The sequence below is a fragment of the Oncorhynchus mykiss genome, chromosome 16, assembly GCF_057628025.1.
Source record: "Oncorhynchus mykiss isolate SJ-2025 chromosome 16, ASM5762802v1, whole genome shotgun sequence".
Lineage (NCBI taxonomy): Eukaryota > Metazoa > Chordata > Actinopteri > Salmoniformes > Salmonidae > Oncorhynchus > Oncorhynchus mykiss.
Window position 1 is genome coordinate 24,600,861 of NC_143037.1, and position 72,089 is coordinate 24,672,949.

General features: G+C 42.6%; 4 protein-coding genes across 9 annotated transcripts; 2 read left to right on the forward strand and 2 right to left on the reverse strand.

The window, feature by feature from the left end:
- Window positions 1–3,242: 3,242 nt before the first annotated feature.
- Window positions 3,243–21,973, forward strand: dcakd (dephospho-CoA kinase domain containing). 2 transcript variants are annotated; one of them, XM_021565346.3, is made up of 5 exons: window positions 3,243–3,595; window positions 4,282–4,394; window positions 15,383–15,586; window positions 15,893–15,980; window positions 18,641–21,973. In XM_021565346.3, exons 2-5 carry the CDS (start codon window positions 4,283–4,285, stop codon window positions 18,924–18,926), a joined length of 690 nt encoding a protein of 229 aa, XP_021421021.1. In that variant the 5' UTR covers window positions 3,243–3,595; window position 4,282; the 3' UTR covers window positions 18,927–21,973. The 2 variants fall into 2 exon arrangements, with proteins under 2 accessions (XP_021421021.1, XP_090058466.1); XM_090202340.1 differs by lacking the exons at window positions 3,243–3,595; window positions 4,282–4,394 and adding an exon at window positions 5,969–6,121.
- Window positions 21,974–32,480: 10,507 nt separating this feature from the next.
- c1ql1l (complement component 1, q subcomponent-like 1-like) lies at window positions 32,481–40,494 on the reverse strand. Its single transcript, XM_021565347.3, has 2 exons — window positions 39,453–40,494; window positions 32,481–33,583 (listed from the first exon to the last, which is right to left on the reverse strand). Exons 1-2 carry the CDS (start codon window positions 40,071–40,073, stop codon window positions 33,404–33,406), a joined length of 801 nt encoding a protein of 266 aa, XP_021421022.1. The 5' UTR covers window positions 40,074–40,494; the 3' UTR covers window positions 32,481–33,403.
- A 14,799-nt stretch (window positions 40,495–55,293) lies between these two features.
- On the reverse strand, window positions 55,294–60,947 carry LOC110491704 (endonuclease domain-containing 1 protein). The gene is made up of 2 exons (XM_021565348.3): window positions 57,402–60,947; window positions 55,294–56,188 (listed from the first exon to the last, which is right to left on the reverse strand). Exons 1-2 carry the CDS (start codon window positions 57,693–57,695, stop codon window positions 55,562–55,564), a joined length of 921 nt encoding a protein of 306 aa, XP_021421023.1. The 5' UTR covers window positions 57,696–60,947; the 3' UTR covers window positions 55,294–55,561.
- On the forward strand, window positions 59,471–67,827 carry LOC110491705 (UDP-glucuronosyltransferase 2A2). 5 transcript variants are annotated; one of them, XM_090202341.1, is made up of 3 exons: window positions 59,471–59,603; window positions 64,798–64,864; window positions 65,888–67,827. In XM_090202341.1, the coding sequence occupies exon 3, from the start codon at window positions 65,897–65,899 to the stop codon at window positions 67,502–67,504; it is 1,608 nt and encodes a 535-aa protein (XP_090058467.1). In that variant the 5' UTR covers window positions 59,471–59,603; window positions 64,798–64,864; window positions 65,888–65,896; the 3' UTR covers window positions 67,505–67,827. The 5 variants fall into 5 exon arrangements, with proteins under 5 accessions (XP_090058467.1, XP_090058468.1, XP_036802485.2 ...); XM_090202342.1 differs by having other exon boundaries at window positions 59,484–59,603; window positions 65,893–67,827; XM_036946590.2 differs by lacking the exon at window positions 59,471–59,603 and having other exon boundaries at window positions 64,585–64,864.
- Window positions 67,828–72,089: the final 4,262 nt, after the last annotated feature.

The window sequence follows — 72,089 nt, forward strand, 5'->3', positions numbered from 1 at the left end:
TACAATACTTGTTAGTGTAATAAGAACCCCTTAAAATGAAGTGTTACCACAAGTTCTCATGGGTAGGCATATTTCCAGGAAATATTAAAATCCTTACTATGTAGTACATTTTCAATATCCATTATTCATAGTTACACTAATAACACCATGTAATTGCAGTCTAATTACAGGAGTGAAACAGTGAACGCTTGTTACAAATGTTAATGATTCCGATAGCATCCCAATGCACCATAAACAGGTCAACATTCACAAGGCTGCAGGGCCAGACCAATAACCAGGATGTGTACTCAGAGCATTCGCAGACCAACTGGCAAGTGTCTTCACTGACATTTTCAACCTGTCCCTGACCGAGTCTGTAATACCTGCATGTTTCAAGCAGACCAACATAGTCCCTGTGCCCAAGAACGCCAAGGTAACCTGCCTGAATGACTACCGACCCTTCGCGCTCATGTCTGTAGCCATGAAGTGCTTTAAGGCATCACGTCAAGATCTGCTCATCTGCACAACACGCTTGAAATAAAAAGGACATTGAACGTGTAGCGCAGTGTTTTGGGTTTATTTGTTGTGTGACCTATTCTCACCATATTTATGTGTCACATCATTTCTCTTTCCCACTCTGTTTGGTGTTTTTGTGCCAATTAGTGTATTGTCTTTGACTATGTTGCACTGACTTGGGTTTTTATCTCCCATCTCCTAACATATGGGTGACAGGCTCAAAGGGTTGATGAACTTAATCTGATTATTAAGAAGACTTTGAATGTTACTTCTATTCTTGTTCCACAATGGTTGTTCCTTTTGGCCATTGCAAAGATTTGGCAGCTTTCTTCCAAAATTGGAAATCAAATATTTGATTATACTGCCATTGAAATAGCATGATAATCCAAACATTTATTTTTTTCCCCTTTCTTGGGCAAGTCTTAACTTTGTTGCTCCTCAACATCACGACCACCCCATACAATGTATTTGTCAAATTCGGTTCAGCAGCGTTTATAATCTGTAAAATTATTCTGATCAGTGGTCAAATTATCAGTACGGTCAACTCCACAGTTAAGTCTATCACCACAGACAACATCACTCACTATCTGTACAGTCATCTCCTACCATAGGACTAGGTCCACCCTACTACTCCTTCCTGTGACAAATCATTCAAGCACGTGATTACCAGACTCTTTACATAGTTATTGCCTCAGCACCTTACTCTGCTTTAATCCTTCCTTTAGCTGCATAACACGAGTGCATGTATCACCATTCTCATCTTTCCACAGCCACTTAAGCTACCTGACACAAATCTTTTTTGTGTTTTTTGTAGCAGTTGGCCATTGCAGAACTTCTTTCCAAAATGCATTATCAATGCTTTCATTGTGCTACAGAACAGAATGAATTGCAAATGAAATAGCAGGATTATCCATAGGTCTCTGTCCTCTCTTTCAGTGTCTGAGCATGCACTGATCTGCTGTCTGCCCCCTTCTCCCCCTGACCACTCCCTGACCTTACCCTGCTGCCTGCCCCCTTCTCCCCCTGACCACTCCCTGACCTTACCCTGCTGCCTGCCCCTTTTCCCCCTGACCACTCCCTGACCTTACCCTGCTGCCCGCCCCCTTCTCCCCCTGACCGCTCCCTGATCTTACCCTGCTGCCTGCCCCCTTCTCCCCCTGACCACTCCCTGATCTTACCCTACTGCCTGCCCCCTTCACTCCCTGACCTTACCCTGCTGCCTTCCCCCTTCTCCCCCGACCACTCCCTGATCTTACCCTACTGCCTGCCCCCTTCTCCCCCTGACCACTCCATGACCTTACCCTGCTGCCTGCCCCTTCTCCCCCTGACCACTCCCTGACCTTACCCTGCTGCCTGCCCCCTTCTCCCCCTGACCACTCCCTGACCTTACCCTGCTGCCTGCCCCCTTCTCCCCCTGACCACTCCGTGATCTTACCCTACTGCCTGCCCCCTTCTCCCCCTGACCACTCCCTGGGTTGGGTCTCTCTCTCTAAGGTTCCTTCTGAACTCTGTAGGACTTTGTGAAGCACAGCATGTCCACCTTTGAGGGTCAGCGTTTTTGCAATGGTTAGGTTTTGCAGTGATTATTATACTTTCTAACACATGCACTTAAAAGAAATGTGGATGAAATCTCAGCCAATAACAACAGTAAATAACATACCCTATAGATGTCCTGAAAGTACTTATTTGCACGCCACTGTTGCACAAAAAACCCATCTTGCATCCACATGGCTGAACTGATGGAGAAGCAACAGGAGTAGGAACATGTGGGCCATCAAGTGAGGCTCTACGCAGGGGTCCTAATGGGTGTCCTCTAGAAGTGGGGGCCCTGGAGATCTGGACAACCTTGCCTCCACCCCATCGTGAAATCCTTAATTTTTTATTTTACTTTATTTAACCTTTAACTAGGCAAGTCAGTTAAGAACAAATTCTTATTTACAATGACGGCCTACCAAAAGGCAAAAGGCCTCCTGCGGGGACGGGGCCTGGGATTTAGATAAATAAATACAATATAAATATTGGACAAAACACACATCACCACAACACTACATGAAGAGAGACCTAAGACGACAACATAGCAAGGCAGCAACACATGACAACACAGCATTGTAGCGACACAACATAACAACAACGTGGTAGCAACACATGGTACAAACATTATTGGGCACAGTCAACCGCACAAAGGTCAAGAAGGTAGAGACAACAATAGGATCATTGTGCTGAACTTAAAAAGGTAATTTGTGATCTGGACAGTGCTGAGAAAATAAGGAAACACTGTATTATTCAGAGGTCCTACTATAGGCCCTACTGCGTATTGCCTGCTAGAATAGTGTTTGCTCTATAAGCCAATATGTATTCCATACACAGTGATTTGGATTGTGGCCAATGGAATGGGTGGAGTGAAAGGCCAGCAATACTCCATATTATTCAGAGCCTCATGAAATGACACCATATACATCCTATTGAGTATTTCCTACAATACTTTTACTGCGGCACCTAGAATAGTTTTTGCTCTATAAACCAATATGTATTCCATATACAGTGATTTGCTTTGGTGGCATTTATTTGACCTTGGAACATGTCTAAAAACCCACATTTAATTCAAATGTCACTTAAATAAGAAATATGAATCATTGTCAATGTTTAGACAATTATTTTTCATATATCATGAATACATACAGGCTATTGACACTTTTCTACTATTACGTGGGGGACTTTTATTTTGAATCTTTTCTCAATTCTGTGACCCGGACGTACTTTTTTAGTGTTGCTGATGAGACAGCGATCTGATGTCGTCTACGGTGGATTAGTTATAAAAATCTTTGATCTAACGTAACCGAACACTGTCAACTTTCGTCAAGCTGGGCTTGTATTGCGCTGAAATCGTCGACAACGGTATGGTAATGTCTGTGGCCGAGATGGCAGTGACTGTGCAGACTTATTGGAGCAAATAGGTGTTATCCAACAAGAACAAGACTTGTCAACAACTGACGTCAGCTAGCGAGCTAACGTTATAGCTGCAGTGCAGTCTCTTGGACCGGTTTGCCCTAACGTTACCCCTGCACACTTTTTAATTGAAAGAAAGGACTCGAGGTCAAAAGTAAGTTAATAAAACATGTGTTTACTGATTTAATCAGGGTTATCACAAGTTGCCACAAAGTAATAAACCCCGCCTATTTCTACAATTGATCTTGAAGTGTGATTTTTAAACCTAACCACACTGCAAACCTTATCCCTAACTACTTGTATTTGTGAGAGTTGCTGACATGGTGAATGCACCGAGCTGTCTGTTTGAACTACTGCCACACAGCTCAGACACCCATGCATCCCCCACAAGAGGTCTCTTCACAGCCCTCAAGTCCAGAACAGACTATGGGAGGCGCACAGTACTACATAGAGCCATGACTACATGGAACTCTATGCTGATCCAAGCAGTAGAATCAGATTTTTTTTTATTTTTTTAAAACAGCTACAAATGCACCTTATAGAACAGCGGGGACTGTGAAGAGACACACAGGCTCAGACACATGCATACATATGATAACATACATACCAAACAGACACGTACACATGGATTTTGTGTTGTAGATATGTGGTAGTAGAGTAGCGGCCTGAGGGCACATTTAATGTGTCGGGAAATCTGTTTTGAATGTATTGTAAGGTTTTTAAAATTGTATAACTTTCCTCAACTTTGCTGGACCCCAGGAAGAGTAGCTGATGCCTTGGCAGCAGCTAATGGGGATCCATAATAAATAACTACTCTGACCTATCTTCGTGTTTCTGTAGGATGTTTTTGGTGGGGTTGACGGGAGGAATCGCCTCAGGGAAGAGCACTGTGTCCTCTCTGCTGCGAGAGCTTGGCTGCCCCATTATCGATGCCGATGTGGTGGCTAGAAAAGGTACAGGCTATGGGACTGAAAGGGATTTTTTCCCCCCTCTCTCTCACACACGTTGGGTCCATTTTGACATTCCACACGCTTGTATTTGCATTCATTTTAAAAACCATTGTGCAGTTTAAAGCCCTTGAGCGTGCCCCAATTATTTGTATTGATCACTATGTCATGCAAAGGAGGTTGGTGGGAGGAGATATGAGTATGGGCTCATTGTAAAGACTCGAATGGAATCGATAGAACAGTATCAAACATGGAAACCACATATTTGGCGCCATTCCATTAATTCCATTCCAGCCATTCTATCTATATAGTGGGTATGGAAAGTCATCACCCCCTTTCAAAATGTTCACCTTTTGTTGCCTTAGCCTGAAATGAAAACACATAATCTTGACTTAATTTACACACAGTAACCCACAATATCCAAGTGAATTGTTTTAATACAAATAAATCTGAAAATTATTTAAAAACAGTCAAATACCCTATTTGGATAAGTGAACACCACGCTTCTTCTTGCCTCTCTGATCAGTCTCCTCCTTGCCCGGTCATCCAGTTCGGAGGGATGGCTTGATCTATGCATGGTCTGGGTGGTGCCATATGCCTTCCACTTCTTAATAATGGTCTTAACTGTGCTCCAAGGGATAGACAAAGCCTTTGAAATATTTTATATCCATCCCCTGACTTGTGCCTTTCCACATCTCGTAGATCTTTTGAAAGTACCTTTCTGCCCATAGTGGATTCTTTGCTTTGAATTGCACTACTAAGCAGTGGAGTCCTCTATCAACAACTGCTTTTATTCTGAACTAATCAAAGTCACTACAATTGATCACAGATGGAAGCCAATTAGCTTGATTTGTGATCTGGAAGGTGGTTGGTTATACCTCAGCAAGTTTGCAATTGCAATTCTAAGGGGGGGGGGGTCACTTATTACTGTTTTACTTTTAATTCGTTTCCAGAGTGTAAAAAATATGTTTTACTTGGATATTGTGGGTTACTGTGTGTAAATAAAGGCAACAAAATGTGAATATTTTTGAAAGGGGTGGTGACTTTCTATACCCACTGTAGCTCCTCCCACCAGCCTTTTCTGATATGCCATCATGAATCCGGTCGTATTCAATCCAGACTCATTTTGAAAGAACTGTCCTGTTGACGTAGTTAAAGGGATTCCGTCTGTTTTGACAATACTAGGGTTGAATAGCGGGAACCGGGTTACCGAGAATTACTGAGATTTACGGCCCAAAAACCCACTCCCTTTTCCCAGGATAAGTAACTGAGAAACTGGTATATTACACTAAACAAACGCAACATATAAAGTGTTGATCCCATGTTTCACGAGCTGAAATAAAATATCCCCGGAATTTTCCATATGCACCAAAAGCTTATTTCTCTAAAATGTTGTCCACAAATTTGTTTACATTCCCGTTAGTTAGCATTTCTCCTTTGCCAAAATAATCCATCCATCTGACAGGTATCAGATTGTGCTAGGGACAATAAAAGGCCACTCTAAATGTGCAGTTTTGTCACACAATACAGTGCCACAGATATCCCATTGAATTTAATGTTAATTTCTCTACCATAAGCAGCCTCCAACGTTGTTTTAAAGAATTTGGCAGTATGTCCAACCGGCATCACAACAGCAGACCATCTGTAACCACACCACTCCAGGACCTCCACATCAGGGCTCTTCACCTGCGGAATCGTCTGAGACCTGCCACCTGGGCAGCTGATGAAACTGGGTTTGTACAACGGAACAATTTCTGCAGAAACAATCTCATGGAAGCTAACCTGCCTGCTCATTGTCCTCACCAGGGTCTGGACCTGACTGTAGTTTGGTGTCGTAACCGACTTCATGGCCACTAGCACAGAAGTGTGCTCTTCACGGCTGAATCCCGGTTTCAACTGTACTGGACAGATGACGTTATGTGTGCGAGTGGTTTGCTGACGTCAACATTGTGAAAAGACGGCCCCATGGTGGCGGTGGGGTTATGCTATAGGCAGGCATAAGCAACGGCCAATGAACACAATTGCATTTTAACAATGGCAATTTTAATGCACAGAGATACCGTGACGAGATCTTGAGGCCCATTGTTGTGCATTCATCTGCTGCCATCACCACATTTTTCAGCCTGATAATGCACGACCACATGTCACAAGGATATGTACAAAATTCCCGGGAGGCTGAAAATGTCCCAGTTCTTTCATGGCCCGCATACACACCAGACATATCATGCATTGAGCATGTTTGGGATGCTCTGGATTGACGTGTACACAGCGTGTTCCAGTTCCCACCAATATCCAGCAACTTTGCACAGTCATTGAAGAAGCCACAATCAACAGCCTGATCAACTCCATGCAAAGGAGATGTCGCGCTGCATGAGGCAAATGGTGGTCACACCAGATACTGACGGGTTTTCTGATTTACGCCCCCCAAAAAACTATTTAATCCATTTTAGAATAAGTCTGTAACATAACAAAATGTGGAATAAATGCACTGTATACACACTGAACAAAAATCTAAATGCAATATGCAACGATTTCAAAGATTTGACTGAGTTAAAAGGATATCAGTCAATTCAAAAAATGTATTAGGCCCTAATCTATGGATTTCACGTGACTGGGAATATAGATATGCATCTGTTGGTCACAGATTTCCATCGATAAAATGCAATTGTGTTTGTCTGTAGCTTATGCCTGCCATACCATAACCCCACCTCCACCATAGGGCACTCTGTTCATAACGTTGACATAAGCAAACCGCTCACCCACACGAAGCCATACACGTGGTCTGTGGTTGTGAGGCCAGTTGGACGTACTGCCAAATTCTCTAAAAAGACGTTGGAGGCGGCTTAGGGTATAGAAATTAACATTAAATTCTCTGGCAACAGCACTGGTGGACGTTTCCTGCAGTTAGCATTCAAATTGCACGCTCCCTCAACTTGAGACATCTGTGGTATTGTGTTGTGTGACAACTGTTCATTTTAGAGTGGCCTTTCATTTTCCACAGCACAAGGTGCACCTGTGTAATCATGCTGTTTAATCAGCTTCTTGATATACCACACCTGTCAGGTGGATGGATTATCTTGGCATCGGAGAAATACTCACTAACTGGAATGTAAACAAATTTGTGCACCAAATTTGAGAGAAATAAGCATTTTGTGCATATGGAACATTTGTGGGATCTTATTTCAGCTCATGAAACATTGGACCAATACTTTACACTTGCGTTTATATTGTTGTTCAGTATATATAAAATCCTACCCTACCTCTTTCAGGTAATAAATTGAATGCAGTATTAGCGTTATTTATCTAATGAATGATGGGTGATGCATAAGCTTCTAACTTATAGCCTCTGTCTCTTGCGCAATACGCACCTGCGCTACGCTGGCCTCTCTCCTTTAAACGCTTCTTCCCACTGGGCGCACACTGGTTGAACCAATGTGGAACAGATGTTGAATTGACATCTGTGCCAAGTGGGTTAGCTCTTGGAGTCCCAGGAAAAGCTAGACTAAAATATCTTGCTGGACATTTTTTGTTTCTTTTCCGTTTAATAATAGACTATTCAAAGTGGGATGCAAGCTCTTGTTTGCTGAATGTTAATTACAGCAGCCAATAGAACTCGCGATGAGTTTTGAAAGAAGAGAGAACACACGCAATGGGGGTAGGCTACAGAAGTTAGGCCTATTTATTCAGACCATAACCATTCAATCTTTGTGAAAATAATTGAAAGCCGTCTGTCTGCATCTTATTCTAGTCCTATATTATTAATTATGTCATTACAATTATGAAGATAAGTACAACATATTTAATTTAGCTGTTGAAAGCGAGGAAGAAATGAAGCAACAATAGTGTTAAGGTGCGTGAATGAGGACCCAAAAGCGAATTAACAAAACAGAGTTACTTTAATGACGAAACACACGTAGGCTCAGATGGACAGGCAGATTCCGACAGGACAGGACAAGGTTAGATGAACAGGCAGATTCCGACAGGACAGGACAAGGTTGCAGCAAACACGACGATAGTCTGGTTCAGGCATGAGTAACACAAACGAGAATCCGACAAAGACAGGAACAAAAACAGAGAGAGATATAGAGGACTAATCAGAGGGAAAAAGGGAACAGGTGGGAAAAGGGGTGACGAGGTAGTTAGGAGGAGACAAGGAACAGCTGGGGGAAAGAGGGGGAGAAAAGGTAACCTAATAACGACCAGCAGAGGGAGACAGGGTGAAGGGAAAGGACAGAAACAAGACACAACATGACAATACATGACAGTACCCCCCCACTCACCGAGCGCCTCCTGGCGCACTCGAGGAGGAAACCTGGCGGCAACGGAGGAAATCATCGATCAGCGCACGGTCCAGCACGTCCCGAGAGGGAACCCAACTCCTCTCCTCAGGACCGTACCCCTCCCAATCTACTAGGTACTGATGACCACGGCCCCGAGGACGCATGTCCAAAATCCTACGGACCCTGTAGATGGGTGCGCCCTCGACAAGGATGGGGGGGGGGGGGGGGAAGACGAGCGGGGGCGCGAAGAACGGGCTTGACACAGGAGACATGGAAGACCGGGTGGACGCGACGAAGATATCGCGGAAGAAGAAGTCGAACTGCGACAGGATTGATGATCTGGGAAATACGGAACGGACCAATGAACCGCGGGGTCAACTTGCGAGAAGCGGTCTTAAGGGGAAGGTTCTGAGTGGAGAGCCAAACTCTCTGACCGCGACAATATCTAGGACTCTTAGTTCTACGCTTATTAGCAGCCCTCACAGTCTGCGCCCTATAACGGCAAAGTGCAGACCTGACCCTCTTCCAGGTGCGCTCGCAATGTTGGACAAAAGCCTGAGCGGAGGGAACGCTGGACTCGGCGAACTGAGATGAGAACAGCGGAGGCTGGTACCCGAGGCTACTCTGAAAAGGAGATAGCCCGGTCGCAGACGAAGGAAGCGAGTTGTGGGCGTATTCTGCCCAGGGGAGCTGTTCTGACCAAGACGCAGGGTTGCGAAAAGAAAGACTGCGTAAGATGCGACCAATAGTCTGATTGGCCCGTTCTGCTTGACCGTTAGACTGGGGGTGAAAGCCGGAAGAGAGACTGACGGAAGCCCCAATCAAACGGCAAAACTCCCTCCAAAATTGAGACGTGAATTGCGGACCTCTGTCCGAAACGACGTCTGACGGAAGGCCATGAATTCTGAAAACATTCTCGATGATGATTTGTGCCGTCTCTTTAGCAGAAGGAAGCTTAGCAAGGGGAATAAAATGAGCCGCCTTAGAGAACCTGTCGACAACCGTAAGAATAACAGTCTTCCCCGCTGACGAAGGCAGTCCGGTGACAAAATCTAAGGCGATGTGAGACCACGGTCGAGAGGGAATGGGAAGCGGCCTGAGACGGCCGGCAGGAGGGGAGTTACCGGACTTAGTCTGCGCGCAGACCGAACAAGCAGCCACGAAGCGACGCGTGTCATGCTCCCGGGTGGGCCACCAAAAACGCTGGCGAATGGAAGCAAGCGTACCCCGAACGCCAGGGTGGCCGGCTAACTTGGCAGAGTGAGCCCACTGAAGAACGGCCAGACGAGTAGGAACGGGAACGAAAAGAAGGTTCCTGGGACAAGCGCGCGGCGACGGAGTTTGAGTGAGTGCTTGCTTTACCTGCCTCTCAATTCCCCAGACAGTCAACCCGACAACACGCCCCTCAGGGAGAATCCCCTCGGGGTCAGTGGAGGCTACTGAAGAACTGAAGAGACGAGATAAAGCATCAGGCTTGGTGTTCTTAGAGCCCGGACGATAAGAAATCACGAACTCGAAACGAGCGAAAAACAACGCCCAGCGCGCCTGACGCGCATTAAGTCGTTTGGCAGAACGGATGTACTCAAGGTTCCTATGGTCAGTCCAAACGACAAAAGGAACGGTCGCCCCCTCCAACCACTGTCGCCATTCGCCTAGGGCTAAGCGGATGGCGAGCAGTTCGCGGTTTCCCACATCATAGTTACGTTCCGACGGCGACAGGCGATGAGAAAAATACGCGCAAGGGTGGACCTTGTCGTCAGAGAGGGAGCGCTGAGAAAGAATGGCTCCCACGCCCACCTCTGACGCGTCAACCTCGACCACGAACTGTCTAGAGACGTCAGGTGTAACAAGGATAGGAGCGGATGTAAAACGATTCTTGAGGAGATCAAAAGCTCCCTGGGCGGAAACGGACCACTTAAAGCACGTCTTGACAGAAGTAAGGGCTGTGAGAGGAGCTGCCACCTGACCGAAATTACGGATGAAACGACGATAGAAGTTCGCGAAGCCGAGAAAGCGCTGCAGCTCGACGCGTGACTTAGGGACGGGCCAATCAATGACAGCCTGGACCTTAGCGGGATCCATCTTAATGCCTTCAGCGGAAATAACAGAACCGAGAAATGTGACGGAGGAGGCATGAAAAGTGCACTTCTCAGCCTTCACAAAAAGACAATTCTCTAAAAGGCGCTGGAGGACACGTCGAACGTGCTGAACATGAATCTGGAGTGACGGTGAAAAAATCAGGATATCGTCAAGGTAAACGAAAACAAAGATGTTCAGCATGTCTCTCAGGACATCATTGACTAATGCCTGAAAGACAGCTGGAGCGTTAGCGAGGCCGAAAGGAAGAACCCGGTATTCAAAGTGCCCTAACGGAGTGTTAAACGCCGTCTTCCACTCGTCCCCCTCCCTGATGCGCACGAGATGGTAAGCGTTACGAAGGTCCAACTTAGTGAAAAACCTGGCTCCCTGCAGGATCTCGAAGGCTGAAGACATAAGAGGAAGCGGATAACGATTCTTCACTGTTATGTCATTCAGCCCTCGATAATCTATGCAGGGGCGCAGGGACCCGTCCTTCTTCTTAACAAAAAAAAACCCCGCTCCGGCGGGAGAGGAGGAGGGGACTATGGTACCGGCGGCAAGAGCTACAGACAAATAATCTTCGAGAGCCTTACGTTCGGGAGCCGACAGAGAGTATAGTCTACCCCGGGGGGGAGTGGTTCCCGGAAGGAGATCAATACTACAATCATACGACCGGTGTGGAGGAAGAGAGGTGGCCCTGGACCGACTGAACACCGTGCGCAGATCGTGATATTCCTCCGGCACCCCTGTCAAATCACCAGGCTCCTCCTGTGAAGAAGAGACAGAGGAAACAGGAGGGATAGCAGACATTAAACATTTCACATGACAAGAGACGTTCCAGGAGAGGATAGAATTACTAGACCAATTAATAGAAGGATTATGACAAACTAGCCAGGGATGGCCCAAAACAACAGGTGTAAAAGGTGAACGAAAAATTAAAAAAGAAATGGTTTCGCTATGATTACCAGAGACAGTGAGGGTTAAAGGTAGCGTCTCACGCTGAATCCTGGGGAGAGGACTACCATCCAAGGCGAACAAGGCCGTGGGCTCCCTTAACTGTCTGAGAGGAATGTCATGTTCCCGAGCCCAGGTCTCGTCCATAAAACAGCCCTCCGCCCCAGAGTCTATTAAGGCACTGCAGGAAGCTGACGAACCGGTCCAGCGTAGATGGACCGACAAGGTAGTGCAGGATCTTGAAGGAGAGACAGGAGTAGTAGCGCTCACCAGTAGCCCTCCGCTTACTGATGAGCTCTGGCTTTTACTGGACATGAAGTGACAAAATGACCAGCAGAACCGCAATAGAGACAGAGGCGGTTGGTGATTCTCCGTTCCCTCTCCTTAGTCGAGATGCGGATACCTCCCAGCTGCATAGGCTCAGCACCCGAGCCGGCAGAGGAAGATGGTAGTGATGCGGAGAGGGGGGCAACGGAGAACGCGAGCTCCTTTCCACGAGCTCGGTGACGAAGATCAACCCGTCGCTCAATGCGAATAGCGAGTTCAATCAAGGAATCCACGCTGGAAGGAACCTCCCGGGAGAGAATCTCATCCTTTACCTCTGCGCGGAGACCCTCCAGAAAACGAGCGAGCAAAGCCGGCTCGTTCCAGCCACTGGAGGCAGCAAGAGTGCGAAACTCAATAGAGTAGTCTGTTATGGATCGATTACCTTGACATAGGGAAGACAGGGCCCTGGAAGCCTCCTCCCCAAAAACAGATCGATCAAAAACCCGTATCATCTCCTCCTTAAAGTCCTGATACTGGTTAGTACACTCAGCCCTTGCCTCCCAGATTGCCGTGCCCCACTCACGAGCCCGTCCAGTAAGGAGAGATATGACGTAGGCGACACGAGCAGTGCTCCTGGAGTAAGTGTTGGGCTGGAGAGAAAACACAATATCACACTGGGTGAGGAACGAGCGGCATTCAGTGGGCTCCCCAGAGTAACACGGCGGGTTATTGATTCTGGGCTCCGGAGATTCGAAAGCCCTGGAAGTGGCCGGTGGATCGAGGCGGAGATGGTGAACCTGTTCTGTGAGGTTGGAGACTTGGGTGGCCAGGGTCTCAACGGCATGTCGAGCAGCAGACAATTCCTGCTCGTGTCTGCCTAGCATCGCTCCCTGGATCTCGACGGCAGAGTGGAGAGGATCCAAAGTCGCTGGGTCCATTCTTGGTCGGATTCTTCTGTTAAGGTGCGTGAATGAGGACCCAAAAGCGAATTAACAAAACAGAGTTACTTTAATGACGAAACACACGTAGGCTCAGATGGACAGGCAGATTCCGACAGGACAGGACAAGGTTAGATGAACAGGCAGATTCCGACAGGACAGGACAAGGTTGCAGCAAACACGACGATAGTCTGGTTCAGGCATGAGTAACACAAACGAGAATCCGACAAAGACAGGAACAAAAACAGAGAGAGATATAGAGGACTAATCAGAGGGAAAAAGGGAACAGGTGGGAAAAGCGGTGACGAGGTAGTTAGGAGGAGACAAGGAACAGCTGGGGGAAAGAGGGGGAGAAAAGGTAACCTAATAACGACCAGCATAGGGAGACAGGGTGAAGGGAAAGGACAGAAACAAGACACAACATGACAATACATGACAAATAGAGAGAGAAATTGGTAGGATTATTATGAAAGGTAGACAATACAGTTGAAGTCGGAAGTTTACAGTCATTAACTTGTTTTTCAACCACTCCACAAATTTCTTGTTTACAAACTATGGTTTTGGCAAATCGGTTAGGACATCTACTTTGTGCATGACACAAGTAATTTTTCCAAAAATTGTTTACAGACAGATTATTTCACCTATAATTCACTGTATCACAATTCCAGTGGGTCAGAAGTGAACATACACTAAGTTGACTGTGCCTTTAAACAGCTTGGAAAATTCCAGAAAATTCCATCATACAATAGTACGCAAGTATAAACACCATGGGGTCACGCATCCGTCATACCGCTCAGGAAGGAGACGTGTTCTGTCTCCTAGAGATGAACGTACTTTGGTGCGAAAAGTGAAAATCAATCCCAGAACAACAGCAACGGACCTTGTGAAGATGCTGGAGGAAACGGGTACAAAAGTATCTATATCCACAGTCAAACGAGTCTTATATCGACATAACCTGAAAGGCTGCTCAGCAAGGAAGAAGCCACTGCTCCAAAACCGCCATAAAAAAATCCAAACTACGGTTTCTAACTGCACATGGGGACAAAGATTGTACTTTTTTGAGAAATGTCCTCTGATCTGATGAAACAAAAATAGAACTGTTTGGTCATAATGACCATCGTTATTTTTGGAGGGAAAAGGGGGAGGCTTGCAAGCCGAAGATCACCATCCCAACCGTTAAGCACGGGGGTGGCAGCATCATGTTGTGGGGGTGCTTTGCTGCAGGAGGGACTGGTGCACTTCACAAAATAGATAGAATCATGAGGTTGGAAAATTATGTGGATGTATTGAAGCAACATCTCAAGACATCAGTCAGGAAGTTTAAGCTTGGTCGCAAATGGGTCTTCCAAATGCACCAGCTCTGTCAGGAGGAATGGGACAAAATTCACTCAACTTATTGTGGGAAGCTTGTGGAAGGCTACCCGAAACGTTTGACCCAAGTTAAACAATTTAAAGGCAATGCTATCAAATACAAATTGAGTGCATGTAAACTTCTGACACACTGGGAATGTGATGAAAGAAATAAAAGCTGAAATAAATCATTCTCTCTACCATTATGCTGACATTTCACATTCTTAAAATAAAGTGATGATCCTAACCGACCTAAAACTGAATTTTTACTCAGATTAAATGTCAGGAACTGTGAAAAGCTGAGTGTAAATGTATTTGGCTAAGGTGTATGTAAACTTCCGACTTCAACTGTATATGCTTAAAATAAGCTCTATTATATTTCACAATTTAAATCAAATTCGCTAGCCTTTGTAGGCTGCATGTCCAGCACCAGCATCGCATGGTTTGAACGCGGTGTGTAATTCCAGTCCATGTAATGCAGCATAATACAGTCCACACTCAAAAAGATTAGCTTACTGGAGCTTGTTGCATTCATTTACCATTTAGCATAACTACATCAATGGGCTTTTATGTTCTTCTGTCATGCATAATGTGCGGTAGTCTATCTATCATGTAAATCATTGGTTAATGGCAAAATCGTTTGGGCATTTTTAGGCATGGGCCCATAAAATATCCTTAATGTAGGGTTCATCAGGCTCAGGTATCATCAGGCTTGAATTTTCATGCCGTTAGAAGCTCTAATCAAATCCAGACATATTTATATGCTTTAGATTGAGACTACCTGTTTTGGCGGGAAATACTGGGTTACCCGGAGAAAATTAGTTAAATCTTGGGATGGAACATTTTTGTAAAATACCGGGAAACTATTCAACCCTAGACAACACAGGCGTATTTATATTGGATGGCTGTGAGAAAGCCGTGGCAAGGGTTGTCGTATTCATTAGACACCAAATAGGGGAAACATTTTGACTGAAACCGAGAGGTACTACATGGACTTGTCAATTAAGAAATGCTCATTTTTGTTTTCCGATGCAAATGTTTGAGAACACATTCTGTTGGTTGCCTTAATGAATATGACCCATGTCTTTAATCAGGTTAAGCTAACCGTGTCCTGTGTCTTTGCCAGTGGTGGAGCCCCACAGTCCGGCCTACTGCCGGATCGTGAAGCACTTTGGCCCCGAGATCCTGCTGGAAAATGGGGAGATCGACCGGCAGAAGCTGGGTCAGCTCATCTTCGCCAGCGAGGACAAGCGGCGCCTGCTTAACTCCATCACCCACCCAGAGATCCACAAGGCCATGCTCAAACAGATCTTATTTTTCTTCCTCCGAGGTTTGCTAACTAAGTGTAAAAAAGACAATTACAGCAGTACATTATAATAATATTTTTTTTCCTGGGGTGGTCTTCCCGTCTACAGCAAATGTATCATATATTGTAAAGCCACTAAATTGCATACGTCAAAACAATCATATGAAAAAGTGTAAGGAATTCTTAATGGGACATATGGAGAATAAACCATGGAATACCTAACATTGTAACTTTCCATAGAGGGTGGATTGGTAGGAAGTACAGTACAGTAGTTCCACGGCTCTGGTGTGAGGGCTCTATTGTAGTGCTGCTACACTTTTTCCCCTCCAGGTTATCGCTACGTGGTGCTAGACGTGCCCCTGCTCTTCGAGACGAGGCGTCTCACCCGCTTCCTTAACCACACTGTGGTGGTGTACTGGTAAGACCAACTACGGCTCTCCGACCTTTCATTTCTAAAGGTTTGAACCTGCTTAAAGGTTTCAACATAAAATATGGTGTGCTCTAGCTTGGGAAATAAATGTGACAATATCTGTTTGCTTCCTACCTTAGGACTGTTTTCCTCAATAAATGTGTTCTGCTTCATGTTGACTTTCCTTCCCATGATACATTGAGTTTTGTGATACTGAGTATCATGACAACTATTGCAGCACGGGGCTTTGGGGTAGTGCGCTGCGCTCAGAATTCAGGTAAATTGAATGCTGACCTCGTGCTGCGCACCACCAAGCGGCACCTTTTTAGCTTTCCTAAACCTAGAACAGAGAGAAGTTCAACAAGGGCAAGTTCTATTTCCAAGAGACCATTTCCTTAATGTCAAACAGAACTTACCCAGAACGTGGTCACCATGACCTCAGAATATTCAATATTAATGTTCTAGACACGTTTCGTGAGAATGCTGCAAGAACATTTCTGTGTCCAGTTCTCCGAGGGTTATGGGAATATTCCTTCAAAGAATATTCCATGGATACAGTTCTTGCAGCGTTCCAATTAAACGTGTCTAGAACATTTAATATGGAATATTCTGAGGTCATGGTGACCACGTTCTGTTTAATATTTAGGGAATAATCTCCTAACTCTAATGCCAGAACCTGCTAAATAGGTTTCAGGAGGTTTTTGCTAACGTACATAGAATGTTCCCCTAACTAACTGAAAACTGGACACTCAAACATCTGGGGAACATTATGGGTCAAATAAAATGTTATTTGTCACATCCGCCTAATACAACAGGTGTAGACCTTGAAATGTTTACTTACAAGCCCTTAACAAACAGTGCAGAGTAAGAAAGTATTTTCTAAATAAACGAAAGTAAAATAACAATAATGAGGCTATATACAGGGGGTACCAGTACCAAGTCAATGTACGGGTTACTGGGCCATACACACTACTCTTTGTAGCGCCTTGCGGTCGGATGCCGAGCAGTTTCCATACCAGGCGGTGATGCAACCAGTCAGGATGCTCTCGATGGTGCAGCTGTAGAACTTTTTGAGGATCTGGGGACACTCTTTTCAGTCTCTTGAGGGGAATAGGCGTTCTCATGCCCTGTTCAAAACTGTCTTGGTGTGTTTGGACCATGATAGTTTGTTGGTGATGTGGACACCAAGGAACTTGAAGCTTTGGCCCCGCTCCACTACAGACCTGTCAATTTGTGCTCGGCCCTCCTTTTCCTGTAGTCCTCGATCAGCTCTTTGTCTTAATGTTGAGGGAGAGATTGTTGTCCTGGTACCACACTGCCAGGTCTCTGACCTCCTCCCTATAGGCTGTCTCATCGTTGTCAGTGATCAGGCCTACCACCGTTGTGTCGTCTGCAAACTTATTGATGGTGTTGGAGTCGTGCTTGGCCACACAGTCGTGGATGAACAGGGTGTACAGGAGGGGACTAAGCACAAACACCCCTGAAGTTCAGCGTGTCAGATGTGTTGTTACCTACCCTTACCACCTGTGGGTGGCCTTTCAGGAAGTCCAGGATCCTGTTGTAGAGGGTGGTGTTTAGTCCCAGGGTCCTTAGCTTAGTGATGAGCTTTGAGGGCACTGTGGTGGGTAACATTACAAAAACGTTATCTCTGTCGCTAGAATTGTTAGTTGGGGAAACTGTCAATAGAAATAATAATGTGGCGATACAACCCGACAGGATGCTCTCAATTGTGCATCTGTAAAAGTTTGTGAGGGTTTTAGGTTTTAGCCAAATGTCTTCAGCCTCCTAAAGTTGAAGAGGTACTGTTGCGCCTTCATCAACACACTGTCTGTGGGTGGATATTTTCAGATTTTCAGTGATGTGTATGCCAAGAAACTTGAACCTCTCCTCCTCCTCCACTGCGGTCCCGTCTATGTGGATTGAGGCGTTCTCCCTCTACTGTCTCCTGTAGTCCATAATCAGCTCCTTCGTTTTGTTGACGTTGAGAGGGAGTTTTTTTCCAGGGCCCTCACCACCTCCCTGTAGGCTGTCTCGTCATTGTTGATAATCAGGTCTACTACTGTTGTGACATCTGCAACCTTGATGATTGAATTGGAGGCTTGCGTGGCCATGCAGTCATTGGTGAACAGGGAGTACAGGAGGGGTCTGAGCACGCACCCTTGTGGGGCCCCTGTGTTGAAGATCAGTGAAGTGGAGGTGTTGTTTCCAACAACGGTCCATTATAAATCGTAATCTGGGTCAGGTGGGCATACATATAAAGCTTGTTCTATTGCTAACATTACCAGCTAAATTATGAAATACTATATTAGTGTTAGGCTTTCACAAGGCAATTCACAGAAGCACATCGTAATTTTGGTGGCCATAGAACAGAGTCATGAGTGCATGAGTACATCAAATCAGTATTATATTCCTCAAGTCTCATTTTTGTAATTTACAGCATTTCCCTCACCCAGACAACAAAACAATTGCAAAAGTTGCCCAATTAGCTAGAGGGATGGGTGCAACTTATTCTCATGCAATGCTCAAGTTTAGAACGGCTGTCAGTCAAAACCCTCTGATGTCATGTATATCATGTTACTGTACAGCCACTGCATTCCAATTTAGGCGCTTATCATTTGTCCAAATCTGCCAGTGTAAAGGGTTAAACATGTTCTCTTTTCCTGATCCAGTGACCCGGCCACCCAGCTGTCGCGCCTCATGAACCGGGACGGGCTGACCCAGGAGCAGGCGGAGCAGCGTGTGGCCGCCCAGATGCCCCTAAATGAGAAGCGGGGATTGGCCAGTCACGTGGTGGAGAACTCGGGCAGCCGCGAGGACACCCAGCGCCAGGTGCTGCGGCTGCACACCAAGCTCGAGGACTCTATGGAGTTCCTGCTGGCCAGGGCCATCGCCATAGCGACCGCAGCCGGCCTGGGCGGACTACTTCTATACGCCGCCAAATTGCTGGCGTCTTAGCGAATGGAGTGAGAGTTTGACGGGAGTCGCCCTCCTATGGCAATGCAGTGTTGAATTGTGATTGAGACTGCGGCACTTTGAACTTAAGCCATAGCATGTAACCGACCACTGGGCCCAGCACGTGTGGTGAGAGGTCCAATAGTCGGTTATGTGTTATGGCTTGAGTTGAAAGTTCGCAAGCAGTTTGTACTTAGAAAGTGGTCAAGTAACGTGAGATGTTTTCTTGTGTAAATTCCTTATTGCTCTTTGAATGCTACAGGAAACAGTGAACACCTAGGTTTCCTTGGTTTGCATTTTGAAAGCCAAGAAGTTATTTGGGAAAATATTTTTGGAGTCACTAGACTGCTTTTTTTTAAAGCAAATATATTTTCTGTATGAAATATCTGGACAGAATAGTTCAGCATGGGCTGAGAAGCAATGCTGGTGATGTAAGAATGTTTTTAGCTCATTGTGCCTATTTGTTTTACATGTTAAAGGGATAGTTCACTGAAATTGCATATTTACCTTTCGTGAGTGGTCTATGGACCTGGAGAGTCAGCGACCAAAGATTTTTATTTCTTAAAATGAAATGTTATTGTTTGCGTACACAGTTTAACAAGTGCTATATAGTGGGTGCAGCGATATGCTTATGTTCCTATCGATCGGTGGAGTAAATTTCAACAAGCACACAATAATCGCAAATTTATTTTTTAAATGTTTTATGTAGTACAGCAATGGATGTATAAATAGTATGTAAATATTATTAAAGTGACCAGTGGTCATTGACTATGTAGTAGTCCCTAAGGTGCAGGCTAGAGTACCCGGTGGCCAGCTAGTGATAGTGACTGAGGGGCAGAGTAGGGTAGTGGGCAGATAGCACAGTACTGGGTGGAGGCCATCTAGTGGTGGCTATTTAACACTCTGATGGCCTGGGAATATAAGCTCTTTATCAGTCTCTCGGTCCCAGCTTTGATGTACTGTCTCTGTCTTCTAGATGGTAGCGGGGTGAACAGTCCGTGGCTCGGGTGGCTGAGGTCCTTGATGATAATGTTGGCCTTCCTGTGACACCGGGTGCTGTAGATATCCTGGAGGGCAGGCAGTGTGCCCCCGATGGTGCGTTGGGCTGACCGTACCACCCCTAGAGTGCCCTGCTGTTATCGACGGTACAATTGCCGTACCAGGCGGTTATACTGCCTGACAGGATGCTGTCAAGGGTGCATCTGTTGATGTTTGTAAGGGACTTAGGGGTTGAAGAGGTGTTGTTGCGCCTTCTTCACCACATTGTTGGTGTGAAGGGATCATTTCAGGTCTCTGTCAATTTGGATGGGGGTGTCCTCTCTCTGCTGTCTCCTGTAGTTCACGATCAGCTTTTGTTGACGTTGAGGAAGAGGTATGGTCAGATTTCCGAAGTGAGGTTAGGGCCTTGTAGCCATCCCGGAAGGGAGAGTAGCAATGAACAAGAATTTTCGCACCATGAGTAGCAAAGATGTTGATAGCATTTTGGTAGTGTTTTCCTCAGATTTCCTTTATTAACGTCCCCAGCTACAATAAATGTGCCTTCAGGATATGCGGTTTCTTGAGTGCCGTCGCAGTGTCTGCTTGTGAGGAAATGTACATGGCAGTGACTATTACCGAAGACAATTGTCTTGGGAGGTAATGTGGTCGGCATTTGAAGGAGGTATTCCAGATCGGGAGAACCAATGGACTTGAGTTCCTGTACGTTACCCAATAACACCATGAGTTGTTTGTCATGAAACATGCTCCTTACCTTTGTTTTTCCCGGATAGTTCTTTGTTCCTGACCACACAATGAACGTAGGACCACGCTGGTTCTATGGACGGGGACAATTTATGGTGAGTGACCACCAATCTAATATCCAAAAGTGATTTTCGCCTGTAGGTAATAGAGAAAATAATGTAAGAAATAATACAAAAAAACTAAAATACTGCAAAGTTGTCTAGGAGCTAGAAGCAGGGCAACTATGTCTGTTGGCGCGATCTTTAAAGTTGTTTACTTAGTGTTAACGGTGTTGGATACTGTTAGATTCTGCGGTAAACTTGGAACATCGTTATACTCAGAAGTATAGTATCTAAGGAGTGAAAGAGACTGGTTTTTACATCAGAAGTTAATGGTTATCTGTAGGAGCCAGATGGCTTTGGAATGTATTGGATGGATGGGAAGAAGTCACAGGAGTGCTACAGGGGATACGGATGGACATCTGTGGATTAGGCAAATGAGGGGTTGAGGTAAGGTCAGATCCCCTTAAGGGAGAAATGATGGTTTATTACCCTATTACTTAGTCTTCCTGTTGAACCATAAAGTATGTAAGGATTTGAGAGAAGGAGGAGTGCCTAAATTGGAGTTTATATACTTGTGGTGGTGGAAACATGTTTTGTCTGAATGCAGCTGTATTGACCCTCTGGGCTTTCATAATGTGTGTTTTTACTCTGAGAATTAGAACCTAACAACACAAAGCAATGGGAATGGTAGGGAATTGGAATGAAGTGACTGAGTTGATTTGGGAATGCTTCGATCATGCTACCATGGCTCCTATAAGTCTTATTATTTTGCGCGCAACAATGCTAATGCTAATATCTGAGAAAGTAAACTCCCAGGTTCCATAGATTACTTCCTGTTTATCAATAAAATTAGGTACATTTGTGATTTAGGATAAATAGAATTTTAAGGATGGGGTAACTATGTAATATGGATAAAGTAATCAGCTTTTAAAATATTTGATTGACTCTGTGATGACGCTAGAATGAAGACATAGGTGATGTATTCGACAATCCACTTTTCAAACTAAAGAGTTTTCTAAGCGGTCGAAGGAATGAAGATGAAGACTTCCTTGATGCCACTGTGTCTTTTCTAACCACTTGAAGCTACAGTATCTTCTGTACTTTTTCAGTCAACTCTAGTTTTTATTTTTATTTTTTACATCCGCACACATGAGGAACTAAAAGATTTGATCTGTTTTATCAGCTGCTGTAAAAAAAAAAAAAGTCAAAGAAGAATGTCAATGATCTCTTATCCATGTCTGAAAATAAACAGAACTATATTACTACAATGTCCCATCCTACATCGTGTTTTTTGCATCCTTTCGTAATATTGCATTCTCATACTCTTAAGATACTAACATTTTTATCGAGGCATACTACATTCTGTCTTACTATAACAATAGTCCCATAAAGAAGGTTATAATAAAGTTAATGTTGCAGTTATTGGGTGGGCCGAGTAAACACAAAGTCTTTCTTTGACCGATTTACTTTAAAATGACTTTAAAAATATAACGGCACCTCACAGACTTGAAGGACCTAATTATTTCATTTCGGGATGCAATGAGGATGACTAACTTGCCGACATTTATTGTTCACAGCCTTGAGAGGGGAGACCTCCATTGATTGGTATGATCTTGCTTCCTGGCTGGGCCTTGTCTGTTTGTGTGTTGGCAGCAGTCAGGCTAGTGGGAGGGCGGCAGGGAATGACATCATCCACATGTGTCTGGTGCTGTGTGTCGTGGGTAATGTGTGTGGTGGGTACCAATTTTGTGTGTGTATACCAAGTACATGTGTGTGTAGTGCGTAGCATTTGTGTGTCTATGTGTCACCCTTGCACTGCACTGGGTCTCTCCTCTATCAGGGGACTTGGGGTGGCCTGAGTGTACTGGCTACTTGGATTCCTTCGTACATCGCTGCTGGCCGACGCTCCTCTTTTATCAAGTGACTGCAGATTAATGCAAAGTGAAGGGGCTAAAGGGCAGTGAGCCACCGGGGACCCACAGTCACACAAACACACACACAAATTAAGTCAGATACGCACATATATGCACGCGCAGATACACATACACATGCAGACAAGCACACACACACACTTGGTACTGACAATCAGACACACTCACTCATACGCAGACACGCACGCACACACATACACATACACACACAGGCTGTACCAGAAATCACCTCTGAGCTGTCCGGTCCATCTGCAACAGTAGAGGAATGAAGCACAGTCTATTTTTAATAGTGGTTTTCAGCTGTCAGTCCACAGGCCGCTGTACTTACTGGTCTGGTCAGCCAGCTGTTTAGGGGAGATTCCAAGTGTCCCTTTGTCAGTCCTCTGAAAGACAGACAAGGACCTGATGTAGATCTGGTGGGGTTTTTGAGATGAGGTCTCTATATCGGGAATCTGGACGCCAAAGTATCAACTCCTCAGGCAGAGCAGGGTGGAATTGAGCTCCCTTTATAATTCAAATTCAGTAACTTTCCCACCGAGTGACAAGTTCATTTGACTAGAACCCATGCATAGTGCATATATGTGCAACTACACACAGTGCACACACACAAACAATGTATACATGTGCAGAACATGCACACGCACGCACACACAAATGCATGCATGTACACACACAATTCACACACACTTTTTTGTGTGATTTATAGAGGGGAAGATAGCAGATAATTGTTTCTTGGCAGGGGATAGAGAGTTTACGGTGTCTTGTTGTTTTCATTTAGAGATTAGCCTCAGGCTCCACCAAAGTGTGGCGACATTTTGGAATCTCTTGTCCGAGTGATTTCCTATCTGTCTCTGCCACCCACTGTTGTCAAAGAGGGAGAAATACGAACACTTTGAATGCAATATAGTACTTTGTTTTTTATTTGTTACAAATACGACTATTCATCTCAAGCACCAACCATACTATGTTTCTTGTATTTCATATGGGGTATTTAGTATGCACCTATACGAACAAACTCAGAGTGTGGCGTCAGGAAAACAACCTCTCACTCAATGTCAACGAAACAAAGGAGATGATTGTGGACTTCAGGAAACAGCAGAGGGAGTACCCCCCTGTCCACATCGACGGCACAGCAGTGGAGAAGGTGGAAAGTTTTAAGTTCCTCAGGCATAAAAATCACAGACAATCTGAAATGGCCCACCCACACAGACATTGTGGTGAAGAAAGCGCACCAGTGCCTCTTCAACCTCAGGAGGCTGAAGAAATGTGTCTTGTCACCTAAAACCCTCACAAACTTTTACAGATGCACAATTGAGAGCGTCCTGTCGGGTTGTATCACTGCCTGATCCAGCAACTGGACCGCCCATAACCACAGGGCTTTCCAGAGGGTGGTGCGGGCTGCACAACGCATCCCCGGGGACAAATTACCTGTCCTCCAGGACACCTACAGCATGTCACAGAAAGGCCAAAAAGATCATCAAGGACAACAACCACCCGAGCCACTGCCTGTCCACCCTGCTACCATCCAGGAGACGAGGTTAGTACAGGTGCGTCAAAGCTGGGACTGAGAGTCAGAAGCAATTTTTCAGTCTCAAGGCCATCCGACTGTTAAACAGCCACCACTATCACAGTGAGGCTGCTGCCTTCATACAGACATGAAATGAATGGCCACTTTAATAAATGGATCACTAGTCACTTTAATAATGCCACTTTAATAATGTTTACAAATCTTGCATTACTCATCTCATATGTACAGTTGAAGTCGGAAGTTTACATACACCTTATACTCAGTTTTTCACATTCCTGCCATTTAATCCTAGTAAAAATTCCCTGTCTTAGGTCAGTTAGGATCACCACTTTATTTTAAGAATGTGAAATGCCAGAATAATAGTAGAGAGACTGATTTATTTCAGCTTTTATTTATTTTATCACATTTCCAGTGGGTCAGAAGTTTACCTACACTCGATTAGTATTTGGTAACATTGCCTTTAAATTGTTTAACTTGGGTCAAACATTTCGGGTAGCCTTCCACAATCTTCACACAATAACTTAGGTGAATTTTGTCCCATTCCTCAGAGCTGTTGTAACTGAGTCAGGTTTGCAGGCCTCCTTGCTCGCACACATTTTTACTGTTCTGCCCACACATTTTCTATGGGATTGAGGTCGGGGCTTTGTGACGGCCACTCCAATACCTTGACTTTGTTGTCCTTAAGCTATTTTGCCACAACTTTGGAAGTATACTTGGGCTCATTATCCATTTGGAAGTCCCATTTGCGACCAAGCTTTAACTTCTTGACTGATGTTTTCAGATGTTGCTTCAATATATCCACATAATTTTCTGTCTTCATGATGCCATCTATTTGTGAAGTGCACCAGTCCCTCCTGCAGAAAAGCACCCCCACAACATAATGCTGCCAACCCTGTGCTTCACGGTTGGGATGGTGTTCTTCGGCTTGCAAATGTTTCCTCCAAACATAACGATGGTCGTTATGGTCAAACAGTTCTGTTTTTGTTTCATCAGACCAGAGGACATTTCTCCAAAAAGTATGATCTTTGTCCCCATGTGCAGTTGCAAACCGTAGTCTGGCTTTTTTATGGCGGTTTTGGAGCAGTGGCTTCTTCCTTGCTGAGCAGCCTTTTAGGTTGATATAGGACTCGTTTGACTGTGGATATAGATACTTTTGTACCTGTTTCCTGCAGCATCTTCACAGGGTCCGTTGCTGTGGTTCTGGGATTGATTTGCACTTTTCGCACCAAAGTACGTTCATCTCTAGAAGACAGAACGCGTCTCCTTCCTGAGCGGTATGATGACTGCGTGGTCCCATGGTGTTTATACTTGTGTACTATTGTTTTTACAGATGAACATGGTACCTTCAGACGTTTGGAAATTGCTCCCAAGGATGAACCAGACTTGTGGAGGTCTACAAATTTTTTTCTGAGGTCTTGGCTGATTTCTTTTGATTTTTCCATGATGTCAAGAAAAGAGGCACTGAGTTTGAAGGTAGGCCTTAAAATATATCCACAGGTACACGTCCAATTGACTCAAATTATGTCAATTAGCCTATCAGAAGCTTCTAAAGCCATGACATCATTTTCTGGAATTTTCCAAGCTGTTTAAAGGCACAGTCAACTTGGTGTATGTAAACTTCTGACCCACTGGAATTGTGATACAGTGAATTTTAAGTGAAATAATCTGCCTGTAAACAATTGTTGGGAAAAATGACTTGTGTCATGCACGAAGTAGATGTCCTAACCGACGTGCCGAAATTATAGTTTGTTAACAAGACATTTGTGGAGTGGTTGATGACTGCAACCTAAGTGTATGTAAACTTCTGACTTCAACTGTTTATACACTCATTTCATACCATCTATTGCATCTTGCCTATGGCGCTCGGTCATTGCTCATCCATATATTTATATATATTATTATTCCATTATTTTACTTAGATTTGTGTGTATTAGGCAATTGTGTAATTGATAGATGACTTGTTAGATAGTTACAATGTCAGAACTAGCATTTAGCTACACTCACATTAACATCTGCTGAACATGTATATGTGAACAACAAAATTGTATTTTATTTGATTTACTGTCTGGTACCTAGAGGGTCTCTTATAGGCGCTGATAATGGTCTGTTCATTAAACTATACCAACACCTTCACTCCAAACCTCTTGAAATTCATAGAGATTTCAATTCCCAACCCATGCTCATTATACTACAATAATCCAGCGTACTAGTGTAAATAGTTTCTCTTTACTTCAGTTTTCCTTGTACTGTTTTTACAGATAGTAAATTCACCATGGTAACAAATTAAACCCCATGTGTCTTTATGCGTTCAAAGGTTCTAATGTCAGCCCGAGGACAGTGGGTTTGCAGGGGCGAAAGAATATTGCTCAGAAGTCCTTTGACAGCCCATAGACACAACACATGACTGTTGCGGGGGTGAGGAGACAGCCAACATGGCAGCCTGTCCCACCCGATGACTCAAACTGTCCTTGCTCATTAGCCCGGGATGGGTCAGGGCTGTGGGAAAAGCCTGTTAGGGTTGAATCACTGACACACCGACCACCCCGGAGAAATCAGGTATGTTATATTCACTGACTCAAACTAAATGAGCGTATTGATCAGGTGGAAAGTCGGCTAGCGAGAGAGTGTGAGAGAAAAAGGGATGGGGTATGCTGTGTGTGTGTGTGTGTGACTAAGAGGGAGAGTGAGCATGTGATTTAAAAGTAAGAGACAGTCAACATGTAACCGTGATTTGTGATCTTTCTCTCTTGCCTGATGGGATGGATACGTTGCTGTATGCTGAAGATATGATGCTGCATGCTGAAGATAACATATAAAGGCGCCATTGACATAGCATCAGACCTTTGAGTAGAACAGCTCTCACTAAGCCTATACTGGGAAACTGAGCTCCACTTACACCTCACACACAGTGCTATCCTGATAAGACCCAAGCCTCACCAGTTGCCAAGCCTCGAACTTTGGTAGCTGCAAATGTTAGCCCCATGCACTTCCACACACAGGCAAGGAGTGAGTGTGCAAATTATGATTTCCATTTATTTGCCTACAAGGGGATTTCCTATATTTAAATAGTTCAGGAGTTTGAGAATGGATCCCTTGAACATTTAGCTGAATATCTTCGTGCTGGGTAGGTTTAGCCACTGTCAAAACCCAGCTAAGAGGAAGCTGTTTTTCCCCTGTGCACTCAAACACAATCACCGGAGTCTGGAATTAAAGATGGTGCCCGACAAGAGAGAGAACATTGTCTGCCTGCTCTTCATATGCCTCTAGACAGAACATTAGTCAGACTTGGGAAGGGGGGATGAATGTTCTAAGCCTAAGGCATGGTAGCGAGAAGATAGTAGTTAGCATTGCATTGCTAACTAGGGTTATTTGTGACCTTGCTAATGAGTTGGGATATACATTGCCACTGCAGTCTGATGGTTAAATGATTGACCGTGGTGTGATCCTCGGGGGATATCGTTGTGCTATTGACTGCCTCCTAGTAAGCCACTGTACTGTATGGTCAGTATTTCAAGGAGTCCGGCTGTTGTCTATTAGCCATAGCAATAAAGCTATGTTCGCTGCACAACATCATAAGGTAAAATGCGACATTGTACGAGCTTTGTTCTGCTGGCATTTTTACAGCGTAAAGACAACTCGATGTTAAATCTTGACAAGATTGGCTTCTAAGCCTAGCTGGACTTCCGACTTAGCTTCTTTCCAATCACGGCTCACAATTTAGCGCAGTGGAAGTTGTGAAAGCTAAAACTATTTTAAAAAGTACAGATGTTGTCACTTGCCGCTGATGTTCAGTTCAGCGTGTTTGTAGAACAGAAGCTAGTTCTCTCAGAAGACGGAGGGGCTTTTGCCTTTGACATGGTGACATGAAGTCACTAATTTGACGATGTGCTCACATGCCCTCGCCCCCCGGGATAAGTGACCTCTGCATTGGAAAAGGACCCTCAGTTCTAATTGTGTCCAGAGGATTTCTGCTGTCTCTGAGACTCTAAAGAGAAGCTGAAGCTTTGAACCTGGAGGCCTCGGAAGCTCTCGGAATCTCTGAGCGTACTGCAGTTGGGTAGACACGGAGAGAGCTGAAGCACGAGCATGGTATGCTAATAGGCCACCCGCTTTCCAAGAATAGTGAATAGTAAGGTTGAATTTTAATGTAGATGTATGTGTGCTTTTCACAACAATTCTTGACCTTTCAAGAATAACATTTTCAAGCCAACTATAATTTAACATCTATCACTTTCATGTCTATCATAAACCATGCTGCTTGAACAGTGTATTCAATTTTACATTTGAATTCTAAATCTTGATATAAAATTACATTAGGTCAGTTACATTTAATTTAATTGACTTTATTATGATTCATGCAGGATTAATGTTTTTCATTGTCGTGTTTTTGTAGCCACCAGCAAGATAATCATATTTCAAACATAAAAATATTACACCAAAGCAAACTCCTCACGCAAAGGATTTGTCCGGTTAACAGGTATGGTGTCTTAACAACATACAGTATGGCCCTGTGTGGCTTAGTTGGTTGTGCATGGCACTTGCAACATCAGAGACCGGTTCGAATCCCGCTGGGGCCACGCAATGCGAATGTGTTTACACGCACTGCTGTAAGTCGTCTTTCATAAAAGCGTCCACTAAATGGCATATGAAAATAAGCCATTTGTATGCGCTTGGTTTTGTTATTGCAGAACCTAATTTCCCACTCCACCAGGCCTGATCTGATCTCTGCCAGGATTTTTGCTCAAACAACACCCGTCCCTCCCTCTTCTTCCCCACTGTGCCTCCCGGCAACTCAACACGTATCTTCCTCACCCATTAGGAAAGGAACGATAGCTTCCCTTTGATTGTGATAGGCAATTATGTCTTTAGTTGTTTGGCATTTAACACAGCTGTGAGCTCCCCTCACTTTCTCTCTCTCTTTATCTCTCTTTTGATCAGACTCTCGCTGTGCTGTTTTGATATGACTCAATCTCATCCTTCACCTTCTAGAGTGTGAGAATGCCAACAGCCGAGGTCTGCATGGGTCCTTGGAAGTGGGAAGCTGATCGGACGGACCAATTTCTGATAGATAAAAAAGGAGGAGAGCGTGAATAAAAGGAGTGACATTAACCAGGGGACGTGAGAGGAGAAGCAAAAAATCCCATTTATTACCAAAAGTCATGAACGATTAAAGCATGAAATAGAAAAAGCACACAAAAATCCCTTCCACTCCCTGCCATCAATTGCATTGTCATTGGCTGACATCTTAGCTAACTTTCATTGGTTGAAACGGATAACATTGACTAGAAAACAAAATATACATGCACTATCAGAATCAATGGCTTTTGGTAGATGGATGTGGTGAACATCAAAATGCAAGTACCACTCACTTGTGACATTTTACATCAATATCCTAAATGGCTGCATCATTTATTAGCCTGGGTACCAGTCTATTTGTACTATCATGCCTCTCCTTGTCACTCCTTTTCATGCCAAGGAGTACTCCTTTTCACTCCTTTTCAACAAGGAGTTGGCATGATACCACAAACAGATCTGGGAACAGGTGAATCATGTAATAAGGATATTTATATACACTGAGTGTACAAAACATTACATTTCCACGACATAGCTTTCACCTGGTTAGTCTATGTTCCCTTATTGATATCACTTGTTAAATCTACTTCAATCAGTGTAGGTGAAGGGGAGGAGACAGTTTAAAGAAGGATTTTTAAGCCTTGAGACAATTGAGAATGGATTGTGTATGTATGCCATTCAGAGGGTGAATGGGCAAGACAAAAATATTTAAGTGCCTTTGAACGGGGGTATGGTAGTAGGTGCCAGGTGCACCGCTTTGAGTGTGTCAAGAACTGCAACGCTGCTGGGTTTTTCACACTCAACAATTTTGCTGTGTGTATCAAGAATGGTAGAATGTTCCACCACCCAAGGAACATCTAGCCAACTTGATACAACTGTGGGAAGCATTATAGTCAACATGGGCCAGCATCCCTGTGGAACCCTTGACGCCATGTAAAGTCCATGCCCCGACAAATTGAAGCTGTTCTAAGAGGAAAGGGGGTTGTGACAAAATATTAGGAAGGTATATTCCTAATGTATTGAACACTCAGTGTATGTCAATTATAGTGGGGTCCATCGTTATTGACACCCTTGATAAAAAATATGGGTTAAAAACACAGGGTAAAGTAAATAATACAACTACTGAGCTATATTGTGTGCAAAAAAAAAGTACAATAATATTATTTTATACTAATACAATTGCTCAGAGATTTTGCTTAAAAATAGCTTTTTGGCCACGCACACAAGTGGTGGGTTTGGCGTCTACAAACAGAAGCATATGCAGAAAAGTACCTCATGCCTACAAAAAAAATATGGTGCTGGATCTTTGATTTTATGGGGATATTTAGCTGTTACTGTTCCTAAGGCCCTTGTTAAGGTCAAAGAAAAAAAATCATGAACTTTACCAGAGAGGAAGAGGCGAAGGTCAATTTCCTAAGTGAGGCTTATTTGAACAAATATAAATTAAGTAATGGTTAGGTTGTTTACGAATGCACAAAATATAAGTGGACGTGGCATTTCGGCTACTTACCCAAATACGACTTTAAAATCGAAGTTGTGCCTGTTGTCATATAGATAGATAGAGGACTCATCATGGATATAACCTGTTTTAGCTTGAACATTGTCATTGAGGCGATTTCACCATTTTAAAGTAGTCAACTGGGTGGGGATTCCTATGAGTGAGCAAGCGGCCAATGAAGAAGAAAACCTCTGCTGTCACAGATGCTATAATGGCACAGATACAAAGATGAGTCCTCTATCTATCTCAATGGCCTGTTATTCACACTCATATCTGCCCTGTCATTGGCTAGAATGGTCCCACCTGAGCACGCCTCCTACCGCCTGCCTTCCATCTTTGAGGACATGTATTTCCATTGTTTGAGTGGTCCCTGGAATATTTTCTCAATGTAAAAGCAATCTTTGACTTTACCAAGTACCAGGATATTTTAGTCAAAACCCTGTTTGCATCTGCCAGGAGGCTGACACCAGGCCACAAGTGGATCTTCCAGCAAGACAATAAACTGAAGCACTAATCAAATTTCACAAATAAATCATTAAAATGTACACAAAATCAACATTTTGCATTTGCCATCTCAGTCTCCAGACATTTCAGAAAAGGGCTCGGTGTCGTTATCCTCACAAGTCTATTGAGTTTTGAAGAGTATTGAAAACAGGTCCAAAAAATGTTACGCCTATCTTTTAGAGATTTTTTTTTATATTACTTGTTAAACAAAATCTCGTTCTCTGAGCAAATGTATAAAATAATATAATTGGCCACTTTTTTTGGCATACAATATAGCTCAGTATTTGTATTATTTATTTTATACAGTCTTTTTTGATCATTTTTATCAAGGGTGTCAATAATTATGGACCCCAGTGTATATTGCATGCACTGAGTGTACAAACCATTAGGAACACCTTCCTAATATTGAGTTGCATCCCCTTTTGCCCTCAGAACAGCCTCAATTCGTTGGGGCACGGATTTACAAGGTGTCGAATGCATTCTACAGTGATGCTGGCCAATGTTGACTCCAATGCTTTCCACAGTTGTATCAAGTTGGCTGGATGTCCTTTGGGTGGTGGACCATTCTTGATACACATGAGAAACTGATGAGCGTGGAAAAACCCAGCAGCGTTGCAGTTCTTGACACTCAAACCAGTGATTCTGGAAACTACTACCATACCTCGTTCAAAGGCACTTAAATATTTTGTCTTGCCCATTCACCCTCTGAATGGCACATATAGACAATCCATGTCTCAATGCTCTCGAGACGTAAACTTCCTTCTTTAACCTGTCTCCTCTCTTTCATCTACATTGACTGAAGTGGATTTAACAGGTGACATCAATAAGGGATCAGAACTTTCACCTGGATTCGCCTGGTCAGTCTATGTACACTATAATTTTATTTATATACACACAGGGTTATAAGTGCAGTACAGGCACTGCTCCAATCAGTGTTGGAGTCAATTCGAATTGAAGGCACTCAATTCAGGAAGTGATTTGAATAAACCATTCTAAAACTTAACCACTTATGGAATAAATAGCTTCTACTTTTTAGTTTATTGAGAATTCAGTAAAAATAGAGGCCCTTTTTTCAATTATTGAATGGGAATTTCAGTTTAGTTTCTGTATTGAATGCCTTCAGACCCTGGCTCCAATGGTGTTTGCACATTGATATTTATTTACATAGAAATAAATGAATAATATTTTAAAATGTACTGGGTAATATTACATGATCTCTTATTCATCAGACAACACTGGGTTAAAAAACTCGGTCGGTTTAATGACACGTGTCTTAATTCCAAAAATCGCTCTAACATAAAGAGACCCAATGGACCTCCATTTTGACAACGTGAAAAAGCAATGCTAGTGTCAAAAAATACTATTTGTTTTTACCAATACTTGTAAGCTAGTAGCATAATTCACCCAAAATATAAACGTGACTTCCTTACCCTGTAAACAGTCGTTGATTTGGGTATGAAGTGTAAAGCATGCTAATTTGGCAGACATTGGCGTGACATTAATCTGACATGGTTTTTGGACAAAAATACTAAAGGTAGCAATTGGTGACCGCAGCCTGGTAAACAAAACCAAAGCATGGATTGCTCTCTCCAAAGACTGCTTACAAGGAAAGGAAAAACATATCTATTTTGTAATTTGGTTGAACTATCCCTTTAATGTCGGTTTACCATGTAACAATACCAGACCAGGGTTTAATTAATATTAGTATCTTTTGAAAAACTTTGAGCATTTGATTGAGACTGTCTTTAGTGACAGATGCACTTTTAAGATTCAATTCAAGATTCAATTCATTCCACTGTGCCAGGGGAGCTCAAGTTTTTGCAGGAAAACAGTACTATTTGAACCCAGGTCTGAACGATGGAGATTATTGATACGCAATACAGTCACGTAACCATTGAATTCCAGACGTACATTTGAAGTGATGCAGGTTTAGCTTGACAACAGCGCTGCTTTTCTGCACTGTCAAAATGTCACCCTTACATCAGCGTCATAACTGAAAGAACAACCATAAGTGAACCACTATTGTCGATAGACCTCCCTGCATCTTCACAATGATAATAGGCAACCCATTAAAAAAAATGGAGCTTAATAGGGAGAATGAATGAGAGCGAGGAGTGAAAGACAGGAAGTGAATGCCCTGTAAACCATGACCTACGACCCCTTAATCAGTCAGCATAGAGGATGAACCCTGAGAAGGTGCTGTATTTGTTGCTGTTGCCCCCGTGGGCCTTGCCCCCGTCCAGTTTGATGAAGACCGCATCCCCGGCATCCAAATGAAGGATGACACTGTTGCTGGCGTAGTCATAACTCTGGTCCTGGTCTTGGGCTATGGCACTGGCCCTGACCTGAAAAAGATACAGCACATGTGTAAGAGAGGGGGAAAGAAAGAGAGTGAGTGAAGGAAGGAGAGAGTAGGAGAGAGAGGGGGAAAAGACAGTGAAGGAGAGAGAGGGGGAAAAGAGAGTGAGAGAGTAGGAGAGGGAGAAAGCAAGATTTTAACAATGACACTAAAACAGATCACATTCAATTGCACAAAAGAAGTCCTGGGTGTATTTAGTTCTGCTGTACTTTACAGGAGTAAAAAAAAAAGGTATCCATTGCCAAAAATGAATAACAATGACGTGCATGTAATTCAAACCCCATTTACCAACAACAAACAACGAATTTGAAACGGCAAAAACAATGGTGGCATTGGTTTTCCAGTGAAGAACATCCAGTGAAAAGTGGTTAACTGACTGGAGCACGTCGACCAACGCCACACCTATGAATGTCTTTCGCAAGGACTACTAGATCGTTTTGGGGAAGGGCTGGACTGATTGAATAAGAAGTCAAGTCATCAAGATGTCTGTGTAAAACTGTCCCCCACGGCAAAGCCCTTGTTTTTACCCACCGTGAATAAGGCCTATGACTCAATTGGAAAAATGTGCCCTATTTTCTCTACTATTACCCCAGATTTACAGTCAGACCTCCGATATTTCAAGGTTGAACACAGAAAATCAGTGTCCGGTGCTCGAGAGAGAGTTTCAAAAGCAGCCTTGGAGATATTGCTCTTTGCTAAGAATATATTTTTTGGGGACCAATCACAGTAAGGTACTTAATTGTTACCCAGAAATGACCTAATATTGAGATAGAAATGTCTGCATTGGACCTTTTAATCACAACTGCGCTAAATCTGGAGCAAAGTGTCTTGAACCGCTTTCACACATTCCGAGTCGACGTCGGAATAAAAGTGACACTGTGTGACTTCAAGGCGCTTTTCCAACACTGAAGAACATATAAATAGTTTTTTTTAAAAGCTATTAGCTAAGAGTTGGTGTTGCCAGGTTGGAGTGCGCTAAGATCTGCCACACTGTAGCCTTAGGCAAGCTAACTTCTCTGGACTGTTTTGCACTGTCTAATCCAACTAGCCCTCCGGGGGCGACTGTCTTGCTGCCTGTTTCAGAGCGAGGAACAAAACAAAAGCATGGGGTTGTAATTAGTGCTGGCTGAACGAGGATGTAAAAAGCAAAATATCATGAGCCCTGGAGGCTCCTGGGAGATGGCTTGGTCAGAGTGACAGGACGATGACGGATGTCAGTGCATGGATGATTGGTGACATGACATGGCTGTACCCTTTCCTCCCTGTCATCAAGAATATAAACACTTGGCAAAATAATCTACTGCAAGGTTCCCCAACTGGCGGCCCATGAGACGAATTTGTCCCGTGGGTGGTTTTATTTGGCCCCTCAAGTTTTCTGAGCAAACAATGATATATGGTTGGACTTAAAATACTGTAAAAACACCAGGAAATCAGCTCCAATTTCTTTTCATTTTGGAAATCTGTTCCCAGGTATTCACACACATAATAGAGACGTGAGGCTTGAAAGGATTATACTTTAGTCAAATATTATATATGTTTGGGCTTCTTGAGGTCAATTTGCAGTCTACAAATGATTTGTAATTATGCTCTGGCCCACCGACCACCCGCTCAAGAAAAAATCAGCCCATGGCTGAATCTAGTTGATGAACCCTGTGATATACAGTACTGTATTACGATAAGGTTTGTGTAATATAAAAGGCTCCTTAAAATATTTTCCAAAGGAAGTAAACCTATTGGAGTAGTGGTTAGCAAGTTTGCCTATGGGCTGGGAGACCAAGGTTTGTGATCTGCAAGGGGAATTGCACTGTCTCTGTCCACTACAATGTATTTATGTTCTTCACAATAATAAATAATAAGGACTCTGGCAACAGCAGTAACACATAATTATATAAATACACAATTAATGATACATTGTAAAAGTATGACAATTACATAAGAATTGGCCTAGCTATAATAAAAAAGATTATAATAATTTTGTAAATGGGCTCCAGAGTGGCGCGGTCTAAGGCACTGCATCTCAGTGCAAGAGGTGTCACTAGAGTACCTGGTTCGAATCCAGGCTGTATTACAGCCGGCTGTGATTGGGAGTCCCATAGGGCACCGCACAATTGGCCCTGTGTCGTCTGGGCTTGGCTGGAGTAGGCCGTCATTGTAAATAAGAATTTGTTCTTAATTGACTTGCCTAGTTAAATAAAGGTTTAAATAAAAAAGTATGACAACTACATAAGAACTATTGGCCTAGCTTTGCAGTCTGTGCCCTTGAGCAAGGCACGCTCTGGATATGAGCGTCCGCTAAATTACTAAAATGTAATGCTAATCTATAATATAAAGTGTGTCCTATAAAGCTTATGGTGGACTGCGCCGTCAAGGTTTCCCTCTGTGTCAGTTACACTTACAATGTCAGTGTCTGTGATATGTCGGCACTCAGAGCAATAAAACCATGAACATTATCGGGTAACTTATACAAGCCGTATAATCAGATGTAAAAAAAAAAACTACACCATGTGGTGCGGACTGTGGAGAGACACACACACACAGGCGCAGACACACACATACACAAACACATGCTAACACACGCACTACACACACGTACATATAGATTTTGTGTTGTAGATATGTTGCAATAGTGTGTAATAATGTGTTGTGAAGTGTAATATTTAATTGTATGCAAATTGCCTTAATATTGCTGAACGCCAGGAAACATCCATAATAAAATACAAATAAAAAAACACTCATCTAAAAGCCAATATTCAATATCTACTAGCCTACACGTCGAACGGGTTGATATATAACTTAACAGTTATGCACACACACTGGCAATGTATCATTGATTATGGTCTGTTTTAATTGAACTATGTCCAGGGGCTCATAATCATGTTCCTACAGCTCTGGGGTGAAGTTTAGGATCAGCTGATCTGGGATCAGCTTCCCCTCCCCTATCATTACTTTAACCATGAATGGGTAAATGGAATTGACCCAGGATCAGCGTCTAGGGACAACGTCACCCTCTACTCCGTTTTTACAGTACATGAAGATACACACGCTCTCTTTCACAATTTCCCACCGCGATTTCCCACCGGCTTCTAGTGATTAACGGACCGTGCCACTGCCAGCCTATGATCACGACACTCATGTATCTCAATTCATCATATTAGGCACTGAGACCCCCATTAAATTGCAAGTAAATGCGAGGCCCATGTTCGGAATGAAATCTTATCATGGCTGTTCCGATAGGGATCATGAAAGGTGCGAGCAATTTTGTAAGGCGACATTGTATCGTTGTTTCTTCTTCAGAGCTCACTGTTGAGCAAGTTGATACATGGTATAATTTCCCCTTCACCTTGAGAACCACACGTCTTTAAGTTTAGCACTGTATTCACATATTGTTCTGGTGTTCCTACATTTTGTATGATACAATTGGAATCACCTTCACAATTATTTAAGAAATGAACTCGAGATTTGTATTTTAAAAAAAATGACGTGTAGGCTACATTAGATGTCATTGGAGCGTTATACATTTTTCTTACGTGAACTGTTTTTGCATTTTCCTTCATCCCTTTGACCGTCATTATTCAAATACATTGATTCAAATACATTACATTCAATGCATCATCTTATTTTGGAAAGAACATACTGATATTTTATGCCATCTTTGGCGCAAGATTGCAATAACTATTTACCGATTGTGGACTAAACTGTTGGCATAAATTCTGCACAGGTTTGTTGCATATTATGATGAGTGTGAATGGGCTAGTTGATATACAAGGCGCAGTGCACAGCTGGTGGTGCTGAAATAGCAAGGCGGTGCTGAAATAGCAAGGCTCCACTGCGTTTTCTTTGCAATGACTCGCGTAACAGTTCGTGGTCCTGAAACTGTATGGGCTGGCACCGTTTTAAGGGTTACCACAGGTTAGTGAGAAGCATGAACTGGCGCACACCCCAAAATGGTTAGTATCGGTGCTGGCTAACGGAGCGTAAACTGTACACTATACATTAATGGGCGCTTATATATGTTATAGATAAAATAGTGTAGGACTCGCTTTATTTTATATAGTATATAGTTACATCAGGCTAACATCAGTATTATGGGGCCTTCCACCTATTTTTTAGCTTACAATATGTCAAAGTTGAAGTGCATTGCGGTTGTATTCCCCATTATTGTAATCTTGCTGCTTCGGGAAACATTTTAGTGAGGACTAGGCCTATTATACAAGTTCAGCAAACCGAGAGTGACATTTTGACCAACTAACATGAACTTTAATTTGATCATGCTCTGTAGGTAATGTAACAGTTACATTCAAAATGTGTTTTGTGGATTTAGGCTAGCTAGCCTATGCGGCCTAACAATTGTCTTCTGGAAATGTGTATTTTAAACAATGTATGGCTACAGTGGCGAATGAACGCAATTATAACGGGTTATAGGCCAAGAGCAAACAAAGCCATCATCACAACATACAGTAGATTGTAATATGGCATTTTTCCTGGTTTGACTCCCCTAGTGATTTTACCCACGCATGCTACTGCCTTCAAAACGCAGGGCTCACGGTTATTCAAATGACATATTCACTGCAGTTTACAGACTGGAGTTTTGTACTCACTTGAAAACAAAAATACAATTCATCATTGCATTGTATTATTGGATAGGGCGAATACTTGGAGAGTCTGGAGAGCGCACAGAGTGCACCTGTCTTTTGATAATCAGATGTTGTTGTTATTTTTTTAAATTTGCGACTAGATTATCTGCAGTAGGCCTCGTCTACCGTATGTAGGCTCACTGTTTCAAAAAGATATAGCAAAATAGCCTATCTCAAATAACATGTAGCCTACCGGATCATGTGAAGACACAATGTATGAAATTAACTGAAGAAGAAAGTCTGTGAAAGTGATGATGAAGACGAACTTTAAGACAAAAATGATATGCCATCTGTCCTGTAGCCTATAAATAATGATCCGCCATTTATACATTTTTTTTAAAGCAGGTGTTTAAATGTTGACACTATTTGATTGCGATAGTATGCTCTGCCCTCGTACCTTTTTTTTTTTTTTTTTTTTTTTTTTTACATTTAATTTGTGGAACACTGAAGCAGAGTTTAAATAACGCGGGCATATTTTTAGGAGAAGGACTGATAATGTTTCCCACTGAATTTGGTCAGGCTGACCTGATTGCATTTACATGGAGCTGGAACACAATGCGAGCTAATCCACCTCTGGAGGTGGTTAGGCAAATCTGTTTACATTCTGAACACGCGCATTGTGCGCATATAGACCTTGCATTAACATGTGTTTCTTGTTATGCGAATGCCAATGTGCATACAGCTCGCATTTTTTATGCAAGGTTTAAATGGGGCGTGAGTGTGCGCACACTTGTGATTATTTCATGTGCATGTCCACATGAATCATAATTTTAATCGTGCCTACTGTAACCAGCCCCTGTGTCTAACACCCTCACACCTGCCACTCTGTTTGAGTTATACTTCCACTCCTTGTCACTCCTTGTCATGGTAAACACACATTGTGTACAGGGAATGGAATGTTACCAAAACAGGTTCTGGATTTCACACTACACCAGGGTTAGGGTCAATTTGAATAGAAGTCAGTCAATGAAGGAAGTTATTTGAATAAAACATTAAAAAGTGGAAAAACATATACTTAAATAAATAGCTTCCCCTTTTCAGTTTATTGAAAAGTCATCGAAAATGGATGCCCTTTTAGCCTCTTTCATGGATGACTGACTTTCGTAATTGTCACAAGAATCATGTGTGCCACTGTATTTTCAGAGAGAAAAGAGGGAAAAGGCAAGTAAAAAAAAGAGTAGCCTAAAAGTAAAAGAGTTAAAGTGTGACAGTGTCACCCACCAGACCGTTCTTCATCAGGTCCGCCCACATGCTGGTGCCATCCCCTCCCCTCATCAGCACATTGTAGATGAAGAAGTAGGTGCCGGGGATCTTGCACGTGAACTTGCCAAGCGAGCTGTCGTAGTTATCCCCCAGGTTGGTGACCACATCGTCAAACTTCAGGACCTCGTAACCCTCCTGGGGGTTCCGGAGTCCCGCAGAGAAAGCCACCCGTGGCGTGGTGCTGTAGGTGGCTGTGGCGATGGCTCCTTGGCCCCCCAGACCCAGTATCCCCGTCTTCAAAGCATCTCCTCTGTCCCCTGGGGGTCCTTTGGGCCCAGGCGGACCGGGCTCTCCGGGTGGTCCCGGGGGTCCGGGTTTCCCGGGCCGTCCGGGCTTTCCCTGTGAACCATGGCCACCATAGGTGGGCAGTGGCGGGCCGATGCTGTGGTCAATCAGCTCCTCAGCCTCTGCTTCCGCCTGGAGGCCCGTGGTGGAGGTAGCTTTCCCTGTGCCCCCTGAGTCCAGATAGGGATCGCACACCATGCGGCAGGTGCCTAGCATCTCAAAGTGGCTGGCGTCGTCTGTGCTCACTGAGCTGACCAGCACGGGGATGAGGACCACCAGCACCAGGACTAGCATGACCCCCACGGCGGCTGCTACCAGGGTCTTCCTCCCAATGCTGAGCCGCGGAAGGGGCTGCGCTGCCAGCGTGGAGCTCTCCGGGGCGGGAATGGTGGCTCCTGGGTAGTGGGCCGCCGTCCACCTGCGAGACCAGGGATGCGCTTAGGATTCCCGGGAGAGACGCAAGACAGCGCGTGAGTGAGAGAGCAGAGGGAGAAGAGGAGGACGAGAGTGAAATTTTTTGTGGGAAGGGGTAGACAGAGATCAAAATCAGAGGGAGAAGAGAGAGAAGGATGGAGAAAGAGAGACAGAGGAAGACAGATATAAAAAGAAGAGGAAGCAAGAGGAAGAGAAGGAGCAAAATGCACTCACACTCACCGCTGACTCAAATGTATATGACTCAGGGTTGGGGGAAAACAAGAGGTGGGGCCTCGTTCCTGGGAGAGAGAGAGAGAGAGAGAGATGAGAATCCTCTTTATGTTGCTGAACTGTCACTTTACTGAGAAGCTCTGCGGGTGAAAGACAGAGAGCGAGAGAGAGAGAGAATCTTATTTACTGAGCAGCTTTGGGGGCTTCCCTGAGGTGAGAGGATTGAAAAACACAGACACAAATTTTTCATCCAAACAAATAAAACACCTATTCGTCTGTACATATCTTGGGGTCACTGTGCTTCATTGAAATATAATCTATAACACACTATCACAGATTATTGTGAAAAAGACACAAATGACTTATAAAATAATTTGTGACAGGCACACACACCTGTGTTACACGGTTTCTATCACAAAGCATTTCATGTGTATTAAACTATTTCCTTTCTTCATAACACATTTGTGTATGTTACACAAATTCCAATTTGTTGTGGCTAACATTATCTAGGCTAGCTAGGTGGCTAATTCTAGGGTTAGGGGTTAGGGTTAGGTTTAGGGGTTAAGGTTGGGTAACATGCAAGCTAAGTAGTTAAAGGGTTGGGGTTAAGGTTATGCTAAAGGGTTAAGGTTAGGTTAGGGTTAAGAGAAGGGTTAGCTAACATGCTAAGTAGTTGCAAAGTAGTAAGTTGTTGCAAAGTTGCTAATTAGTTATAATGCTAAAGTTGTCCTTGATGAGATTCGAACACGCAACCTTTGGGTTACTAGACTTTCCGTTTTATGCCCACCCATCCTCTACGACCAACCACCATTCACCATCGTTTCTGTAACCTAATGTCTTTACCTGTGATTGAAATGCACTGTATACAAAATTGTGTACTGCACACAAGGAAATACACTTTTTTGTGTGCCTGTCACGAATTTCCATAGAAGCAATTTGTGTCTATTTCACATTAACCTGTGATACTGGGTTGTAAAACTCATATAATCTCGGGGGGCAGCAGGAAGTGCATCTGTGTAAATATTAAAGATGCACTGTGCAGAAATCACTCCACCATGTCTTGATCTGTGGTTGGGCTATTAGCTGGCCAAAATGAGGCTACATGAAAAGTGCAATAGAATTAATAAAACCGTGTGTTAGTGCGGGTTTTCAGTGAATTGATGTCAATCATGAAGCTCATTTGCATTTCCTTTTCGGCGCAGGAAAAATTCTCAGCAACAACAGAGTGATCAAATTTAGATCAACATCTGTAGAACTTAACACAAGTTACTGTATCTTTAACTTTGACCTTAGTAGAGTATAGAGGTGCTATTGTGCCAAAAGGAGTAAATGGATAGAAATATTTTCCAGAAACGACTTTGTTGAACAGAAACGGGTACACCTCCACACACACCCACGAGCAAAAGTATATTGCTTGACTAAAACAAAGGATTTGTGTGGTGTTCATTAGATAAGACATTTAAAAAAAAGCCTAAATTGGATGTGAACAATTGACTTCCATTCGGGATCTTAAACAGCATGTCTAACTTCTTGGCCATGTATTATTAACACTCTGTCCTTCATGTCAAATGTTTAGTCTAAAGTTTTTTTTAAAACATGGGCATTTTTATTTAGTATTATCTTATTTCTCCCTATATAGGCTAATTAGACATTGAAGCAATTCCATCTGGAGGGTGTTTGAGATGTCAGACAGAGCAAAGCCAGCGGAGAGTTACTCAATAATGGCCTCCGACGTATAGCCTCATAAATGTGGGGGCATAGCAAAGAGGATTCCTGTTTTTCCTATTGGAACATGACATTATGACATGTTTGTAATGGTTGTAATGGTGTGTGTCTGTGAGTACATGTGTGTGTGTGTGTGTGTGTGTGTGTGTGTTGTTATTAATGAATACATTACAAAAAGTTTAGAGGAAACTGTGATGGTGTTTTGTGTCGCACAGATATTACATGTTCAAATGTATCTTATATACAAAAGAGGTCAAGGAGGAAAAGGGTGGTGTTATGGCCTAGTTGACTAAATTCCTTACAGTCACGCTTTTGGTTAAATTTATAGACGGTTTAAATTGGGCAAAATGTGCTCTCAAACAAGTTGTATATATTGCTACATTAGACAAGGACTCCCCCTAGTGGTCAAAAGTATACTAGATTAATGTGTGTTACTGCTTGGCTGGAGCAAAGGCCTGCACCCAAAGGGGCTCCCGTAAGGTGAAATGCCCAAACCTGACCTAGGTTCCTGGAAGAGAAACAAGCATCACTGCTCACAGACATGCATATAACTTAAGGACAAAAAGAGGACATCAATGTCTTAGGTTTGATATCTTGCCTTCTGATACGTTAGACCATTTATTTTGCCCCAAAATATTGGCATATCACCAAGCATATAAGGGCAAGGGGTCGATTTGGAATGGGCATTAGACAGAATTATTCCGTCTACCATTGGCAACATTGTCTTCAATTGCACTGTCAGATCTACTGTGATAAAATGTTTCTCGCCCAACCACAGATGTTTCTCACACGAGCACAGGGGATATGGAAATATTTTTTTGTGGCTCAAGGAGCATTGTGTCATCAACCGGAGGGTGTTTGAGACACAACAGAGAAAGAGACAGTAAAGCCATGGGACGGTGACTCAATAATGCTGTCATGGCCCCCCGACAGTATAGCCTCAGAAACGTTGGGGAGTAGAGAGGAGGATTCCTCTTTCCCGTTGGCAAAGAACAACATAGTCCCTGAGCTAAGGACATCCCCTTAAAAGATGCCCTAGCTAAACATGATGAGCATGCAGTATAGCTTTGTCTATGGGACAAATTTAATGAGATTGTTTTTTTCCCTTGCATAAAATGGTAACTGCTGGACTTATTCTGAGGCACCTTTTAGGTATGCAATTGATATTTTAATGGTAATAATGCATAATCATGTGCAAAATTATGTATAATAATGTGATAACGCCTCAGACCTTGAATGGGCTCATTCTGTGTGGAAACAGAGCAAGCTGCTAATCCAGACTGAAGAGGTAAATAGAATTACTACGCACACATGAAATGTCTCCTTGTCAATCAATCTTTCTCCGGGTAAGAATGATATGTATTGCAAAATAAAAAATACTTCAGCCGTTACTAAGAGTGCGAGGTAGGTGGATACCATAATGTGTCCCAAGAGATAATGCATGTCCAACACAGATAATTTATGTGTCTTTTTTAAAAATAAATAAATATATGTCCTCTGTTTCACAGGCGCACAGAGTAGGCCTACAGGTTGACACCTGCGCAAGACAATGGATGCATTCTTCTTTCATAGGAACTGGTCCGTGACAGTGACTCAGGGTTAGAGGTCTAACAGCACAGCCCTAGAAGTACATGGTACTATCAACTCACACATGCCAGATACCACATTCTAGTAAAGGTCCAATACGCAGAAATGGCTACGCCATTTCCTGGTTGCTAAAATTCCAATAGCTTGTCTAATTTCAGTTTATGTGACAAAACAAGCAATGTATAGCGTAGAGAATCATTTTACCTTCTAAATTGCTGTGAAATATCTTTTGAATAACCAAACATATTGTATTTGTAACTTTTTGAAGCTGGCATACAAAACCGAATGTAAAAGATTCAAAAATTAAACTTAGGAATGGGAGGCATGGAAATAGCGCAACTAGAACAGGTCTACTGCTTCTTAGACTTTCTTTCAATGAGAATTATGGATCTATTTAGTCAGGTTACCTAAAAAGTTACATAGTGCACCTTTAAACAACAGCCAGCCAAGTATGTGTTGCCTTCTGGTTTCATGCCTGGCAACCCGAAGCCACAGAACCTGTGCTATGCACAAACAGTACTGGTAGCCAAGTATGTCTGTAAAGGCTTTAGGTTTCTGACCAAACCTGGCAACCCTCAGCTACTGAACCTGCTTCATGCACTAACAGTGACTGGCTGTTTGGGATGTTTGTCTACTTACCTTAATTGTACTTTATGTACCCTGTGATGAACCTGACTATTTTGGCTGTAGAGTATATGACATTTTGCATTGTGGGTTTTCTGATACATAAAACAAGAGTAAAACAACATATACATTTAGAAATAGAAATAGGAATGTAAAGGATTCTATCCAATCATTCTGAATAATTTTATTAATAAACAATTAGTTATTTAATACAGTTTTGTTATTTGAAGAATTCTATTTTACTATTAGTTCTGTGGTATATTATTTTTGAAGAAAAAAAAAATCTAATTCACAATACAAATGTACCAATATAAAAATTATTTTCTGCAAAAACAGAATTTATCTGGAAAACACTAGTTCCCTCATTACTTCATTATTACTTCACTGCCTTGATTTACAACATTTGTGAGTGGAATTTGTGTGTTGAACTGGCAAAAAAATCCCTAGATTATAGCCAAAGTAATATAATTAAGCAATAAGGCCAGAGGAGGTGTGGTATATGGCCAATATACCACGGGTAAGGAATATTCTTAAGCACGACGCAACGCAGAGTGCCTGGACACAGCCCTTAGCTGTGGTATATTGGCCAAATATCACAAACCCAGAGGTGCCTTATTGCTATTATAAACTGGTTACAGTACCAACTGTAAAAATACATGTTTTGTCATACCTGTGGTATATGGTCTGATATACCATGGCTGTCAGCCAATCTGCATTCAGTGCTCGAACCACCCAGTTTATAATAAAACTTAGAAAAAGAAATTGCATAAATGTGTTACAATATATTAAAGAGCCAGTTGCAGACACATCCTATGTGTCATTTCCTCACCTGTACAGGTTGTCAGAGAACTTACTCCAGTCATCATTCACCATTCCGTTACTATTGGGAAAAACACAACCCAAACAAACTGTAAATGTATCCAATGAGTTTGTAGAGACACCCGCTTATGCAGTTATTGTGTGCTAGGAATATGGAACCAAATACTAAACTTTTGATTACTTGAATAAATTGTGGGCTAGAAACATTGTTGCTATTTTCACAACTGGGCACAGTAGCAGGCAGTGGTGCGAAAGGGCTGGGTTTTGTGTTGAGGATTGACACCTCACTGGCCAATCAGAACGTGCTCCATGGCCAAACACGTGGAAGCTTCAAGTTGTGTTTTTATGGTCTTTTATGTATTGCATTGTCATCAACTCCAAAATGAATGTTAGTTCTTTATAGCCTAATTCGTTAAATAGCCCGCCCCATATTTGCTAAATATCTTGAATATCTTTGCAGTACACATTGTTCTAGTTGCATTGTTTCAATATGGAAACACATTGTTAAACATAGGCTACAGCATTTGCACTGATATAGGGGCTATTGGCAAACTGTAAGTTGCAGTCTGGATTTGGACCTGCCAAACGTAGTCAATAAGCAATATTCAATTCACTAAGCTATTGGTAAGGCCTAATTTCGAATCAAATTCTATTAAAAATGAAACAACTTGTTTTAAATAGGTTCTGTCTAAATGCAGTTACATGCACCATAATTGCTCCGCATGGGCTTATAGCCTAACAAGGATAAGTCAACTTATTTTCACAGGAGCTGTACAAAGATCCAACATAAAGAGATAGGGGGATTGTCCTCTCACCATTATACTGCTCCCACATGTAATGTTTTATAAACATCATGGATCCATCTTACATATCGTATTTGCACTTCTCCAGAAATAGCAAATTGCATTGCCTTCCAACCATGTACGTTCTCAACATAAACCCATGGATTGTGAATCTTTCTAATAAGTTTGGTTTTATGAAATTAAACGAAAAATGAACAATCTGTTTTTTAAAATAACAACAATATTTCTAAATTGGATTGAGTCAGAAGCATGGTATCATAAATAGCATCTTTCGTTCCATGAGCATAAGGCAATGTGTGCACACGTAGGCCTCTTCGGCAGGAGGCATTGCAACTCTCGCCTCTCGCATCTCCAAAATAGTTTTTTAGAAGCATATACCCATGTGGGTGATTGAAAGATGATCTGAGGTCCACACTCCAGTCCAGTTGGTGGTGGTAATGCACCTTAAAGTTGGTTGCCAACCATTCTATAAAGTCCAAAGAAGAAGAAGACGCCTGAAGGAGGAGAGATTACTAGAAACTAACTCGGGTTACCCTTTTATCTGTTGATTAATTATTGGAGTAGAGGAACTTGTGCATTTCAGGTAAAATAACAACCCAATGTTTATATCCCAGAACAAATTAGCTAGCAACAGCAAGCTAGCAAGCTAAATTGCCATAAATGTTTAATGCTTTTTAACCTGTCCCCAAATGAATATAGTTGGTTCAGAGTTTGTTTTGATATTTCAACCTAGCTGTCCTTATGTGGATGGACAAAATCATCACACTCGCAATGCACGTGCGGTCTAGTCAGCATGTTAGGGCTTACATAAAGCTGTCCAAACAGCAGTCCCAATCCCTTACCACTGCTACACCTGGCTATCAGCGGAGCCGTGTCTGGCAGTGAAACAGTTCATTCAGCCTCCTTTCTACCTTTGAAAAAAGCATAGCTGATATGGCTGACTTGCTTAAACAAATGTGGTTTCTACTGACAATTGAGATGTATAAACTATGGCATAAGAAGACGACAAGTGGATAAGAGGCAATCCATAATTTTGATTAAGACAATGAGCGAGCTAGGACAGACGTAGTCAATATAACTATTTGTCAGCCCTTTTGAAATGTACAGCGACAGAATTCAGGTCATGGGTCGTTCTTACAGTGTTCTCCCTGTACACCAAGTCAGAACCATAGGATAAATAAAGGGGGCAATATTACAATATTTGATGATTACATTTCTCTAAAACAGGTTATAGGCTACATGTGCACCACCAAGTCAGAACAGTAGGCAAAATTAACAGGGGAAAATATACCAAATTATTAGGGTGAGGCACATGGGCTACCATTTGTTTCATGAGCATGGCCTTATTTCTATTACAGCGTATTAGATGACTCTCATTCATATTCCATTCACCCAGTTCAATGTTACAGCGAAAGGTTTAGGCTACTACATGATACTCAAATTTGCCCTATACCCATCATGAGGTTGCTACAACCTAGCCTATAAATGAATGTTTACAACATAGATGCACACAGGTCAAGAGACAAATTTGAGGTGACAGACAGTGACATTCAATACAGAGAGTTTCTATCGGACAAATTCAGGTATGTTTATCCCCGTTTTATTCTGTTTGCTTCCGTTTAAAAAATGTTTTTCAACAGAGTCGGCAGAATGAATATACCCCTGATCACACGTTAACAGAGTTCACTCTCATAACAGCCACGTTGTATTCCTTCTCTTCCCTTTGCTGGTGGACTTCAATGCACAACAAATCTGCTGCATATGAAGTTTGTGGAAAACACGTTCCATGCCAAACCTCTACAAACAGCCTACATCACTGTCATCATATTAGCTAAAGTAACGTCATAGCATAGCTAATAGAACTAGTAGACCCGCAACAGTCATGCAGTAACATTAGTGTACAGTCAGTTAGCAGTTACACAATAAATTAGTAATACCAAAACTTGACTTGGAAGAGTTCCAGTGTTGTGTTGCAAAGTCATAGTCAGCTAGCTAACATAGCATCCCTCTGTTTCAGCAGGGCGTTTCAGTAGGCTAAACTAGCTAGCTGCATTTGCTAGCTAAGTAAGTGACAGTGAAAAAAAAATACAACCTCTCTCTCTATTTCTCTCTTGCTTCTCCGTCATTTTGGAAAAAATGTATTTGTTCAAAACTGTTCAACTATTGTCTTTCTCTCTCTTTGAGAGAGAAAGACACCACTCACCACATTTTATGCACTGCAGTGCTAGCTAGCTGTATCTTTGATTGGGTGGAGGATGTCCTGCGGAAATTGTCATAATTACTGTGTAAGTTATTGGAAGGTGGTGAGAACAATGAGCCTCCTAGGTTTTGTATTTAAGTCAGTGTACCCAGAGAAGGACGGAAGCTAGCTGTCCTCCAGCTACAGCATTGTGCTACCCTACAGAGTGCTGTTGAGGCTACTGTAGACCTTTGCCAAATAATATATTTTAATCAGTATAGTTTTATCTAAAAAGGATAACTTTTTAAATGTTTTACAATTTATATTTTTATGAAATTCACTGAGGAGTATGGTCCTCCCTTTCTTTCTCTAAGGAGCCTCCACTGATGGGCTACTAACAGCTTACTACACAACATACACTTAGTATTACTTTCTTAGATATAGTAGACATATCTCCCTGGCATTTTACATAATTTATGCAGCAACATACAAGACATTTTTGGACTCACCTTGTTGTGCTGTGTTCACTTGAACAGGAAAGGTGGTGTGGCGGTCCTTCGTGGGCAAATTTTATTGTCAAACTTTGTAATCAAAGTCTGTCATTCTCTGGATTTATGGTGCTTTCAAGACAACTGGGAACTCAGAAAAAAACAAGGTTGAATCATGATGACGTCAGTGATCTTCAGGTCGTAGCTCTAGAAAGAGACCCAAGTTCTCAATGTACAATTCAAATCAAATCAAATTTTATTTGTCACATACACATGGTTAGCAGATGTTAATGCGAGTGTAGCGAAATGCTTGTGCTTCTAGTTCCGACAATGCAGTATTAACCAACTAGTAATCTAACCTAACAATTTCACAACAACTACCTTATACACACAAGTGTAAAGGGATGAAGAATATGTACATAAAAATATATGAATGAGTGATGGTACAGAACGGCATAGGCAAGATGCAGTAGATGGTATAGAGTACAGTATAAATCAAATCAAATCAAAACAAATTTTATTTGTCACATACACATGGTTAGCAGATGTTATTGCGAGTGTAGCGAAATGCTTGTGCTTCTAGTTCCGACAATGCAGTAATAACCAACAAAGTAATCTAGCTAACAATTCCAAAACTACTACCTTATAGACACAAGTGTAAGGGGATAAAGAATATGTACATAAAGATATATGAATGAGTGATGGTACAAAGCGGCATAGGCAAGATACAGTAGATGGTATTGAGTGCAGTATATACATATGAGATGAGTATGTAAACAAAGTGGCATAGTTAAAGTGGCTAGTGATACATGTATTACATAAAGATGCAGTAGATGATAGAGTACAGTATATACATATACATATGAGATGAATAATGTAGGGTATGTAAACATTATATTAGGTAGCATTGTTTAAAGTGGCTAGTGATATATTTTACATCATTTCCCATCAATTCCCATTATTAAAGTGGCTGGAGTCAGTGAGTCAGTGTGTTGGCAGCAGCCACTCATATACATATGAGACGAGTAATGTAGGGTATGTAAACATATAAAAGTGCCATTGTTTAAAGTGGCTAGTGATACATCTATTACATAAAGATGGCAAGATGCAGTAGATGGTATAGAGTACAGTATATACATATGAGATGAGTAATGTAGGTTATGTAAACATTATATTAAGTGGCATTGTTTAAAGTGGCTAGTGATACATTTTTTCCATAAATTTTTCCATTATTAAAGTGGATGGAGTTGAGTCAGTATGTTGGCAGCAGCCACTCAATGTTAGTGGTGGCTGTTTAACAGTTTGGTGGCCTTGAGATAGAAGCTGTTTTTCAGTCTCGGTCCCAGCTTTGATGCACCTGTACTGACCTCGCCTTCTGGATGATAGTGGGGTGAACAAGGCAGTGGCTCGGGTGGTTGAATGACCGTTCAAAACGTTTATTGCAATGCTTGCAGTTAGCCACTGATTCCTTTCACACCGCTCATTGTTAAATTTTGTGATTTACAACTTGTGTAATGTTTATGTCCAATGGCAGATGAGCACCGATACGTTTTCTCTATAATTTCTCTTCATTATTTCTCTTCATATGACAAAGATTAAAAATGGATTTGCCAGTAGATTGTCGACTTGATTCATGATGATGACTGCTAGCTAAGCTTTTGAAAGTATGATGTTGACATGATCGGTCCAATCAAAGCTACTGTAGATATAACGTGATTTGATGAAATTTTATCTGTGGCCAATAACCTTGAGCCTTCTTGGATGGGCACTTCTATTGTAACTCAATGGCAGCACCCAAGCGGCTTGAATTTCCGAGCTCTACCCTTAGATTGGGTGGTGACATAGTGTCCCCATGATAGACAGAACACTGAGCCAATCACGGCGCAACTAGAGAACATTACCAACCCCTACATTCTGTATTTTCTGCTGGCTACCCCCACCACCACAGAAAGCACTGAGCTAGGCTGAAACACTTGCACATTGGAGCTGCCTTACTCAAGAAAGCAGAAAAGAGACCATGTTTGTATGCGGCTTTTTAACTCAATGATTTTTATTCTATATTTGTTTTACATTGTTGACATCACTGATATGTGATGCATATTAAATGCCAAAATAACATGCAAAACAGGCAATTGTTTTTGCAAAAAATTTGGGACTCAAAACAGGTGGGGCCTTGCCTCGACAGTTCGCCACTGGTTATAATACAGTTAGCATACCATTGCCGTTGATATGGCCTGTTAGTGAATTTGAAAATAAAATAAACGAGAGCCGCACACTCTTGGAGCTCAGATGCAAAAATGTAATACCAACGTTTCGACAGCCAAGCTGTCTTCATCAGGGTATAATCACAAACACTGCAGGATGACTCGTTTATATAGTGTCAAAAGACACAGGTGTCTGTAATCATGGCCAGGAGTGGCCTAATATCATTGGTTAATAATCAAATATTAAAATGTCATACAAAGAACAGCATACAAACAAATGGATAGCATACGATCATAGATTAATTTGACTATACAAGTTTACACACAATTACAATGGCAAAGTCACAATAATCACAAGAATGGCTTCAGATCAAAGTCTACATTGATGATGATTGATGATCATTGATGATATTTTTGTTATATGGAGGGGTGATGCAAAACAGCTCCAGGCGTTCCATGCTTTTCTTAACTCCTGTTCTGAGCATCTGAGATTTACTATGCAATCTGATACACGTCAAATCAGTTTTCTTGATCTTCTGATCTTGTGTGAAGATAATGTTCTATGCACTGATCTTTACATGAAACCTACTGATCGTAACAGTTTGTTGAGGGCTGATAGTTGTCGCCCACTTCCCTTAAAAAATAGTTTGCCCTACAACCAATTCTGTCGAATCAAAATAATTAGCAAAAAACAGTCCGATTTCGACAGAAATATGGCTGAGACGCAAAGAAAGTTCAAGGAGAGGGGCTACAAGAATGATCAGATTAATATTGCCATTGAGAAAATTCAAAACAAAACGAGACATGACCTTTTTCAAGGTCAGTCTCGCAAAAAGACGCATTCTTGTGTTCCAACCACCCGCTATTCAAAGTGCTCTGAACAAATTAAGAGAATTGTTCACAAACATTGGCACATCCTAAAATCCGATGATAGTCTCGGTAATGTGTTTTCGGACCTTCCCTTGGTCGTATTCTCGCGGGGCAGAAATCTCAGAGACCAATTGGTAAACTCTGATTTACCACCCCAAGATATTCCTGAACAACGTCTATTTGCGCCCCTACTGGATGGAAATTACAAATGTAATGGCTGTGCTCAATGCAATGGCACTTATACATGTAGATCCTTCAAACACCCACAAACAGGGAAATCGATCCCAATAAAAGGTGTTATTACGTGCTCCACTAAGGCAGTTATTTATCTTATAACTTGTCCTTGTGGTAAAAATGATGTAGGTAAAACAAAGCGCGAATTAAAAGTACGTATCTCAGAGCATCGTAGCACCATTAGATGTAAAAACTTTACTTATCCAGTTGCGGCCCACTTCTTGGAGGCAGGCCACTCGATTTCGTCTCTGCGTTATATTGGCATCGAACATGTCACCCTCCCTAGGAGAGGGGGTGACCTTGATAATTTATTGTTAAAACGAGAGGCTGCCTGGATCTTTAATTTTCAGACCCTTGCGCCCTTCGGTCTCAACGTAGACTTTGATCTGAAGCCATTCTTGTGATTATTGTGACTTTGCCATTGTAATTGTGTGTAAACTTGTATAGTCAAATTAATCTATGATCATATGCTATCCATTTGTTCGTATGCTGTTCTTTGTATGACATTTTAATATTTGATTATTAACCAATGATATTAGGCCACTCCTGGCCATGATTACAGACACCTGTGTCTTTTGACACTATATAAACGAGTCATCCCGCAGTGTTTGTGATTATACCCTGATGAAGACAGCTTGGCTGTCGAAACGTTGGTATTACATGTTTGCATCTAAGCTCCAAGAGTGTGCGGCTCTCTTTTATTTTATTTTCAAGTTTCCACTCCGCTAGCCAGCACCTCGTCTTAATAGGTGTGCGTTTATTTTTCTTCTAGATCGTTCTGTTAGTGAATTTGCCACATGAAATGTAAACAAACGAACAGGCAAACAGCCTGGGCTACAAGCGATTTCAGCACCAAAGACAGTGATTGGAATTCCCGGAAAAACAATAACCAGTCTATTGTAATAATTTGATGTTCCTGAACAGACTTCCTACAGTCACTGACACCTTTCATTCAATGGGCATCGGACATATTGGCCTAATGAGTCCAAACCTTTCACAGAAGCTGCATGGACAAAAATGTTCAATGTAAAGAAAATACGGGAATGCCTGTTGATTGTTGTGCTGCTAGTGATATTTTAATAAAACATTGGTTATAGGCTACTGATTAGGCTACACAAAAAAAATGAAGGTTCCTTGTGGGTTTTTGAAAGGTGATGGTTCTATGTGAAACCATACTGACACTTTCAACGGTTCTTTGCAGTTCAAAAAAAGGGTTCTTCCTCTTTTAGTGGTAATTAAACTGTAGGGGCAGCGGCTCATTCTTTATATTTTGGTGCTTGGTTTGTGCAACCTTAAGTGAGAGTGTCATTACAGTTGATCTAATCTGTTGTATTATGCTATTACAGTATATATGACTATGGCCAATGATGGTGTCCTGTGAAAAAGTCATGTACGGCCTTGTGTCAAATTAAAAACGTTTAACTAAGTCTTTAGTTCTCAAATCTCTCATCGGGGACCCCCAGCTGTTCCAGAGCTAGCACAGCTGATTCAACTTGTTAATAAACATAATAATAAAACCTCTGTTATTTTAACAACATAGTATGGCTATTAAACCAGAATAAAAAATCATGTATGTTTCTACAAAGAAACTTTTGAGATTGAGGAAGGTTCTTTAGAGAACCATTCTCCATAAAGGTTCTATTAAAAAAAGGGGTTCTATATAGCCATTAAAAGCATTGTAACCTTAGCATAATCCTTTGTTGGTGCTATACATAATATTTTTTCATGGTTCTTTATAGAACCATAGAAACGTTTTTTTTTATAGCACCGTACAGGTTCCATTTAGAACCATATGAGCATGGTTCTTTATAGAGCCTTCTAAAAAAGGTTCCATATACAGTGCATTCGGAAAGTATTCAGACCCTTTTTCTTTTTCCACATTTTGCTACGTTACAGCCTTATTCTAAAATGGATGAAATTGTTTTCCACCCCTATTCAATCTACACACAATACTCCATAATGACAAAGCAAAAACAGGGTTGTATAATTTTTAGCAAATTTATAAAAGATAAAAACGGAAATACCACCTTTACATAAGTTTTCAGACCCTATACTCAGTACTTTGTTGAAGCACCTTTGGCACGATTACAGCCGCAAGTCTTCTTGAGTATGACGCTACAAGCTTGGCACATCTGTATTTGGGTAGTTTCTCCCATTACTCTCTGCAGATCCTCTCAAACTCTGTCAGATTGGGTGGGGAGTGTCGCTGCATAGCTATTTTCAAGTCTCTCCAGAGGTAGAAGTCCGGGTTTTGGCTGGGCCACTCAAGGACATTCGGAAAGTATTCAGACACCTTCACTTTTCCCACATTTTGTTACGTTACATCCTTATTCTAAAATGTATTAAATTAAAAATGTTGCTCATCAATCTACACACAATATATCATACTGATAAAGTTAAAACAGGTTTTTAGAATTGTTTGCACGTTTATAAAATACATTTTAAAAAGAGATTGAAAACGGGTTAGCAATAACTCTAGCCAAAAAAACAACAACATTTTTCGAAATATTAGCTAGCTGGCTAGTATTTATGAGGCCAGCAAACACCTTCCTCACACTCTAGGAACGTATTTCCTCCAACTGTTTAATGATAAGGTGCCTCTCAGTCCCAAAACACAAGTTTTCTGGAGATTTGTGGAAGAAGTGCTGATGACGTCGCCCACTGTATATGCGCTTCGGTAACCTGACTGAGAAGAAATCCGCACACAATACATCCCTGACCACCACTTGAAGTGTTCAGCCAGATCTGAACTCAATCAGACTACAATGCGACTTTTGTGCATCTAGACCCGTCTTTCCAATGCGATCTTCGTATTCTTATCGCAGAAGTCGAATGTGCAGAACAGCATCTCGGAATGCACAACTTGTCTGTCGTTGTCACTGGATAGGCTATTGCATCAGATGACCACACCAGGTTCCACTCCTATCAGCTAAAATTAAGAAGCTGCGGCTCCAGTGGGCACGCAATCACCAACCCTGGACAATTGAGGAGTGGAAAAACATCACCTGGTCCGACGAATCCCGGTTCCGGATGCGTCATGCTCATGGCAGAGTTAGGATTTGGCGTAAACAGCATGAGTCCTGCCTGGTGTCAACGGTACAGGCTTGTGACAGTGGTGAAATGGTGTGGGGAATGTTTTCCTGGCACACATAGTTCCTTGAAACCAATTGAGCAATATTTGAACGCCACACCTTGTAGAATCCATGCCCTGAAGAGTTCAGGCTTTTCTGGAGGAAAATGGGCATCCAATCTGATACTAGATGGGTGTACCTAATTAACTGGCAACTGAGTGTATGTCATAACTGTTTCCAATGCTTCAAAATTAGACTCTTGTAGTTTGACATTCAGTGACATTTTATTATGACATTTGGGACACATTTCACGCGTATTACATTATTTTGACACTGTTATATATAAAGTTTTACCATATTTTTGATGTCCGTGATTTACTTCTTACCTAGACTGTTGAGCAATCTAGACAATTTTAAGAGCACGTGTGCTAAAATTGAGGACATACTACTTGTGATATTAGTGCCAAATTAATAGAAAAAAATGTAATTTTGCTGTCTATGCACACATGATCCATTACATATGGTAGATATGGTCATTTTACCCCAGAGCATTGTTCATAAAACACACTGATGACGGTCCCAAATCGCTCCTTCAGGTACATCTCCAACGTATCCAGAGGCATACGCCTTACATCGTAACCCCAGAACCATTTGTGACTGCTTTTGTCAATGGGCACAATCTCTTCTGTGCTGTTTGGGTCATTGCGTCCAATAGCAGCATACGTGGGGAAAACCTTGCTAAGATTAACCTTGTTAAGTAGACTCTTGTTGTACTTAGGGCAACAGTAGGCTGACCACATATACTCCGGCACTGCCACTCGATGACCCTTGATCCAGTGCTTGTTGTCCAGGTAGGGAATAACCCCCGTCACGACGTAGGCCACACCGAGGCAGTAGGAGCCGAGAGTGTGGTTGACCTGGTTCTCCAGTGTCTCCCAGGGCCCGTTGTTGGAGCCAAACTTCTGAGGGACCACGTTGGTCAGGGTGAAGGTGGACAAGCGGTCCTCCTGGGTCCGGTGGTGAAGGCTGGGGTTGAGGTGCCCCCGAGTGTAGGAGGAGTTGGTATAGTCCAGCTGGACGGCCTGGCTGTTCACCACATTCGGGTCCAGCTCACCTAGTGGGAAGGGGGTCATGTTGCCATCCGCTGTGGTGTTGGCTAACTGGAAAGGGGAAATGTTGAGGGTCAACAAAGTGTTAAGGGTTAGGAAATGGGAGTTTTTTAAGAAACTATCTTGTGTTGAATGTTGCAGTAAGTGGGGGCTTTCCCAACAAGACAAACCATGGCACAGTACATTTTGGCTTCACTGAACTGAGAAACATAATTGTCTGCAGATGATGAGGCTCTGTGCCAACCACAAATGTGTCTGTTCTCGTTTTTTAAAATGAGCATTTCCTCTTTTTAAATCTAGTACAGAACACTCCAGTCATGCTTGTTATTTACAAAGAGCATAACAATTTCTTATTTTCAAAATTCAGTGTCATGCATAAACCAGTAGATTGTAATGGCTGTTTAATCACCCTCTGAATCCCAATTTCATTAAAGGGATATTACACTCTAAAATCTAATTTTGTCAGAAGTTTTTATAACTCCAAAGTAGTCTAATGTAAATATGAGAAAATCTGGAAATTACCTGTTCAATTCATTTTAGATTATAGAGTATAGCTGGATCTACAAAACAGATGGCTTGGGACGTGGATTCATCTTGTCAATAGAATACTTTGTAGTCTGAAAACCTCTAACAAAGTTTGATTATGGGGTGTAATGTCCCTTCAAAGGGGAAGTTCAGAATTTTACAATTTAAAGGGATACTTGGGATTTTGGCAATCAGGCCATTTATGTACTTCGCTAGAGTCAGATGAACTTGTGGATACCATTTTATGTATCTGTGTCCATTATGAAGGAAGTTAGAGGTAGTTTTGCGAGCCAATATTAACTAGCGCAGTGACTGGAAGTCAGATATGGTAGCAAAGGCCCATATACTTCCAGTCATTGCTCTAACGCTAGTTAGCATTGGCTCGCGAAACTATCTCTTAACTTTCTTCATACTGGACACAGAGACATACAAATGGTATTCACGAGTTTATCTGACTCTAGGGAAATAAATAAAGGGCCTCATTGCCAAAATCCTGGAGTATCCCTTTAACTTTTAACAGCCACTACAAACATCAGCAAACTTTTGGCACTGCTAGCTAAAAATCAATAGGAGTGATAGGAGCAACCGTGTATTTTCCAAAATGCCATGGCCAAATCAAATTATATCTGCTCAATTATTTGGTTTTACATACTTAACGGTGCTAGACTACTTTCAGGGTAAGGAAACATCTAACATCAAGTTTTAAAATACTTAACTTTCCCTTTAAGTCATTTGTTACCTGTGGCTCAAACATCCAGTTTGCTGGGGGCCTTTTCCCTTCTGGCGGGCTGAACATGTAGGCAGAGAACCTTGGCGAGCGTCGTGGGCGGCTGTACAGCGAGGCGAAGTGGTACTGGTTCCCATAGCGCTGACAGATGGGGGTCCCTGACAGACCCTTGGGGGGCCACGACCTGTAGAAGAAGTTCAGACATGGGGCGAAGTCCCCCACATCAGCCGCACAAAGGGACAACCAGCCTCCCAGAGCTAGAAGGGCCAAACCCACAGCATGAAGATATGCCATTCTGGTTAACATGCTGGAGCTGTTGCTGTAGTCTTCCAAAAATGTAAAAGATAGCAACACCCCAAAACAGGACTACAACTAGATTTATTCTTTCCAGTTCATGGTGCCCTGTTATTCAAAGCTGATGCGTTTCAATACAAAGGTCTTTCTTACAGCTTCAGAGAAACGTGATCAGAAACTGTCCGCAAAGCCACAGAAAAACAACTAGAGAGGAGACATACGTATCTGCTATAGGTTCTCAATGCGGCACCCCTGTCTCATGCTGTCACACACTCGTGATACTTGGGGATTGGGAGGTTAGGGGTGGATTCATGGTTGACTAAGCGTTTGACTATTAACACTTATGCGAGGAGAGCGAGGGGGTGTTACGAAAGCAGCTTCCTTATTAATGGCACATGAGTCTCACTGAAACAGGAAGGATGCCTGGCCGCCTGGCCTCTTATGCACTATGTCTCTTACTAGGGAACGAGAAGAGCTGAACCAGCAAAGAGTGAAAACAATGTTTGTATGCACTCACATCCCCAAAGTGAGTCTGCTAGTGCCGGCTCAAACGCAAATGACCTTTAGAAATCAAGTACAATGTCGACAATGCTTCTTTAACTGAATCACAGGCCTCAGTTGACACAGGTGTTAATCATTGGACAAAAGTTGACGTCATTGCAGAACTGCGTTGTTGTCGAAGGTACATCCACAGTAGCATGTTATCTCATGGTTAAACATTGGCTTGCACTTTTGAGTTGGTTTAAAGTCCAGTGCAGTCAAAAACAGGATTTTCTTGTGATTTATATACACTGGGTGTATAAACATTAAGAACACCTGCTCTTTCCATGACATAGACTGACCAGGTAAATCCAGGTGAAAGCTATGATCCCTTATTGATGTCACTTGTTAAATCCACTTCAGTCGGTGTAGATGAAGGGGAGAAGACAGGTTGAATAAGGATTTTCAAGCCTTGAGATAATTGAGACATTGATTGTGTATGTGTGCAAATCAGAGGGTGAATGGGCAAGGCAAAATATTTAAGTGCCTTTGAACAGTGTATGGTAGTAGGTGCCAGGTGCACCGGTTTGAGTGTGTCAAGATCTGCAACGCTGCTGGGTTTTTCACGCTCAACAGTTTCCCGTCTGGATAAAGAATGGTCCACCACCCAAAGGCCATCCAGCCAACTTGACATAACTGAGTCAACATGGGCCAGCATCCCTGTGGAATGATTTCGACACCTTGTAGAGTCCATGCCCCAATGAATTGAGGCTGTTCTGAGGGCAAAAGGGGGTGCAACTCAATATTAGGAAGGTGTTCCTAATGTTTTGTACACTCAGTATAAATCTTCACACTATGAGGTTGAAATAATACTGTGAAATTATGAAACATGTTAATAATGCCCTTTTGGTGTAAGAGCTGATTAAAAAGGCCGTCTGAAATGACAGCCTATTTAGGTAGTATGGCGTTTTGGCCTGCCTGGTTACATCACTCGGCAGTAAATTAGTTAAAAGACCAATAAGAAAGAGAGTTCCAAACTTCTCTGACAATAACAGTTTTCATTTCCCCCTTCCCACTGGGCACAATTGGGTAACATTTTAACATTTTAGTGAGGGCAATTGATTGATCTTGAGTGCTTTTTCAGTGACACACAACACAAGTATTTATTTTTTTCAACTCTGATTTAATTAACCAATATTACAGTGTTCACACACAATATTACATAATGAGACACTTAAGCATGCACGCACGTGAGTTAAAGGGCTTTCACACCAAATTGGCTTGGAGTGGTTTTTCCTATGTCTGGCACATTTCCCCCTTAGTTTAGTTAGTTTGGACTGGTGTGAACACTACGGGCACGCGGGAGCGTACTAAACAACGCACCACGGTTCGCTCAAAAAGACTGGTCTTGGTCCGATTCCATGGTGCGGTTCAATGCAGGTGAGAACGCAGTCCAGACCAAACACAGGAAAGAACCAGAGGCGCGCAATATTATTAGTTGTTTGACGGCGAGCATTTGATGAAATGCACACTTACCATAACTTCATATCTCTGATACATTATGTGAGTAGCAGCATATTTATGAGCGCATCCGAGATGTGGGAGATGTGGGCTATTCTGGGCATATAGAATAGCTTACTGAATATAGGCTATTCACGTTGCAGTTAGAGCGGCTGTTGATCTGTTTCCTCCCGCATGTTATTCGAAGACCAAAACGGAACAAAAATAAAGTTTGGGACACACAAGTGAGGCTTCATGATAATCATAGATGGATTAAATGTGAACTTTTTTTTCTCCAGTAAACAAATTACTTGCATGGACATGTGGTTTTGTTTAGGCATTTTAGTTCGTGTGACATTGTGAAACCAAGCGGGCCAAATAAAAATAGAATACAACTCTGATTCTAACTATTGATGAGAACTACAGTGCATTCGGAAATTATTCAGCCCTCTTCCCCTTTTCCACATTTTCTTATGTTACAGCCTTATTCTAAAATTGATTAAATACATGTTTTTCCCCTCATCAATCTACAAACAATACCCCATAATTTCAAGGCAAAAACAGTTTTTAGAAATTTTGGCAAATGTATTAAATATAAAAAAAGAAATTCCTTGTTTACATAAGTATTCAGACCCTTTGCTATGAGACTCGAAATTCAGCTGAGGTGCATCTTGTTTCCATTGATCATCCTTGAGATGTTTCTACAACTTGATTGGATATATAGGGTCCCACAGTTGACAGTGCATGTCAGAGCAAAAATCAAGCCATGGAGTCGAAGGAAATGTCCATAGAGCTCCGAGATAGGATTGAGTAGAGGCACAGATCTGTGGAAGGGTACCAAAACATTTCTGCAGTAGTGAAGGTCCCAAAGAACACAGCGGCCTCCATCATGCTTAAATGGAAGAAGTTTGGAACCACCAAGACTCTTCCTAGAGCTGGCTGCCCGGCCAAACTGAGAAATCAGGGGAGAAGGGCCATGGTCAGGGAGGTAACCAAGAACCCAATGATCACTCTGACAGAGCTCCAGAGTTCCTCTGTGGAGATGGGAGAACCTTCCAGAAGGACAACCATCTCTGCAGCAATCCACCGATCAGGCCTTTATGTTAGAGTGCCCAGACGGAAGCAACTCCTCAGGAAAAGGCCTGTGACAGCCTGCTTGGACTTTACCAAAAGGCACCTAAAGGACAAGATTCAAAACAAGATTCTCTGGTTTGATGAAATCAAGATTGAACTATTTGGCCTGAATGCCAAGCGTCACGTCTGGAGGAAACCTGGCACCATCCCTACGGTGAAGCATGGTGGTGGCATCTACATGTTGTGTGGATGTTTTTCAGCAGCTGGGACTGGGAGACTAGTCAGGATCGAGGGAAAGATGAACGGAGCAAAGTAGAGAGAGATCTTTGATGAAAACCTTCTCCAGAGAGCTCAGGACCTCCGACTGGGGCGAAGGTTCACCTTCCAGCAGGAAAATGACCCTAAGCACACAGCAAAGACAATGCAGGAGTGGCTTCGAGACAAGTCTCTGAATGTCCTTGAGTGGCCCAGCTAGAGCCCGGACTTGAACCCGATCTAACATATCTGGAGAGACCTGAAAATAGCTCTGCAGTGACACTGCCCATCCAACCTGACAGTGCTTGAGAGGATCTGCAGAGAAGAATGGGAGAAACTCCCCAAATACAGGTGTGCCAAGCTTATAGCGTCATACCCAAGAATACTCAAGGCTGTCATCACTGCCAAAGGTACTTCAACAAAGTACTGAGTAAACGGTCTGGATACTTATGTAAATGTGACATTTCAGTTGTTGTTTTTATATAAATTTGCAAACATTTCTAAAAACCTATTTTTTCTTTGTCATTATTGGGTATTGTGTGTAGGTTGATGAGGGAAAAAACAAATGTAATACATTTTAGAATAAGGCTGTAATGTAACAAAACTGGGAAAAAGTCAAGGTGTCTGAATACTTTCGATTGCACTGTATGTGTGAAAACACCCTTTAGTGGGGCCAATTGATTGATCTTGAGAGTTTTTTTTTCAGTGACACACAAGTGTGTTAGTATTTTTCTGATCTCTGATCTGTGCATTTGTGTATCTGTGTATGTCCTTTGTGAAATGTTGTAGTCTTGGTTGATTCAATCAGATCAGAGTTGAGAAAAATAGTAAACACTTGTTTTGTGTCACTGAAAAAGCCCTCAAGATCAATCAATTGCCCTCACTAAAATTCTTAAAGGTTCAATGCAGCCCATAACTCAATACCAAATCATTTCTGGGTAACACTTAAGTAAATTACTGTGATTGTTTTAATTTAAAATGGTAAAAAAGGAACAAAAATGGCTTCTTAGCAAAGAGGAATTTCTCAAGCAAGAATTTAGCTCGGACTGTCGAGTGTGTAAGCCAATCTTTAAAGGGATACTTTTATTGCGCTAGCGTTAGCACAATATAGACTTCCAGTCATTGCGCCAATGCTAGTTAGTTTCACGAGCCAACTTTCACGAGCTAACTTTCTTCATACTGGATACAGTATCACACCCTGACCTTAGAGAGCCGTTTTAGTTCTCTATTTGGTTAGGTCAGGGTGTGATGTGGGGTGGGCATTTATGTTTTATTTTCTATCTTTCTTTATTTCTATGTTTTGGCCGGGTATGGTTCTCAATCAGGGACAGCTGTCTATCGTTGTCTCTGATTGCGAATCATACTTAGGTAGCCCTTTTTCCCTCCTTTCAGTGTGGGTACTTATCTTTGTTAGTGGCACTTAGCCCTGTAAGCTTCACGGTTGTTTCTTCGTTTGTTGTTTTGTTGGCGACATTTAACTAAAAGGAAAATGTACGCTCACCACGCTGCACTTTGGTCCACTTCTTACGACGGCCGTGACACACACATAAAATGGAATCAGCGAGTTCATCTGTCTCTGGGGAAGTAGAGTTGCCAAAATACCTAAGTATCCATGAGATGACATGCTATTGTGGATTTACCGTCAACAAAAGTGCAGCTCTGCAATTTCAACATTTGTCCAATGATTAACTCCTGTGTTAACTAAGGCCGCGATTAAATTAAATAAGCATTTTTGACACTGTATGCCCACACAAACACACAGACATAGACACACACCCAATGCACCAGCTTGTGTAAATAAAGATTCTTAGTACTAGGGTTATTTCTGATGTGTGTAAAATACAGTGGGGAGAACAAGTATTTGATACACTGCCGATTTTGCAGGTTTTCCTACTTACAAAGCATGTCGAGGTCTGTCATTTTTATCATAGGTACACTTCAACTGTGAGAGACGGAATCTAAAACAAAAACAAAAATCCAGAAAATCACATTGTATGATTTTTAAGTAATTAATTTGCATTTTATTCCATGACATAAGTATTTGATACATCAGAAAAGCAGAATTTAATATTTGGTACAGAAACATTTGTTTGCAATTACAGAGATCATACGTTTCCTGTAGTTCTTGACCAGGTTTGCACACACTGCAGCAGGGATTTTGGCCCACTCCTCCATACAGACCTTCTCCAGATCCTTCAGGTTTCGGGGCTGTCGCTGGGCAATATGGACTTTCAGCTCCCTACAAAGATTTTCTATTGGGTTCAGGTCTGTAGACTGGCTAGGCCACTCCAGGACCTTGAGATGCTTCTTACAGAGCCACTCCTTAGTTGCCCTGGCTGTGTGTTTCAGGTCGTTGTCATGCTGGAAGACCCAGCCACGACCCATCTTCAATGCTCTTATTGAGGGAAGGAGGTTGTTGGCCAAGATCTTGCAATACATGGCCCCATCCATCCTCCCCTCAATACGGTGCAGTCGTCCTGTCCCCTTTGCAGAAAAGCATCCCCAAAGAATGATGTTTCCACCTCCATGCTTCACGGTTGGGATGGTGTTTTTGGGGTTGTACTCATCCTTCTTCTTCCTCCAAACACAGTGAGTGGAGTTTAGACCAAAAAGCTCTATTTTTGTCTCATCAGACCACATGACCTTTTCCCATTCCTCCTCTGGATCATGCATATGGTAATTGGCAAACTTCAGACGGGCCTGGACATGCCCTGGCTTCAGCAGGGGGACCTTGCGTGTGCTGCAGGATTTTTATCCATGACGGCACAGTGTGTTACTAATGGTTTTCTTTGACACTGTGGTCCCAGCTCTCTTCAGGTCATTGACCACGTCCTGCCGTGTAGTTCTGGGCTGATCGCTCACCTTCCTCATGATCATTGATGCCCCACGAGGTTAGATCTTGCATGGAACCCCAGACCGAGGGTGATTGACCGTCATCTTGAACTTCTTCCATTTTCTAATAATTGCGCCAACAGTTGTTGCCTTCTCACCAAGCTGCTTGCCTTTTGTCCTGTAGCCCATCCCAGCCTTGTGCAGGTCTACAATTTAACCCTGATGTCCTTACACAGCTCTCAAGTCTTGGCCATTGTGGAGAGGTTGGAGTCTGTTTGATTGAGTGTGTGGACAGGTGTCTTTTATACAGGTAACGAGTTCAAACAGGTGCAGTTAATACAGGTAATGAGTGGAGAACAGGATGGCTTCTTAAAGAAAAACTAACAGGTCTGTGAGAGCCGGAATTCTTACTGGTTGGTAGGTGATCAAATACTTATGTTATGCAATAAAATGCAAATTAATTACTTAAAAATCATACAATGTGATTTTCTGGATTTTTGTTTTAGATTCCGTCTCTCACAGTTGAAGTGTACCTATGATAAAAATTACAGACCTCTACATGCTTTGTAAGTAGGAAAACCTGCAAAATCGGCAGTGTATCAAATACTTGTCTCCACACTGTATGTCTCTTTATTATGTTTAGCAATTCTTTCTATTGCTTTGTTATAGAATGTTGTTTCCCTGAGAATGCCTGTTAGCAGTTTATCTCAGTCACATCAGGCTATGTTTTTTATATACCTTGAGGTGGGAAACATTGTTCAGTGCATGGAAGGAAATTGAGGGGGTGGAGTCGGGAAGGGGTGGAAATGTTGTTGCAGTGGGGAAGAGAGGCTGCCTAGTTGTCCCCCCCACTCTCTCTCTCGCTCTCTCTCTCACACACACACACACACACACACAAATCTGCTGTCCCTTGTGAATAGACATTCTTTTCTCCCCTCACTTTAACCTCTCCCACATTATACCACATACCAAGACTGCCAGCTCCAGTAAGGATCAGAAGGGGCTCAAAGTACGCTGCTGCTCAGAGCTTGTGAAGTAAGGTAGGTTACAATGTTCTCTTCCTTCTCTTATCTTGACAATAACTCAATATCTTTGCATACGATATTTGATATAGCCACTGGAACACTTAGGTATTTTTAATTCCTATTTGTGGACTGTTGGATTGTCTCTTCTTTATACATTTACTGTATTATTTTATTGTGCTACAGGACCATTTGAATAGGTAGTGTTGTCTTTTAAATGCATAGTTCTCTGAGTTAAATGTTGAGGTTTACCCCTTTCCCCCCATGGGACTTTGGTGAAGAGGATATGTGCTCGACCATAGTGGTCACTTGGGGACCATGCTGTTGTATGCACATGCTGGTGTTAAGTCCCCCCTCTGCTGCAGTGTATGCCCTAGATAATAGGGAATGTGTGGTTGTATAGGAGATTAGCCACAATATGCATTTCATCAGGACTTTAAACTCAGTTCATCTCTTGACAAAAGTACATAGCCTACTAAGGCTGAAATGTGTAATCCAGAGTTCCAGTATTTTGCTTAGTTGCGTAAGACGAGAACATCACGTAGTGCAACATTCTCTGCCAGTTCTTTTTACAAGAAAGAGTCATGTTTTTCCCCCAATCTGAGCATTGTAGCTTTACCATCAGCAGTATAAGGATTACTTATGGACCATGACTGTGTCATGAAATGAAATGAAATAATAATTTCTGCACTTAAAAGCCTGCTATATTAAATGAAGCGTCCTTTAATATAGACCACATGTAAAATTCAATAAATCTGATTTTTAACATGAATAAAGACTTGCTAAAGTGCCAAAGTTCAACATTTGGGCATGTCCCTCTGTGCCCCCCCTCCCCCCATAGTTAGTTTTGATAGTTTAGATTTTTTAAGATGTGAAAAGTTTTTTTCATTAAGTTGAACATGTGCTCTTTCTGACAGAATGTTAAAATGATGTGAAATAAAAAAGTATACTTTTTTTTCACAAAGTTGTACTACCCAAAAGGGACTAATTTCATGCAATGACCCTAATACATTCTGACATCATTCCCCTCATTCTTCCCAGAGTAGAACAATGAGTGGCCTGAACGGGGTGCCCGGTTTCGTCCTTGCGGTTTCGGTGGCCTTCCTCGGTGGCCCTCCAGGGGCTCTTGGGGGCAACATCCTCATCTTCCCCTTGGATGGCAGCCACTGGGTCAACATGAACCTCCTGATCGAGGGTCTTCACGCCCGGGGTCACCAGGTCACTGTGGTGCGCTCGGCCAGCAGTTGGTACATCAAGGAGTTGTCGCCCCACTACCGCTCTATCTCCATCACTGTGCCTGGGGGCATGGACATTGAAAAACAAGACTTCTTTGCGTCCTTCCTCGTCAAAATGCTGCAGATCCAAAGGGAAGGCGCATCGCCTTTGGCTTTTGTGTCCTTCTACTCGTACATGCTGTCGGCGTTGTCAGGAATGCACCAGCAGGCCAGTCAGTTTGTGGTGGAGATGTTTGAGAACAAGGCTTTGATGCAGAGCCTGAGGGATAGCCAGTATGACGTGGTACTCTTGGACCCGGGGCTGCCCGTCGGGGTCCTGGTCGCCCATAAGCTTGGGCTACCCACTGTCTTCAATGTTCGCTGGATCACCAGCGGAGAGGGGCATTTCGTGGTGGCCCCCTCGCCCATGTCCTATGTCCCCACTTCTGGTTATGCCACTTCGGACAAAATGACCTTCGGCCAGAGAGTTGGGAATGTGTTCATCTACCTCCTCAACATGATCATTGATATGTTCGTGATCAGCCCACACTACGATACGCTGGTGAAGAGTTACTTTGAGCCGGGTACAAACTTCTACCACCTTCTGCAGGGGACGGACCTCTGGCTCATGCGGGTGGACTTTGTGTTTGAGTTCCCTAGGCCCACCATGCCCAACATTGTCTACATTGGAGGCTTCCAATGTAAACCCTCTAAACCTCTACCGACAGAGCTGGAGGAGTTTGTCCAGAGCTCGGGAGAACACGGGGTTATCTTGATGTCACTGGGAACTCTTGTCAAAGGCTTGCCCGTGGAGATCACCTCGGAGATCGCCGCCGCTTTTGCCCAACTTCCCCAGAAGGTCATCTGGAGGCACATGGGCAAGCAACCCATCGGCCTGGGCAACAACACCCTGCTGGTCAAGTGGATGCCCCAGAACGACCTCCTGGGCCACCCCAAGGTCAAGGCCTTTGTGGCCCACGGTGGCACCAATGGCCTTTACGAAGCCATGTACCACGGGGTGCCGGTGGTGGGGCTTCCGCTGCTCTTCGACCAGTTCGAGAACGTCTTACGCCTGGAGGTGCGTGGAGCGGCCAAGGTGCTTGAAGTCACCAAGATCTCCAGCCAGAGCTTCTTGGGGGCTGTACAGGAAGTCCTCCACAATCCGTCCTACAAGACCAGTATGGAGCGGCTCTCAAGCCTGCACCGGGACAAGCCCATGCATCCTCTGGACACCGCCCTCTTCTGGATTGAATTCGTCATGAGACACAAAGGGGCCGCCCACCTGCGAACAGAGTCTTACAAGATGCCCTGGTACTCCTATCATTCACTGGATGTGATTGGATTCCTACTGGCTGTTTTGTTTGTGCTGGTAGCCATTACTGTGGGTTCAATCTACTTCCTGTGCCTCAGACTATGCAGGAAGCGTAAACCCAAACAGGAGTAACGATTGGCTCTTGAATACAACAGGAAGTGACCTCACCTCTTACCATATGACTGTGAACAAATAAGTTCCCCTTTTTCCTCTCAAACATGTCTGTTGGTACGCAACAACATAACAACAGGATATCTTCATAATGTACCAGTGTTTTCTTTTTTATTACACTGTATAGGTTTACATGTATAAAGAGAGCTCACTTTGATTTTTAGCATATATTTTGCATTACCATTGTGCTTTAGCCTTATAACTTTTAAACTCCTATGGTGACTGGGATGACTATGAGCACTAGAGTTTGATTCTTTATGATGAAATAAAATGGTTATAAATAACGATATCTGTCACCTTTATTGTGGTCAACCATTTGCTGGGAGATTTTAAGTCACTGGTGTCTTAGACCTAGGACAGAACCAATCCTAACCTGAGATAAACACATATGATATCAATGCATGATTTATGAAAAGTTCTCAAGTTCAAGAATCCAGCCCATTTGGAATAGCAGTAAAAAATATGTAAATACATACATATGGATGCAATACAAAGGCTAGACTAATGGCTGTGTCAAAATAGTTGAAAATATTGGTGGGATATTTACATTAGGATGAAATTGGAGACTGTATAAAAGTTTGTGGGAGTTTTTTAAAAATAGTCACATGATCCATCCTGCCAGGAGTTAAGCTCTCTCTCTCTCTATGGTGTCAATGTGTCCACAATCCTCCCCAAAAGGGTTGTCTAACTTCCAGTAATCTGGCTCTCTTCCTCCCCCAGGTCTGCTCAACCAGTACCTATAGGAGTTGATGATACAATTCAGTTATTTGGTAACACTTCATAGTGACTCTCATAAATAAGCTTTAACCGTAGGATGTATTGTAAACATGGCACTCCAAGAATTCATATGCCGGGTCAAAATGACCCGATAATGTAATATCTGTGTTTTATTTATATGGGTCTAAAATATTATCCATTTTGTGGAACATAATTATTTTGAGTGATGATTCGCACCTTTAAATAATGATTTTATTGTTTGAAATTTTTTTGTCACTCTTCAACAGTTTGATATACATTTCAATGATAACATATTATGAAAATTCATAACAACTATTTAAAATATTAAATGGGGACATGGGGACAGCTCAAGAGCGGGAAACTCAGAGCTGGTAACTACACTCATAGAAATTGCTAATACTTTGAACATGAACAACCACTCATTCGAAAATAAATTGCAATTGACATGTTTACGAGTGTGCCTTTGCTGTCCCTCTCTGTGATCGCCGGTTCGTCTGCTGGATAGTCAGTCGACAGAAAGCCTCTGGATTGTCCATCAGAGATCAAAGTCTGTTGTAGGTTGTTATAATGGGTACTTCAGAGTACCATTCGGAAATGTTCTTAGGACGGATGCGTTTACCAGACTAAAGTATTTAACAGCTGCAGCCTGAATAATTGGTCTTTAGTTTGTAGATTTCTTCACTATTTCAGAATGGGGATGACCTCCACGTTCTCTGATCTTGTCCTTTGGTAGAGTTGCCAAGCATTTCAACATGTAGCGACAGCTACAGGTTTTCTGATCTAATGTATATTTTGTTGGGAGTCCTTTATAAGCACTCGCCTGGAGGGCGGTTCCATGACGTTTAGGTATAATGTCTGTTCTCACGGAGACGTGGACACTGGCTAGTTAAAACGTTATATGGTAACCCATACTCTCATTTAGAAGGCTAACATCACATTTAAACTTTTCAAAAGTATTTCTATACTCAATAATTTATTTTATACAACATTCAGATGCAAACACCATAATTGAGAAGCGTATACAAACAAAGAAACAGTAAAGTGTGTCTCCTGTCCTTCATGAGGTCACCAAACGAAACAAACTGGACATGACTGTCCTTTAACCACGGACCATTTCAACTGCTTGGAATACAGAAATACTGTTAAATTATTCAACCTTTTAATGTCAAAGTGTCTCTCTGTGTTCCACCGTTATATTCCAATCTCGAACACTACAGAGCATAGAGGCAGCGTATTTTACGACGGCCATAAAGTGCAACCACTGCAACCTGATCCTTCAGATCTTCACAGGAGAGTCTTAGTCTCAGTCCAAGCATGTGACGGTGCTCTTTGCAGACGGGTGTGTTGCACTGAGAACACCAGCAGCTCAAATCAAATCAAATTCTATTGGTCACATACAGTACACATGGTGCAGATGTTATTGCGAGTGCAACACAATGCTTGTGCGTCTAGTTCCGACAGTGCAGTAATATCTAACAAGTAATCTAACAATTCCACAAAAACGACCTAATACACACAAATCTAAGTAAAAGTATGGAATAAGAATGTGTACATATAAATATATGGATGAGCGATGACTGAGCGGCATAGGCTAAGATGCAATAGATGGTATAAAATACAGTATATACATATGAGATGAGTAATGCAAGATATGTAAACATTATTGAAGTGGCATTATGAAAGTGACTAGTGATCCATTTTTTAAAGTGGCCAATGATTTCAAGTCTATATGTAGGCAGCAGTCTCTCTGTGTTAGTGATGGCTGTTTAACAGTGTGATGGCCTTGAGATAGAAGCTGTTTTTCAGTCTCTCGGTCCCAGCTTTGATGCACCTGTACTGACTTCGCCTTCTGGATGGTAGCGGGGTGAACAGGGTGGCTCGGGTGGTTGTTGTTCTTGATTATCTTTTTGGCCTTTCTGTGACATCAGGTGCTTTAGGTGACCTGGAGGGCAGGTTGTTTGCCCCCGGTGATGCATTGTGCAGACTGCACCACCCTCTGGAGAGCCTTGCGGTTGTGGGCGGTGCAGTTTCCGTACCATGTTGTAATACAGCCCGACAGGATGCTCTCAATTATGCATCTGTAAAAGTTTGTGAGGGTTTTAGGTGACAAGCCACATTTCTTCAGGCTCCTGAGGTTGAAGAGGCGCTGTTGCGCCTTCTTCACCACACTGTCTGTGTGGGTTCTCACGCTGGTATAAAGGATTTGGAGATAGGGGCAGGAATACACAACAGGGGTTTTAAAATACACCCAAAACAAGCGAGGGTAGGGTAAACCTCGTTGAACGACACGGGACGATACCCGTAATACACAGTGTATAAAGCACGTATAATAGCTGCACCAACGCCTAGGTACTCACACGACAAATGGCCATGGGAACAATAACCGACAAGGACAGAGGGGACAGAGGGCACATACAGTTGTAGTTGGACGTTTGCATACACCTAAGCCAAATAAATGTAAACTTAGTTTTTCACAATTCCTGACATTTAATCCTAGTAAAACATCACTGTCTTAGGTCAGTTAGGATCACCACTTTATTTTAAGAATGTTAAATGTCAGAATAATGGTAGAGAGAATCATTTATTTCAGCCATTTATTTCTTTCATCACATTCCATGTGGGTCAGAAGTTAACATACACTCAATTAGTATTTGGTAGCATTGCCTTTAAATTGTTTATCTTGGGTCAAATGTTTTGGGTAGCCTTCCACAAGCTTCCCACAAGTTGGGTGAATTTTGGCCCATTCCTCCTAACAGAGCTGGTGTAACTGAGTCAGGTTTGTAGGCCTCCTTGCTCGCACACACTTTTTCAGTATAGAATTGAGGTCAGGGCATTGTGATGGCCACTCCAATACTTTACCATGTGAGTTCCAAGATGGCGTAGCAGTAGGACGTGTTGTCGTGTTCCTTGTATATATCGTTTGTTTTCGTTTCGTTTTCTTCACATATCTTTAAAACTTTTTGCTGAACCTCAACTTCTTCTAAATACTCTCCTGCAACCCGCCTCACCCAACGTAGCTTTTTTTCCTAAAGTATTTATATTTACTTCGGATCTGGAACCCCTCAACTGAAGCTAGCCAACTAGCAAACTAACTACCAGCTTCAGCAAAACATTGCTAGCGGTCTTCAGCTAACCGGTCAGCTAACCGGTCATCAGCTAACCTTTAGCTCGGAAAGCTCTCGCCAGTTCGAACAACGCGACTCTAACCAGAGCATAACGGACCTATCTATTATTTTATTTTTATTTTTCACCCCCGGATTCCCATCGCAAACGGAACATTTTGAGCTCCTGGGCTACAATATCCAGACCCACGACCGGTCCATTGATGTCACCGCATGAAGAGGAATAAACAGACTCCCCCCATCGCGACGTCCCCAAAGGCTAACTCTCTAGCCCTTGCTATCTCCTTGCTTGCAAATTCGGCCTGCTAACTGCTAGCTTGTTTAGCCCGGTCCGCTAACTGCTACCGTGTTTAGCACCGTCTACTAACTGTTAGCTTGTTAGCACAGGCCTGCTAACCATCTGAATCGCCGCGTCCCAAACACTCACTGAACCCATATTTACTTTCTATCCCTTTTCGATTTTTTATTTGTTTATACCTTCCGGTAACCTGCCTCACCCAATGTGATACGGAACCGCTATTATCTTTACACTTTTAGAACACACTCAAGAACCTTCAGAAGCTAACCAGCTAACTGGCTACAAGCTATTTAGTCATTGTTAGTTTTCTAACCTGGATAACACTCGCCAGTCCAGCTTCCCTGCCCCATCCACCGCTGCCCCTTGGACACTGATCACTTGGCTACAT

What these genes read in the sequence shown, in the direction of transcription:
- dcakd (XM_021565346.3), top strand. Translation starts at nt 4,283, where the DNA reads ATGTTTTTGGTGGGGTTGACGGGAGGAATCGCCTCAGGGAAGAGCACT. An exon ending in CGATGTGGTGGCTAGAAAAG is followed by an intron (nt 4,395 to 15,382) that starts GTACAGGCTATG and finishes TGTCTTTGCCAG; the next exon opens with TGGTGGAGCCCCACAGTCCG. An exon ending in CACACTGTGGTGGTGTACTG is followed by an intron (nt 15,981 to 18,640) that starts GTAAGACCAACT and finishes TTCCTGATCCAG; the next exon opens with TGACCCGGCCACCCAGCTGT.
- c1ql1l (XM_021565347.3), bottom strand. Translation starts at nt 40,073, where the DNA reads ATGCTAGTCCTGGTGCTGGTGGTCCTCATCCCCGTGCTGGTCAGCTCA. An exon ending in ACCTGATGAAGAACGGTCTG is followed by an intron (nt 33,584 to 39,452) that starts GTGGGTGACACT and finishes TATCTTTTTCAG; the next exon opens with GTCAGGGCCAGTGCCATAGC.
- LOC110491704 (XM_021565348.3), bottom strand. Translation starts at nt 57,695, where the DNA reads ATGTTAACCAGAATGGCATATCTTCATGCTGTGGGTTTGGCCCTTCTA. An exon ending in ACTGGATGTTTGAGCCACAG is followed by an intron (nt 56,189 to 57,401) that starts GTAACAAATGAC and finishes TCCCCTTTCCAG; the next exon opens with TTAGCCAACACCACAGCGGA.
- LOC110491705 (XM_090202341.1), top strand. Translation starts at nt 65,897, where the DNA reads ATGAGTGGCCTGAACGGGGTGCCCGGTTTCGTCCTTGCGGTTTCGGTG.